General features: G+C 46.5%; 1 protein-coding gene across 4 annotated transcripts; it reads right to left on the bottom strand.

The window, feature by feature from the left end:
- Positions 1-24,051: 24,051 nt before the first annotated feature.
- On the bottom strand, positions 24,052-64,582 carry LOC119975881 (E3 ubiquitin-protein ligase RING2-A-like). Of its 4 annotated transcripts, none has more exons than XM_038815777.1 (7): positions 64,444-64,582; positions 51,896-52,095; positions 42,027-42,187; positions 33,145-33,360; positions 29,805-30,095; positions 26,951-27,122; positions 24,052-24,388 (listed from the first exon to the last, which is right to left on the bottom strand). In XM_038815777.1, the coding sequence occupies exons 2-7, from the start codon at positions 52,022-52,024 to the stop codon at positions 24,287-24,289; spliced, it is 1,071 nt and encodes a 356-aa protein (XP_038671705.1). In that variant the 5' UTR covers positions 52,025-52,095; positions 64,444-64,582; the 3' UTR covers positions 24,052-24,286. The 4 variants fall into 4 exon arrangements, with proteins under 4 accessions (XP_038671705.1, XP_038671709.1, XP_038671704.1 ...); XM_038815781.1 differs by having other exon boundaries at positions 51,947-52,095; XM_038815776.1 differs by having other exon boundaries at positions 64,322-64,565.
- Positions 64,583-72,089: the final 7,507 nt, after the last annotated feature.

Here is a 72,089-nt window from a genome sequence, read left to right as displayed (position 1 = left end):
CATCCAGGAACATTTTGGGATGGTAAATTGCAACACTGCGAGACAGCTCGCACTGGTTTAATATATAAGTATGTCTGGTCCTAAATCCGCTTTTGAAAAAAAAAATGAGGGAGTCACATGGAGGTGACCATCATAAAGGGAAATTTGGAACAAGAGGACAGATATACTTAAAGTCAAGATATTAAGCTGAACACTGACAGATAATATGCTTGATCCCATAGCTTTCGGTCGTTCGAGAGAGGAACCGAAGCAACAGCACAGCAAGATCCCAGGAAGGAAAGAGAAGAGAAGAGAAGAGACAGAGTAGATGAAGAGCACTCCAATTGCTATGTTTTTAGCTTTTGTGGCATCTGCGTGGTTGCGCGTGGATGCGAACCCCTTTTCCCCACAGTACAACGTTTGCTAACTTCTCCCAAACCCAGACCACCCCCAGCCCAGTCAATGGTAACAGTACCCCGACCTGGTTTACCAGATTTCTGACATGGTACCCCTTGTCATACATTATAGAATCACTTTTAGAAATAGCGATCATCTGCATTATAGTCCAAACACTCAGGATGAGGAAATGGAGGAGAGCCTACCGCTCGTCCCCGAACCCCTGGAAATGTAATCAAGTATTTATTTTTACACTCGATGCCTTTGTAAAATAAAGAGATTCTTTCCATTAATGATGTACCTCTGAGCTCACCTGCCGAGTCAGAGAGAATGGAATGTAATGATGTTGTTGTGTGAATGATTAAGGATTTAGAATGTTGTAGAATGTTTAAATATGAGAAGAGAGTAGTTTATTGAGGATAGTTAGAGGTTCCCGATTCCAATTGGTAATGCATGTCCCCTTTGACATAGCGGCAATCAGAAATTGTTAGTTAAAAATTTTTTGCCATAATTGAGGAAACGACAGAAGTCATGGAACTCGCTGAGGTCAGGGAACCCAAAGACACCAACCTTGGGTGATCCTTCATGATTTCTCATGAGGATCATAAGGAGGGAGTGTAGCCACCGAAGTTGGCCATTCCCTCAATACAAAATGGAGGAACGCAAAGCTTGCAGGGTAAAATGGACAAAGTTTGCAGCACAAGCAGGCTGCAACAAGCCACTGTGTATTCTGTCTGCTAAGAGACCAGACAGCACCCAAACGAACATTCCGCATACTAATGAGGCAATCTCCGGGACAGTTAGCATAGTAATGGCACGATCCCAGAGACAATGGACACAAATAGGGAAGTGATTGTAACAGTGTATGGGAAGCCAGACACCCCGGCACCAGCGGGGTTCGAAGACAAAGCACCTGAAGGCCCGCCCAGTAGCCGAGGGACAGCCTCAGTATTGGGGGGATTCAAACAAATCGATTGGGAAGAGACCCAATCGATCCCCAGCAGATAGAGGGTCCGCCCAAAAGGGCACTAAGCCCTGGGACCTATAAAAGACAGGTCCCAAACTCAGTTCGTCCTTCTTGAGCAGCCTTCCTCTCTTGACCAGCCCTCTCGACCAGCCTTTACCGAAGAAGACCTTGACCGAGAGAAAGGAGAGGTTTGGACAGCAGCCGCCAGCAAGTAAGTGTCTCACAATGATCGCTACCAGAGATAGACACTCCTGACCCCTTTTAACCTGTACCAACCTGAAGTCTGTCGACCCAGTGCAGAGCAAGAAGCTATTGTCCCCTGATCCGGCAGTTCCTTATTCAGATAAGTATTGGTCTATTTAGTGGTAGGAATAGTTTAGTCATCTTAGCGTGTGCATGAGTAGTTTATAATTGTATTATAATAAACTCATTTGTTTGAACTTACTAATTCGTGTATGGTTTTATTGCTTTGAACTTGACCTTGAAACTTGTGGCGGTATCTTAACGATCCCTGACGACTCCAAAGCTAACGAATGAAACAGAGCCAAATTGAGTGTTAGAACATAGAACATAGAATGATACAGCGCAGTACAGGCCCTTCGGCCCACGATGTTGCACCGACATGGGAAGTCAAAAACTAAAGGCCATCTAACCTACACTATGCCATTATCATCCATATGCTTATCCAATGAACTTTTAAATGCCCTCAATGTTGGCGAGTTCACTACTGTTGCAGGTAGGGCATTCCACGGCCTCACCACTTTGCGTAAAAAACCTACTTCTGACGTCTATCCTATATCTATTACCCCTCAATTTAAGGCTATGTCCCCTCATGCTAGCCACCTCCATCCGCGGGAGAAGGCTCTCACTGTCCACCCAATCTAATCCTCTGATTATTTTGTATGCCTCTATTAAGTCACCTCTTAACCTTCTTCTCTCTAACGAAAACAACCTCAAGTCCATCAGCCTTTCCTCATAAGATTTTCCCTCCATACCAGGCAACATCCTGGTAAATCTCCTCTGCACCCGTTCCAAAGCTTCCACGTCCTTCCTATAATGAGGCGACCAGAACTGTACGCAATACTCCAAATGCGGCCGTACCAGAGTTTTGTACAGCTGCAACCTCATGGCTCCGGAACTCAATCCCTCTACCAATAAAGGCCAACACACCATAGACCTTCTTCACAACCCTATCAACCTGGGTGGCAACTTTCAGGGATCTATGTACATGGACACCGAGATCCCTCTGCTCATCCACACTGTCAAGAATTTTACCATTAGCCAAATATTCCGCATTCCTGTTTTTCTTTCCAAAGTGAATCACCTCACACTTCTATACATTAAACTCCATTTGCCACCTCTCAGCCCAGCTCTGCAGCTTATCTATGTCCCTCTATAACCTGCAACATCCTTCCACACTGTCTACAACTCCACCGACTTTAGTGTCGTCTGCAAATTTACTCACCCAACCTTCTGTACCCTCCTCTAGTGTTAAGCACACTCACCCAGAATGAGCAACAAAACACCCCAGCCACATTTCAATGGTTAACTAACAAAGTTGTTTCGTAATTACCCAATTGTGCGGTATACATCGACGATCTGGTAATTTTCAGCCAGACATGGAAAGAACATTTAAAACATCTGATGGAGTTATTTGATCGAATTCAGGAGGCAGGTTTGGTGGTAAACCTAGCCAAAAATTAAATTGGAAGAGCCCAAGTCACTTTCCTTGGCCATACAATCGGACAGGGTCGAATGGTCACATGGGATGTGAAACCAAAAGTTATTGAGGAGTTTGCAAAACCCTCGCGATGAAGGGAAATAATGTGATTTCTTGGTATGAGTGGATTTGATCGAACATTTGTGCCAATTTTTTGCAGCGTGGTTGCTCCACTGATGGACTTGCTGAAAAAACGTCGAAAATTTCAGTGGACAGTGGAGTTTCAATAGGCATTTGACTGCCTGAAAGCTGTGATAACCAATGCTCCTGTGTTGGAGAATTACAAGAGACTCTGTGATCAGATTGAAGTAAAGTATCTGACTTTAAAGAGAAATGCCAAGGCGTAGAGAAATGGATGGATCATGCAGAGACATTCTTGACCAAAGAGACTGTCAATCGAGAAGGATTCCAGTTGGAGGAAGAACAAAAATGGACTGTATTATTAATAAATATTTGCGTGTTTTGTTTTGTTAAATATTCATTGTATATTCATTTTCACTTGAAGCGATCTTGAAGTTGATGGTTTATTTTTTTTGGGGGGGCAGGTGTCATTTGAGAGTACCTTTAAGAAATGGATGTTTATAAAAATATCTGTACTGGATGTACCTTTAAGAAATGGGTTTTTATCAGTGATGTCACAGTGTGGGTGGAGCTGGACTGTCTGTCTGCTTTTACTTTCTCTTTAGGCTGTTTTCTACAGGGTGCGTTTAGTTTTGATTAAGGTTTGGAAAAGTTGAAATCACAGCGAGGTGTGTATGAATGTCTGCAAGCTTATGAAAATTTCAAAGTGGTAACTGCTCTCAGTAGTGAAGTTAAACCTGATGTCTTTCTGTAAAGAGGGTTCTTTTTGTCTGATGGATGTTGCAAGGAAAGATTAAGAGTTACTTAGAGAGTACTGCATTCTTTGGGGAATTTATTGGTGTTGATAGTTGTTAAGATGTTTACTGTGGGTTTATCAAGTGTTAACTGGTTTCATAAATAAATAGTGTTTTAATTTAAAAGTACTATAGATCTCTATTGCATCACACCTGCAGAGTAGGGCCGTGTGCTCCCCATAACCACAATCAATTCAAAGTTTGTCAGGTGAACTCCATGATAAACTTTGTGGCTCTCTCAACCTTGGCCCATAACAATAATAATAATCTTTATTGTCACAAGTAGGCTCACATTACAACTGCAATGGTGTTACTGTGAAAAGCCCCTAGTCACCACATTCCGGCTCCTGTTCGGGTACACCGACGGAGAATTCAGAATGTCCAAATGACCTAACAGCACTTCTTTTATAAATGACGGAGATGACTATGTGGGGGGTAGGATCAGCAAGTTTGCGGATGACACAATGATATGCCGGGTGTTTAACAGTGAGTCTGAGAGTCTTGGGTTACAGGAAGATATCTGACAGAAACATACAGAACTATGAAGGGAATAGACAGGATAAATGTGGGGAAGTTGTTTCCACTGGCGGGTGAAAGCAGAACTAGGGGCAATAGCCTCAAAATAAGGGGAAGTAGATTTAGGACTGAGCTTTGGAGGAACTTCTTCACCCAAAGGGTTGTGAATCTATGGAATTCCCTGCACAGTGAAGCAGTTGAAGCTCCTTCATTAATTTTTTTCAAATTAAAGATAGATAGTTTTTTGAAGAATAAAGGAGTAAAGGGTTATGGTGTTCGGGTGAGAAAGTGGAGCTGAGTCCACAAAAGATAAGCTATGATCTCATTGAATCGAGGAGCAGGCTCGAAGGGCCAGATGACCTACTACTGCTCCTAGTTCTTATGTTCTTACTTAGATGGGATGGTCAAATTGGCAGAAAAGTGGCAGATGGAATTTAGTCCTGAAAAGTGTGAGGTATTACACTTTTGACAAAGCAATTTTACAAGAAAATTTTCAATGAATGGCACCACACTGTGAAGTCCTGAGGATCAAAGTGACCTTGGCGTGTTTGTAAATAGATCTCTGAAGGCAGAAGGGCAGGTTAATAGGGTGGTGAAAAAGGCATATGGTACATTTGTCTTTATCAATTGTGGCATAGATTGCAAAAGCAATGAAGTCATATTGGAGGTACATGGAACAGTGGTGAGGCCAGAGCTGGAGTACTATGTGCAGTTCTAGTCATCACATTATAGGAAGGATGTGATTGCACGTGAGAGGAGGCAGAGGTGTTTCACCAGAATGTTGCCTGTGATAGAACATTTTAGTTATGATGAGAGGTTGGATAGGTTTGGGTTGTTTTCGCTGGAGCAGAGAAGACTGAAGGGTAACCTGATTGAGGTGTATAAGATTATGAGGGACATTGACTGGGTGGATAGAGAACAGCTGTTCCCCTTAGGTGAAGGGTCAGTCATGAGGGGACACAGGTTCAAGGTGAGGGGTGGGAGGTTCAGGGGGGATTTGAGGGAAAGTTTTTTGACCCAGAGGGTGGTGACGGTCTGCAACGCCCTGCCTAGGAGGGTGGTAGAGGCAGGTTACCTCATATCCTTTAAAAAGTACAAGGATGAACACTTAGCACGTTTTAACATTCGAGGCTATGGGCCAAATTATGGCAAAAAGGATTAGGATTGGCAGATTAGGTGCCTTTCATGCAGTGATAGAGACTTGATGGACTGAGGGCCTTTTCTGCACTGTATAATTTCTGTGAATCTGATTAATGAAGTCCCCCAACTCCACATCAAAGATGGCAGCACGGTAGCATGGTGGTTAGCATAAATGCTTCACAGCTCCAGGGTCCCAGGTTCGATTCCCGGCTGGGTCACTGTCTGTGCGGGTCTGCACGTCCTCCCCGTGTGTGCGTGGGTTTCCTCCGGGTGCTCCGGTTTCCTCCCACAGTCCAAAAATGTGCGAGTTAAGTGGATTGGCCATGCTAAATTGCCCGTAGTGTCCTAAAAAGTAAGGTTAAGGGGTGGGGGGTTGTTGGGTTACGGGTATAGGGTGGGTTTGAGTAGGGTGATCATGGCTCGGCACAACATCGAGGGCCGAAGGGCCTGTTCTGTGCTGTTCTATGTTCTATGTTCTATGTGCAGGTTAGGTGGATTGGCCATGATAAATTGCCCTTAGTGTCCAAAATTGCCCTTAGTGTTGGGTGGGGTTACTCGGTTATGGGGATAGGGTGGAGGTGTTGACCTTGGGTAGGATGTTCTTTCCAAGAGCCGGTGCAGACTCGATGGGCCAAATGGCCTCCTTCTGCACTGTAAATTCTATGATTCTATGATCTTAGACTCCCATCAAACATCAACAAAGTCAAAGCCTCCATTAAACACATGAACAATGGAAAAGCCACAGGAGTGGAAGAGGCCCCAGCGGAGATTTTCAAACTTGGAGTAGAGGTGATCACCCGCCAACTCCAGCAGCTGTTGTTGAAAATCTGGGAGAAGAAATTGCTGCCGACCTCAGAGATGCCGTCATTGGCGCAAAGCGGACTATGAGAGTTACTAAGGTATCTCCCACTCATCGCTGGGAAAGTCAATGCCCGAATCCTTACGAGCCACTTTCTCCCTGTTTCTGAAGACATCCTTCCAGAAAGCCAAAGTGGTTTCCAACCAAATCGAAGAACAGCTGACATGGTTTCCACTGTTCAGCAACTCCAAGAGAAATGCTGGGAGAAACATTAACTACTCTGCATGGCTTTCATCGATCTCACCAAGGTCAGTCAGTCGGGAAGTATATGCTGTGTGCTCTGTTTCACAGAGACATGGCTGACCCTCGCCTCACTAGACCTGAAGGCTTCTCAATTCATCGCGCGGACCGCACCACAACATCAGGCAAAGCGAAGGGTGTAGGGGTTTGCCCCCTCATCAACTCCTCCTGGTGCTTGGATGTGGCGACCCTGGTGACCTACTGCTCCCCGGACCTGGAATATCTGAACATGAAGTGTCGCCCATACTATCTTCCATGTGAGTTCACCAGCCATTATCACAGCGGTCTACATCCCACCCCAGGCAGAGGTGAAGAAGGTGCTGGACGAATTGTATACAGTTATAAACAACTACAAAACAGAACACCCGGAGGCTTTGTTCATCATGGCAGGGGTCTTCAACAAGGCCAACTTCAAGTGTACTGCCAAACTTCCACCAGCACATCTCCTGTCCCACCAGGGGCGACAACACTCTTGACCACTACTACTCAAAAATCAAAGGTACCGACCGTTCCATCCCCCGACCCCACTTTGGGAAATCAGACCATAAGGCGGTGCTCCTTCTCCCGGCATACAAGCAGAAACTCAAGCGGGAGAATCAAGCTAAGAAGGTCGCGCACTGCTGGTCCGAGGAAACAGAAGAGCTCCTACGTGACTGCTTAGAGACAGTGGACTGGTCCATATTTAAGAACTCAGCAACCAACTTAAATGAGGATGCCACCACTGTCACAGACTTCATCATCAAGTGTGTGGACGACTGCACGCCAAAGAAAGCAGTACATACATTCCCCAACCGGAAACCATGGCTCAATCATGAGATTGACTCCCTACTGAAGGACAGGTCTGAGGGGTTCAAGTCAGGGGACCCTGTCCTATAAAAGAAATCCAGGTACAACCTCCGTAAAGCCATCCGAGATGCCAAGTGAGAATATCAAACCAAGCTAGAGTCACAGACTAGTGTTACAGACTCTCGGTAGTTGTGGCAAGTCCTAAACAACATAACGGGCTGCAAAGCGAAGCCGAGCAGTATCTCCAGCAACTGCGCACCCCTCCCCAATGAACGCAATGCATTCTGTGCTCAGTTCGAGCAGGATACCAACGATCCACTGTTGAGTGCCCCAGCAGCCCATAACTCACCGATACCCACCATCACTGCTTACGAAGTCAGATCAGCCTCCTGAAAGTGAACATTCAGAAGGTGACGAGTCCGGACGGGATCCCTGGTCGTGTACTCAGAGCCTGCATGGACCAGCTGGCATATGAGTTCATGGACATCTTTAACCTGTCCCTACTCGGCTCCGAGGTACCCACCTGCTTTAAGAAGACTGTGAATTGCGCTTTCACATAGCCGTCCGTCAGTCCAGAAGTAAAACACTCGAACACGTCACTAACGAATATTCGTTTATTCACGGCCGGGACAAATCTCTAAGTAGTCGGGGAACCACCTTCGAGAAGTGCCAAAGTCCCAAAGTATGGACTGTCTCTTTATACAATCACAGCTTAGAGGTGGTCCCCTTAAATTCCTAGATACACCAATGATTTGGCAAGGATCCAGAACATGTACTTATATGGAATTATTACCCTCGAGGTAGAGGGTAGTGACTATGACATAATCATTAGCTAATACTGCTGCTGCTAACGGTTTTCTTATCCTATCCGTCCATCAGGTCCAACTTCCTTATCTCCTTCCCTCTCATGCTCCTGAGTCAGCTCTTTCACATTCCAATGTCCATTGTCTCAGTTGACAAGGTTTTACACACTCATCTTTGCTGTCTCTGCACTAACAGATAGAGTTCTGTTCTCATTCCATTCCCTCAACCCTTTAACATCTTTTTACTTGAGGATCACAGATATATTTCAGACCCTTAATATTACATACAGACAGCAAGGTTAAAACAAGACAATAAATGAAATCCACTTCCACAAGACCACCATCATACCGGTGCCAAAGAAGAACCAGGCAATGTGCTTCAATGACTACCGTCCAGTGGCCCTGACTTTAGTCATTATGAACTGCTTTGAGAGGTTAGTCATGAAGCGCATCACCTCCATACTCAGAGAATGCCATGATCCACTACAATTTGCATACCGCTGCAACCGGTCCACAGCAGACACAATTGCCTTGGCCCTACACTCATCCCTGGAGCATTTTGACAACAAGGACTCCTACATCAGACCTATATTTATTGATTACAGCTCCGCCTTCAACCCAACCAATCCCAACCAAGCTCATGCCAAAGCTCCAAAACCTAGGACTTGGCTCCTCACTCTGCAACTGGATCCTCGACTTTCTGACCCACAGACCTCAATCAGTAAGAATAAGCAACACCTCCTCCACAATAGTCCTCAATGCTGGTGCACCGCAAGACTGCATACTTAGCCCCCTACTCTACTCTCTGTGCACACATGACTGTGTGGCAAAACTTGGTTCCAAAACCGTCTACAAGTTTGCTGAAGATACGACCATAGATGGCCGGATCTCGAATAATGATGAGTCAGAATACAGAAGGGAGATAGAGAACCTAGTGGAGTAGTGCAGTGACAATAATCTATCCCTCAAGTCCAGCAAAACTAGAGCTGGTCATTGACTTCAGGAAGCAAAGTACTGTACACATCCCTGTCAGCATCAATGGGGCCGAAGTGGAGATGGTTAGCAGTTTCAAATTCCTCGAGATACACATCTCCAAAAATCTGTCCTGGTTCACCCACGTCAATGCTGCCACCAAGAAAGCACAACAGCGCCTATGCACCCTCAGAAAACAAAGGAAATTCGTCATGTCCACATTAACTCTCACCAACTCTTAGAGATGCACCGTAGAAAGCATCCTATCTGGCTGCATTACAGCCTGGTATGACAACTGCTCGGCCCAAGACCCCGCAAGAAACTTCAGAGAGTCGTGAACACAGCCAATTCCATCATACGAACCTGCTTCCCATCCATTGACTCCATCTACACCTCCCGCTGCCTGGGGAAAGTGGGCAGCATAATCAAAGACCCCTCCCACCCGGTTCACTCACTCTTCCAACTTCTTCCATCGGGCAGGAGAGACAAAATTCTGAGAACACACGTGAACAGACTCAAAAACAGCTTCTTCCCCACTGTTACCAGACTCCTAAACAACCCTCTTATGGACTGACCTCATTAACACTGCACCCCTGTATGCTTCATCCGATGCCGGTGCTTATGTAGTTATATTGTATACCTTGTGTTGCCCTATTATATATTTTCTTCCTTTTCGTGTCCTTAATGATCTGTTGAGCTGCTTGCAGAAAAGTACTTTTCACTGTACCTCGGTACACTTGACAATAAACAAAATCCAAATCCAAGTGCTATGGAAGATCCTGTCAAAGGCCTGCTGTCCAGAGAAATACATAGAAATCCTGCAACTTCTCCATGACAACCTGTCAGCAACAGTCTTCATCGATGGAACTAAAAAAGAAACCTTTGAGGTCAAGTAGGAATCTGGCATCGCCCCCACCAATTCCATCATCACCATCATCCTTCACCTTTTGAAGAGCAGTGGAGTGGACATCAGCTCCAGGGTAGACGGAGACGTTCAAACTCAACTGGTTAAAATCCAAGACTAAAAGGGACAGTGACTTGAGGAACTTCAGAATCCAGATGACGTCACCATCTCCGCTCTCACAGAAGAGAATATCCACGCCATGCTTGACACCTTTGTGGAAGCATACCAAAGAATTGGCCTCAGCCTCAACCTCAACAATGCTTAATTTATTTACCAGCTCCCCCATGGAAAGATCTGGTCCCTCCCTCCATTAAGATAAATGGAGAAACACTTCCAAATGTGCTGTCCCATAGCTGGAAAGCCACCTCTACCCTAAGGCTGACATTGATGCAGAGGTCCAACATTGTATCAATCCACGAGTACCTCCATTGCACACCGAAGAACGAGAGTCTTTGTTGACCATGCATCTGTGCTGACACCACGATCCTCGCATATACCAAGGCCCTGGAAAGTACCATCAATGCTGTCTGGCATGGATTCTCCTCACCAGCTGAGTGAACAGGCGTATTCATATCAGTGATCTGGAAAGAGCCAACAGCACCAGCATCAATGCTAAGATCATCTGACCCCAGGTCCCACCCACCCCCCCCCCCCCCCACCCCAAGGGTGATGCCCCCACCCCAACGGGGCTGGGGCGGTGTCAGCCATGGACTGTCATTGCCGCAGCCTGCAAGGCAGCCCTCTTTCTGCGCACCCAACTGACCACCCACCTTGGCCCCTGGTTCTGCAGAGAGACACCGGCCTTATGAGTGCCCCCAACCCCGCATCCCTCCCTCTGGCGTACGCTCCCCACCGGCTGCCACACACCAGCGGGGGCAATCAGGGAGAAACGTCACAGTAGCCCCTACAGGGGCGCCTGGGGGGGGACTGCGGAGCATACCGCTGGCAAGGGCAGTGCCAGCCAATAGTAACCCTGGCATCAGGGACAGGCGCAAGGGCCAGATACCCCATGGTACCAGGCATCGATGGGGCTAGTGGTGCTGGGATGCGGAAGGTGGGGGAGACATGCCGGAGCAGGGTTCCCAGTGCCAATTGAGTACCCAATTATTTTTTTCCAATTAAGGGCAATTTAGCGTGACCAATCCACCTAGCCTGCACATCTTTGGGTTGAGGGGGTGAAACCCACGCATTCACGGGTAGAATATGCAAACTCCACACGAACAGTGACCCAGAGCCGGGATCGAACCTAAGCCCTCAGTGCCGCGAGGCAACAGTGCTACCCACTGCGCCACCGTGCTGCCCTTCATTGAGTCAAACCTAGCAGCACCCAGATCCACCTCACCATCTGACACCCACCCCCACTCCAATGTGACCTCCCTCACTCACTAACCCATGCATCCTTTCACTCACTCATTAAAAGACTTAACTAAATGTGGCAGCCACTGTGGGCTTCCCCTTACTCCGACTCTCCTATGCTCATCGTTAATCGCTCCCCTGATCTGTTTTGCCTCAAGTGGGATTAGGGTTAGGGTTAGATATGAACAGGGAAATGGGAAGCATGGTCAGGTCAAGAAAACATTGCTGACAATGCATCCAAGCCCTGCGCCTGACTGGAAGATCCAAGTCATCATGTTAGCCCCCCCCACCCCCCCTCCCCATGCTATGCGGACAGAACATGGACATCCACCAGAACTTTGAAGCTGAGTAGCTTAGACTAGGGAATCGAATGAAATAATATTTATACAGCACATTTCAGGAAATCTACTGGAGGGGGAGAGGGAGGAATGGATGCAATGCATGTCAGACTGCCTTTCACCATCAGTTCTAAAGTACAACATTTTTAAGGAGCGAATATTGCGCAGACACAACATTCAGCATGGTGAGGATCCAGCCAAAAGTGCTGCAGGTGCCATTTTAAACCCGGTCACACAACTGTTTGGCCTGCAACTCAATGCATCCAGCAATGGGAGCCGCTGCATTGTTGCTGGCAGATCGCCACAGCAACGTGCTGAATAGGACGGGCCGCTCAAACCATGCACAAAATCAGGAAAGTGAACCTCGTCCTTAAATGCACGGTAACTGTACCAGATTTCTGAACGTGTCACATTGACAGGTATATTCAAAGTAAGGTCAATAACATTCTCCCCATGTCTGCGTGGGTTTCACCCCCACAACCCAAAAAGATGTCCAGGGTAGGTGGATTGGCCGCGTTAAATTGCCCCTTAATTGGAAAAAATAATTGGGTACTCTAAATTTTTTTTTTTAAAGTAAGGTCAATAATGGATGGACAAATCCGAGGAGGTATTCTTTATGGACAGTCTGTCAACAGGGACATTTTTTCTCCATTAACACTCAAACTGAATATATTATCAAGATTAAACAGTGAAGGAGTGAGATGTCTCTGTATCTTTGACGAATAGTGCAGCGTGAAATGTCTGTATATGCTCCATTCCTTTGGCCCCTCGATTTTCTGCCCTTCTTGGGATTTACTTTTTCTATTTCAGCATATGCCACAATACTTGTTCAAAGTTACTGCCAGTTACTTTTTTCCCCAGCAGTAAATCCCCAGTCTCCCGCTCTTAAGCGATCAACATTTCCTTGAGCTACTCTCTTACTTTGTTTACTTATAGAAGCTCATACCATATTGTATTTCTTCCAATTTACTCCCATTCTAATACATCTCTCCACAATTTTGTTCTAGTTATTCTTTGCTAGTTCTAAAAATATTAACAATTTTCTGGCCTTGATCCTCCTCTGAGATTTTGAGCAGGATTCTCCGTGGGCTGACCCAGAAATCAGGAAAGGCGATTGAGCAGAAATTCAGTCTTGACACCAGCGCTGGGTTCACACCAAATCGCAATTCTCCGGTGCCTCAACAGCGGCATCAATGCGTACTACTCCGCACGTACAGTAAACACCATTTTCATATCAAGAGCGAGCCTGGCCCGCTATTTTCCCGGGCCTCCACGATCCTCCGCCTCCGCTGGGGGAATTCACGACAGTGAGGTTCACTTGTATTTTTTAAAATTGGGAAACAGGCACCATTACTGATGAGGGAGAGGGAGGTGGTAGAATACGTAGAGGTGCGACTATGGGCTGATGTCCTGACACTGGCCAGGCTAGCTGGGAAGTGGAGGAGGAACTCTGCCAGGCCTAGCAGGAGCAAAGGGAGTTTGTGGGGGAGGAGGAGGAGGAGGGAAAAGGAGGAGGAGGAGGAGGGAAAGGAGGAGGAGGAGGAGGGAAAAGGAGGAGGAGGAGGAGGGAAAGGAGGAGGAGGAGGAGGGAAGGAGGGAGGAGGAGGAGGGAAAGGGGAGGAGGAGGAGGGAAAGGAGGAGGAGGAGGGAAAGGAGGAGGAGGAGGGAGAGGAGGAGGAGGAGGAAAGGGGGAGAGGGGGGACCAGGCATGGATCATCATTGCCAAGCCCTGAAAGGTAGCCATCCTGCTGCGCAATCCACTAAGCACCCATCTTGGCCCGTGATTCGGCAGTGACACCAGGCTTATGGGTGCCCCCACCACCCTCCGCACCCACTCTCCACCCCCCACCCTCCACACCCCAGCCCCCACCTCCTCCACCCTCCACAAACCCCAGCCCCACCCCCTCCACCCTCCTCAACACCCCGGCCCCCCACCCTCCCACCCTCCACAACACCCTGGCCCCCACACTCCACCACCCCCCCACCCCCCCAGCCACCACCCCCCCCCCCCCCCCCCAGCCACACCCCCCCACCCCCACCACCCCCCCCCAGCCTCCACCACCACCCCCCCCCAGCCTCCACCACCACCCCCCCCAGCCTCCACCACCACCCCCCCCAGCCTCCACCACCACCACCCAGCCCCACCACCCCGCCCCCCAGCCTCCACCACCACCCCCCAGCCTCCACCACCACCCCCCACCTCCACACCACCACCCCCCAGCCTCCACCACCACCACCCCCCAGCCTCCACCACCACCACCCCCCAGCCTCCACCACCCACCCCCCAGCCACCACCCCCCCCACCCCAGCCTCGACCAACACCCCCCAGCCTCCACCACCCCCCAGCCTCCACCACCCCCCAGCCTCCACCACCCCCCAGCCTCCACCACCCTCCAGCCTCCACCGACCCCCCAGCCTCCACCGACCCTCCAGCCTCCACCGACCCTCCATCCCCCACCACCGACCCTCCATTCCCCACCCTCCAACACACCCCAGCCCCCACCCTCCACCACACCCCAGCCCTCACCCTCCACCATACCCCAGCCCCCATCCTCCACCACATCGCAGCCTGGGTTCACCATGTAGCCTGTTGAACATCGTTGGGTACTGGGGTACACAACATGCTAATATGTCAGCTTTTTATCCCCTGCAGACAATGGATATTGGAGGGTGGGGGCTGGGGTGCGGAGGGTGGTGGTGGCACCCATAAGCCTGGTGTCACTGCGGTGCTTAGTGGACTGCGCAGCAAGGTGGCTACCTTTCAGGGCATGGCAATATCCATTGTCCATACCAGGAATGTTGGCCTTCCTCAAAAGGCAGCCAGTGAGGATGGAGAGCTGCTTGCCCAACAGGCCAAGGAGGAAGTGGGAAGGAGGCACCACATGATGTCCGTGTGTACCGGCAGTGCCTGTCTTTCGAGGACCTGGCAGACCTGGTATGCCATCAAAGACTCCAGCTGAGCAGGGGCACAGTGCAACATATCTGCCAGATGATGGCACACCTGGCACTGCAGAAACTTCGGGGAAGACAACTGCTCCCAGTGGCCGTCAGGGTGACGGTCGCCCTGAACCATTATGCATCAGGGTCTTTCCAGGCACCATGTGAGAAACTGTTGACAATCTCAGAGCTTGGTGCACAGGTACATCCACGCCGCTCCGGAGATCCGATATACTCGGTCGGTACAATACATCAATTTCAATATGGACAAGCCCATCGGGATGCTCAGGCAGTGCGGTTTGTCACCATCACAGATGCCCCGGGTCTAGGGGGCAATCAACAGGATGATATGTCCCATTACGAGCATTTGCAGATGACAGGTCTGTCTTCACAACCAAAAGGGGTTCTGCTCTATTTACGTGCAGTGGTGTGTGACAAAGAGAGGCATATCATGCACGTCTGTGCCCGATACCCAGCAGTGTGCATGACACCTTCATCCTGGCACTCAATGGTTCCTCGTCTCTTTGATGTGCACCCCCGCTGTGGGTTTGGCTCCTAGATGAAGGTTTATCCTTATGCCACCGTAGGAAGTAGAAACGTCGTTGGCCTGTCTTCATTGTTGCACCAACGTGAGTGGACCATTCCAGACTGTTGGTGATGGTGACCCACCAGGAACTTAAAACTATCAACCATCTCTACTTTGGAGCCATTGATGTCAACAGGGGTGTGTATCGTGCTAAGATTTCTGAAGTCGATGATCAGTTCCTTGGTCTTTCCATCATTTAGAGAGAGGTTGCTTTCGGTACACCATGCAACCAAGTGATCTAGCTCCCTTCTGTAGTGTGATTCATCATTGTTTGAGATATGACCAACCACAGTCATATCATCTGCAAACGTATAGATTGAATTGGAGTTGAATCTTGCCAGTCGTGTGTATAGGGAGTACAGTAGAGGACTGAGCACACATCCTTGCAGGGCCCCAGTGTTGAGGACTATTGTGGAGCAGGTGTTGTTATCTATCCTGGTTTTATTGGTTTTTGTATTCAATTGGAAGTTAAGGGAGATTAAGAGTTATATACATGGATTACAGTAGCTGTTATGTTTTTTCATGTTTGTAATTGATAACAAATTATTGCCAAGTGTTTTATAAATGGAACTGCATTCTTGTAATAAACTTTGTTTTGATAAAAGCACCTTGGAAGTCTGATAAATCACACCTGAAGTGAAGGCTCGTGTTCATCCTAGCCAAATTCAACATAAATGTTATACAGTAGTTCAGGTGAGCTTCATAATACACTTTGGAGTTTATAAGCCCTGGCCCACAACACAAGTTAGGATACCATTGCAGATAACATCAGCGTGCTTCATGACAACTATGAGATGCTTAATTAGCACTGCCTCATTCTACATTACCAGGACTAAAACAGCCTTGTTCCCTGGTTGGTTCCAAAACGTATCATTTTAAGAAATTGTCCCAAATTCACTCTATGAACTCATCCTCAGGGCTACCTTTGCTAATCAGAGTTGTCCAATCTATCTGAAGGTTAAAATCATCCATGATAATTGTAGTACCTTTCTTACAAGCCCCCATTATTTCTGTCCCACAGTATAGCTCCTGTTAGCAGTGAGGGTGTATAAATAAGTTCCGCCAATAACTTATTTCATTTACCATTTCAGAACTCCTCCCAAGCTGATTCTTTTAAAGTGATGCAAGGTTCAGCACTGGGCCTCAATTATTCTTCATCTATATTCATGGCTTAGACAAAGAGACAGAAGGCAATGTACCTGTTTACGGACGATATAAAGCTAACTGGAAATATAAATTGAGAGAACACACAAAGGGTGCAAAGAAACAGCCAGGTTAAGTGGGTGGACAAGAAACTGCGGTTGGAATATAAATGTGGGAAGGAGTGAAGTTATTCGGGTGGCACAGTAGCACAGCGGTTAACACAGCTGGCTCAGTGCCAGGGACCTGGGTTCAACGCAGCCTCAGGTGACGGTGTCAAGTTTGCACATTCTTCCAGTGTCTGTGTGGGTTTCCACAGAGTGCTCCTGTTTACCCTCTCAATCCAAAGATGTGCAGAGTAGGTGGTTTCCCTATTCTAAATTGGCCCTTCGTATCAAAAAGGTTAGGTGGGGTTGCCGGGATAGGGCGGTGACATGGGCCGAGATGGGGTACTCTTTCGACAGGCCGGTGCAGACTTGATGGCTGAATGGCCTCCTTCTGCACTATAGTGATTCTATGATTTCTTTGCCCATAACAAATCCAAGATTAGCTTTTCCAAAAGGCATGAAAGCGGTAAATGGTGAAGTTCAGAGACACTGGTGTGTACCGTCATGTGAGAGTACCCTTTAAGAAATGGGTGTTTAAGAAATGTACCTTCAAGAAATGAAGCTGCTCATGTTACTGGACTGATGTCAGAATGTGGCTGGAGCTGAGCTCCACTTCTGCTTTTTTAATTTCAGTTTGAGAAAGCTTGGGTGTCTGTATTTCAGTAAGCTGAATCTGAAGTTAAAAGTGAGCTGCACTGCTGTTGATCTCTGCCATCAAAAGACTATCTATGGGTCATTTGGGTGAATTCAGAATTGTAAAAAGGTTGCAGTATTGAATATAAATCCAATGTGCTCCTGTTTGAAGGTTTAAGTCTTTTGGATGTTAAACGAACAGCATACAGATTACTTAGTATTGTATTCTTTGGGGGGGGGGGGGGGGGTATTTGATTTACCGGTTGCTAAGATGTTCACTGTTTGTTTTAGAAAGGTTAACTTGAATTATAGAACAGTACAGCACAGAACAGGCTCTTCGGCCCTCGATGTTGTGCCGAGCAATGATCACCCTACTCAAACCCACGTATCCACCCTATACCCGTAACCCAACAACCCCCCCCCTTAACCTTACTTTTTAGGACACTACGGGCAATTTAGCATGGCCAATCCACCTAACCCGCACATCTTTGGACTGTGGGAGGAAACCGGAGCACCCGGAGGAAACCCACGCACACACGGGGAGGACGTGCAGACTCCGCACAGACAGTGACCCAGCCGGGAATTGAACCTGGGACCCTGGAGCTGTGAAGCATTTATGCTAACCACCATGCTACCGTGCTGCCCACTTTTTTTTTTAAATTTAGAGTGCCCAATTCATTTTTTCCAATTAAGGGACAATTTAGCGTGTTCAATCCACCTAGCCTGCACATCTTTGGGTTGTGGGGGTGAAACCCATGCAAACACGGGGAGAATGTGCAAACTCCACACGGACAGTGACCCAGAGCCGGGATCGAATTTGGGACCTCGGCGCCGTGAGGCAGCAGTGCTAGCCCACTGCGCCACCGCGCTGCCCTCTTGAGTTCATAGAATAAACATTGTTTTGTTTTAAAAACCATTTGTCCATTTTCTGCTGTATCATACCTGTAGAGTAAGCCGTCTGCTCCCCATGCCACAATCTATTAAAAGTTGTGGGTTAGGTGAACTCCATGATACACTTTGGGATTCTCTAAATCCTGGCCCACAACAGTACAGTAAACCAAATCTTCACATGCAGTTATAGCAAGCCATTAACAAGACAAATGGCATGTTAACCTTTACTACAAGGATATTAGAGTACATGTATAACAAAGTCTTGCTACAATTGCATAAGGCTTTGGTGAGGCCACACCTGGAATACTGTGTGCAGTCTTTGTCTCCATATTTAAAGTAGAATATATTTGCTTTAGAAGCTGTACAGCGAAGGTTCATTGGATAGGTGGAATGAGAGAGTTGTCCTCTGATGAAGCACTGAGTTAATTAGTCCTCTAGGACTTGACAGGTTAAACGCAGACGTTTTTCCACTTGACATCAAAACCCAGGAGCACAGTTGCAGCATAAGGAGATGATCGTTTAGGCCCAGGATGAGGACCCATGTCCTCAAATGGTGTTGAACCTTTGGAATAATCAACCCTAGAGGGTTGTGGATTCTCAATCATTAAATATAATTAAGACAGGGATAGACAGATTTTTGATCAGCCAGGAAAGCAAGGGATATGGGGAGAGGGCAGAAAAATGAAGGTAAAGTCCAATGTCAGCCATGAACTTATCGGATGGCAGAGAGGCTTTAATGGACCATATGGTCCATTCCTCCTCCTATTGTGTGTTCCTGATCCTCTGAGCCAAGATCATATCCCACTCCTGTACAAGTCTCACCCTTTATGAATAAAACTATCCCAACTCTTTTCCTTTCTTCCTATCCTTCCTAAATGTGAAATACTATTGAATTTATAGTTACCAGCCGTGGTCATTTTGTAACCACATCGCTGTAATAGCCATCATATTTGTTTCAATTCATCAATCTTGTTACAAATGCTGCATGCAGATGAGAGCCTTCAATTCTGTCTTTTTATCATTCACTCCTGATTTGTTGATGCAGTCTTATCTTTGTACCAGCTGCCCCTTCCCTGTACACCCTGGGTATCATTCCCTGCATCACTATCCTGCACTACCTCCTTGTCCTTCCTTGTTAAATTCTGAAATTTCCCCTCACACAAACCCACCCGCACTTCATTCCCACACACCCAAAAATTTTGTTTAAAGCCGTTTATAGAATTTACTAGGACATGGGTCTCAATGCGTTTCAGGTGGAGACCATCCCAGTAGTACAGATTCCACTTTCCTCATGACTGGCTCCAAGAATCAAAATCAATTTCTCCCATACCAACCTTTGAGCTATGCATTCAACTTTCTGATCCTATTCAGACTACATCTGGGGCTCCCCAAACTTTGAGCCAAGTGACCTCCCAGATGTATCAGGGAACCCCAAGCATTCTCAATGTTGGCACCCTTTTTTTGCTGCAAAATAGGTGCAAAGAGAAATCAAATGTGTACAAGTCTTTTCTAACGATATCTATGCATATGTTAAGAATTAGTAAAAACACATGGAAGCAAAAACAGGAAGGCAGACTACGACCTGAAATGGTTGAAACTTGGGAGAGGGGAGAGTGCAGCGGAACCTGGGTGTCCTTGTGCACCAGTCGCTGAAGGTGCAGCAGACGGTAAAGAAGGCTAATGGTATGTTGGCCTTCATTGCGAGAGGTTCAGTATAGAAGCAGGGATGTGTTGCTGCATATTGTGTGCAGTTTTGATCTCTTTTTCTGAGGAAGGATGTTCTTGTTCTCGAGGGAGTGAAGTGAAGTTTTACCATACTGATTCCAGGGATGGCAGGACTGTCATATGAGAGATTGTCTAGGTTAGGGATGTTCTCGCTGGAGTTCAGAAGAATGAGGGGGGATCGCAGAGAGACTTACAAAATTCTAACAGGACTAGACAGGGTAGATGCAGGGAAGATGTTACCAATGATAGGTGTGTCCAGAACCAGGGGTCAGTCTGAGGATTCAGGGTAAACCATTTTGGATAGAGATGAGATGACATTTCTTCACCCAATGAGTGGTGAGCCTGTGGAATTCAGTACCACAGGCAGTAGTTGATGCTGAAACATTGAATATATTCAAGACACGGCTAGATATTGCACTAGGCGAGAATGGGATCAAAGGCTATGGGGAGAAAGCAGGATTAGGCTATTGATTGAGTTGGATGATCAGCAATGACGGTGATAAATGGAGGGGGGGGGGCTCGAAGGGCCAAATGGCCTCCTCCTGCTCCTATATTTTATGTATCTCTGTCACAATTACATCAGCCAGCTACAAAGTTCCCTCACATTAATACCTGGCCAGACAACCCTCCCCTGGCCCCTTCAGCAACACCCACTTTGCGAGTGCATAATCTAAATTGTTGTTTTATTTAAATATATTGAAGTCTTAATGCTGGAAACCTGATTCTCATTTCTCGAAACAACACGTCAGCGTCCCCTCTCCACTCCCCTTCCCCCAACACACACGCCCCTGCGTCCCCTCCAACACACCCTCCGCCCCATCCCCTATACATGCAGGTCTCCTTTTCTCTCACACATACAACCCGCCCCCCGCCAACACACACACCACTCGCCCTCGTACACTCACTCGCCCCCTCACACACCCCACTCGCCCCCTCGCGCGCACACCCCACTCGCCCCCTCGCGCGCACACCCCACTCGCCCCCTCGCGCACACCCCTCTCCCCCCACACACCCCACTCTCCCCCTCGCGCACACCCCTCTCCCCCCCACACACCACTCGCCCCCTCAGACACACACACCCCACTCTCCCCCTCGCGCACACACCCCACTCTCCCCCTCGCGCACACACCCCACTCTCCCCCTCGCGCACACCCCTCTCCCCCTCACACACACACACACCACTCGCCCCCTCAGACACACACACACACCACTCGCCCCCTCAGACGCACACACACCACTCGCCCCCTCAGACACACACACACCACTCGCCCCCTCAGACACAAACACACACCACTCGCCCCCTCAGACACACACACAGGGCTCCCTATACACCTATCCCCTCTCTGAGCTCTCTCATCCCATCACTCCACTGACGATGATCATCCATTGAGAAGCCAGCCTCCGATGGGATAAGCAGCTCTGCAGCTTTTTTCACAAGTGCCTGTCTTGCCATTTACCCCTGGAGGCTCCCACAGATTCAGTTCGGGAACGCTGCCCAATGGCAATTTGCTTGCAGTTCAGATAGCAATCCAGAGATCAGGGATCATCACAATTGGCAAAATCTCAATTCAAACTTCTATTATACTAGTTTGTGCAACACCTGCTACTAGGATACTGGGTGAGTGAGAGTGGCGAGCTGGGGGGGGGGGGGGGGGGGGTGGAATGGAGAAGAGCAACAAATAGGTTTTCATTTCTGGTGACTGTTAAGCATCTGTTGGCAGAGTAGTTCTGTTATTGCACCAGAACCTAAAACACTGGCAGGGCTGGTCAGACTTGAGGCAGGGATGATGTGCAAGGATGTACAGGATGGGTGATGTTACGGGAATAACGCAGGGGAGTGGACCTCAGTAGAGTGCACTTTCAGAGAGTCGGTGTAGACTCATTGGGAGGAATGGCCTTCTTCTGCACTGTAGGGATTCCATGGATATTTTCCCTGGCTGGCGTGGGGGGCACTTCGAGAACAAGGGATCACAGTCTCAGGATATGGGGTAGACCATTTAGGACTGAGGAGAAACCTCTTCACTCAGCGTGGTGAACCTGTGGAATGTTCTACCACACAAGCATATGGAGGCCAAGTCACCAAATATATTTTAAAAGGAAACAGAAATTTCTAGACACTAAAAGCGCCAAGGGAGATGGGAAAAGAGGGGGTATATGGCATTGAGACAGAGGATCAGCCATGATCACACTGAATGGTGGAGCAGGCTTGATTGACTAAACAGCCTACTTCTGCTCCTGTTTCTATGACCAAAGACAGAACTACACTGCTATAAATCTGGTGTCAGGCACATTATGTTGTTTCAAGGTGCCAGTGTAAAGTCCTCACTAACGTCCTGCATTATGCCACTTATTCAGCCAATAAGCTCTGTCAACCATGTGCACTTTGTATACAATGTTTTGTCTTCTGTAAAGTGCTTCCAAACATCTCTTGAAGTTTCTGCCGTGTAAATAATAATGTTACCTCATTTCATCCAAATGCATTCAGATATCTTGTATTCAGTCCACCCCAATCTACGGTGTGTTTCAAATAAGGAAAGCAACATGTGTTGTGAAGGTGAGTGATATTGCAACATGCACATGACGAAGACTCCCAGTCACGATCAAGTGCAGCAAGTTTATTCAGGAACAAAGCCAGGCTCAATCTGTAGTCTCTCCGACCTATCAAATCTGAGCCTGCGATTGGTCATAGTGGTCTTGGGGTTAGGAAGAGGCAGAATTGGCACGGGTTCCTGCTCTTAGCCCCAGAGTTTGAACAAGAATGGAGGAGTTTGGGTTCAACTGCAATACACACACACACACACACACAAACAACGGGTGAGGGAAGGAAAGACACTGTAAAAAAGAGTCAGTGTATTCAGAGAGAGGAAAAAATACATGCAAGGAATTAATATTCTAAGTGTATGCTTTCGCTCTATTAAAACAAAACTCACCCAACAAATGTTATCCTCTGGATGTTAAACCATTTCTCCCATCACATGTTATGAAATCCATGCAACAGTTAACAGGCCCACAACAACAGTAAAACATTTTTAAATGTTTCTCTGACCCCCACCCCCTCCACCACCTTCAACCAACAGAGTCACAGACCAGAAGTTCACTATCAAGTAGATTTTCCATTCCACTGCAACAGGTACATATGAAATTGGTACATTTGTCTCGAATGCACCAGAGGCCAACTGAGGGATCTTACCAAAACCATCGCAATTCAGTCCCAAATCTCAAAATATGCCACATCTAACGTCTGCTCTCCACATCATGCACCCTCCAAACTCAGCAACAACCTAGAGGAAAGCGTACAATGGGAATTCAACGTTTAGGCTGAGTGGCACAGGCGCGTCATCCAAATCCACAAGGTCCAGGTGTTACTCTCAGTGAAGGGGCTAAAACGAGTTCAGCTGCTCAAAACAAAGTTTAAGACAACATTGGGAATCTGATAAATTAAAGGTCATGAGTTTTTTTTTAAATTTACATAAATGAGAACCCGAGGAGTGTAAAACCAAAACATGCAGATTGGGGACAGGCAGAGCTGGGGATTTACGCATACAAACATTGTGAAGGTTACATGAGCAAGCCTGTTATAAAAGCACAAAGGGGGCAGCACGGTGGCCTAGTGGTTAGCATAACCGCCTCACGGCGCTGAGGTCCCAGGTTCGATCCCGGCTCTGGGTCACTGTCCGTGTGGAGTTTGCACATTCTCCCCGTGTCTGCGTGGGTTTCGCCCCCACAACCCAAAAATGTGCAGAGTAGGTGGATTGGCCACGCTAAATTGCCCCTTAATTGGAAAAAATAATTGGGTACTCTAAATTTAAAAAAAAAAAAAAAATAAAAGCACAAAGGAGGAAAAAGCAGAAAAAAATATTAAGACTAGAAAATAAAAAGAAACGAGCATCAAAATCCGACATGAAAATTACTTTTGGGATTGCAAATGTTGGGTGGTTAAAATAATCTGCTTCCTTGTTTCCCCCATTAACCCTCTCACCAGATGATAAGAGGAAAAAGGTACACTTTGTCAGTACTGTGCTGCCTCTACGTATAGCTTCAGTTAATGGATGATGCTAACCATATATGTGTAAAGTATCAGCCGCTCTCTAACTGAGGGAATGAGCATTAGAGCCACAAGGCTCCGCAACGCTCACCCCCTCACTGATACTCGCAGCCAGCACCAGAGGACACAGGAGCAATGGTATGTAACAGTTCAGATTTATTCTATTCCCCCAACCCCGACTGAAAGAATGTCCTCTCATTGGCCTCACATCAAAATCCAAACAATTTCCAGCCAGGCCTTCTCTCACGGGTTTCAGCACAGTCCCTTCCACTCTCCAAAGCCAAAAGGCTGTGGCAGTCTTATTGTGGCAAATAGATGGAAGGAGTAAGCAAGCAGATAGCAATTTTCGTTGGGTTCTTTTCCCTCCTTCACTATTTCTGCTCCTTAGTGGGGGCGTAGTACAGCTCAAGAGGCTTGCTGACCTTCCAATATTTCTCATTCACCAGTTCCAGCGTCAGTGACCCGTTCAGTGTCTGCACAAAAATTCAAATGGTAGAATTAAACAGAGATATGCACTATTGCGAAGCTTTCCTGCGGAATAACACGAGAATTTGATGAAACAGACTGCCAATGGTGGCAGTGAATCAAAACAGTTCAGTAAGGTCCGAGGTTCGTTCTGTGCTACATTAGCTAGGTTGTTACAATTTACCCGAGGTGAGGGGCTGAGTTAAGGGAACCAAGTCATTGTGCCAAATCACGATCTATAGTTAGCGGCCTTTCCATACATCGCTGACCTCTAGTCAAGATCACAATGTAACTAAGTTCCGATACAGTAACAACTTGCTTTTTTATAACACCTTAAACACAGCATTAAACATCCAAGGCCACTTCTAGAATAAACAATTAACAATCAATACCGAACCACAAAAAGGAGACATTTAGACAGAGGAAAATAAGCAGGTTTAATGGAGTATCTTAAAACAGGAGAGGGAGTAGAGAAGCAGAGGGGTAATTCATGGGACTGGGCCACTAATGAGGAGCAATGAAAATCAGTGACACACAAGAGGGCAGATAGGAGGAAAACAGTGACCTCGAAGCACACAAATTAAGAGTGACCATTTGAGCAAGTAACCAAAAAACATTCAAAACATTTGAAGGGAGGAAGGAGCAGACAACTAAGACAAAGAGAGCGAGAGCCAGACACAGACAAGAGAGCGAGAGCCAGACACAGACAAGAGAGCGAGAGCCAGACACAGACAAGAGAGCGAGAGCCAGACACAGACAAGAGAGCGAGAGCCAGACACAGACAAGAGAGCGAGAGCCAGACACAGACAAGAGAGCGAGAGCCAGACACAGACAAGAGAGCGAGAGCCAGACACAGACAAGAGAGCGAGAGCCAGACACAGACAAGAGAGCGAGAGCCAGACACACGGACAGAGAGAGAGAGACACACACAGAGAGAGAGACAGAGAGAGAGAGAGAGAGAGACACACACAGACAGAGAGACACACACACAGACAGAGAGAGACACACAGGCAGAGAGAGAGAGACACACAGGCAGAGAGAGAGAGACACACAGCCAGAGAGAGAGAGAGACACACACAGCCAGAGAGAGAGAGAGACACACAGCCAGAGAGAGAGAGAGACACAGCCAGAGAGAGAGAGACACACAGCCAGAGAGAGAGAGACACACAGCCAGAGAGAGAGACACACACAGCCAGAGAGAGAGACACACACAGCCAGAGAGAGAGACACACACAGCCAGAGAGAGAGACACACACAGCCAGAGAGAGAGACACACACAGCCAGAGAGAGAGACACACACAGCCAGAGAGAGAGACACACACAGCCAGAGAGAGAGACACATACAGCCAGAGAGAGAGACACACACAGCCAGAGAGAGAGACACACACAGCCAGAGAGAGAGACACACACAGCCAGAGAGAGAGACACACACAGCCAGAGAGAGAGACACACACAGCCAGAGAGAGAGACACACACAGCCAGAGAGAGAGACACACACAGCCAGAGAGAGAGACACACACAGCCAGAGAGAGAGACACACACAGCCAGAGAGAGAGACACACACAGCCAGAGAGAGAGAGACACATAGCCAGAGAGAGAGAGAGACATAGCCAGAGAGAGAGAGACACACAGGCAGAGAGACACACAGGCAGAGAGAGAGACACACAGGCAGAGAGAGAGAGACACACAGGCAGAGAGAGAGAGACACACAGGCAGAGAGAGAGACACACAGGCAGAGAGAGAGACACAGGCACAGAGAGAGAGAGACACACAGGCAGAGAGAGAGAGAGAGAGACACACAGGCAGAGAGAGAGAGAGAGAGACACACAGACAGAGAGAGAGACACACAGACAGAGAGAGAGAGACACAGACAGACAGAGATACAGAGAGAGAGACACACAGACAGAGAGAGAGAGAGACACACACAGACAGAGAGAGAGAGAGAGACACACAGACAGAGAGAGAGAGACACACAGACAGAGAGAGAGAGACACAGCAATAGAGAGAGAGACAGAGAGATGCACAGCGAGACAGAGACACACACAGAGATTGGGAGCTTTTCGAACAAAGAAAGGCTGAGCCCAGGAGTCCAGGCCATCAAGGTAGAAGGAACAAAGATGCGGTAAACAAAGTTGAGGTGACAAGGTGAAGCCAAGATTTGATTTTAAACCTGCCGAGCAAAGGGAAAAAGGAAGCTGTGTGAAGAACAGCAGTTTTTACAGTTACAGAAGGGACCAAGTTGGGGTCGGACACAGATGACGGAAGCCCTTTTCCACACAGCAACAATGCAGGCAGGAAAGGCAAGTAGGTACACAGAGTGGAACCCAAAGGAACAGAAACATCAGAGAAAGATGAAAGAACCTCATAACCGAGCGACAAACAACAATCCCAAAAGACGTGCTCGTTAGGCGAATTGGGCATTCTAAATTCTCCCTCAGTTTACCCAAACAGCGCTGTTGTGTGGTGACTAGCGGGATTTTCACAGCAACTTAATTACAGTGTTAATGTAAGCCTACTTGTGACACTAGTAGAGATTATTAACAGATCAAAACTATACTGTGTGTACCTACCGTGAACTGCCCCCCAGAGGTGGTGATGTAGATCGTATACTGCTTCTCACTGACTTCCTCCAGACTGACGGGGTTGTTCCCAATGCTCTTCTGCTGCTCCTCCAAGGCAATCCTTAATGCCAGATACTTGGATAAATGGTCCACAGTGGCATTCGCAGTGGTCTTCACATATCTGTGCCGTCAGCGCAAATCATGGAGTCGTAATTCAGTTGGAAGAGGGGAAGAAGAAATGCAAAAGTAAAACTCATAAGTCATTTCGTTCAACGGTGACAGCCGATAGAACCATCATTCACCTGTTACATGGCAAAGTAACTAGGAGATTTTTGAAAAAAGCTAAACTTATTTGTCATGTAGATTGTTAATAGCCCTCAAAACAAAATTGATTTTATCTCACCATTTATCTCACTGCTGTTTGCAGAACTTGACGCATTTGCTACATTACAATTGTTCTGAATTAACATCAACAATTTAGATTTTGGAATTAGAAGTACAATTTACGCAATTATGGATGTCTCCAAACTGGAAGATTTTCATCAACAATGAGGAGGACTGTAACAAATTATAAGACGCCATTAATAAGCTTAGGAAAGTGGGCATATAGCTAGCAAATGGATTTCATAGATCAGTGTGAGGCATTACATTTTGGTAAGAAAAATAACAAGGTCACAGATTATCTCAGGAAAACAAAAACCCAAACGGGGTAACAGAGCAAAGGAAACTGGGAAGATCACAGAGTCCACAGTGGGATATAGACAGGTTAAATGAATAGACAAAAATGTAGATGGAACATAATGTTGAAAAATGTGAAGTTATGCATTTTGGTAGGACAAATAAAGGAATTGATTATCTAAATGGTAAACGGCAGCAGAAAACTGCAGCATAGAGGGACTTGGAGGTCCTCATGCACAAATCATAAAAAACTAGCATGCAAGTTCAGCAAGTAATTGGGAAGGTAAATGGAATGTTGGCCTTTATTTCAAAGGGAATGGAGTAAAACAGGGTAGACCTGCTAAAACTAAACAAGGCACTAGTTAGACCACAACTGGAATACCGTATACAGTTTTGGTCTTCTTATCGAAGGAAAGATTATTGGCACTGGAGGCAGTCCAGAGAAGGTTCACTAAGTTGATCCCAGGTATGGAGGGATTTTCTCCTGGAGGTTCAGTAGGTTGGGCCTGCAGTTATTGGAGTTCAGAAGGATGAGAGGCGACCTTATTCAGACATATAAAATTCTCAGGAGGCTTGACCATATAAGATGCTGAGAGGATGTTTTCTCTTGTGGGAGTCTAGCACCAGTGGGCATAATCTCAGAGTAAGGAGTTGCCCAGTTAAGACCGAGATGAGGAGGAATTTCTTCTCTCAAGAGGGCAGTGAATCTGTGGATTATTTACTGCCGAGGGTTGTAGAAGCTGAGTTTTAAGTATGTTCATGGCTGAGATAGATAGATTTTCAATCATGAAGAGAATCAAGGCTAATGGTAGTAAGGCGGAAAAGTGGAGTTGAGGATTATATCAGATCAACCTAGATCTCATTGATGGGCTGAATGGTCTACTTCTGCTCCTATGTCAATGTAGATTATAAAAGAAGCAAAACAGTGCTTACTTAGGATAGAATTGAAAAGTACAGAAGTTATGCTAAACTGGCACTGAACTTTGTTTAGTCTACCTTTGGAGTACTGTGGTTTTGGTCACCATAATAGAAAAAGAATATAGATGCCTGGGGAAGCGGAAAATGAATTTACAAGGATGATCCCAAATTGCAAGATTATACCCATTGGGAAGTGAGGAACAGGCTTGGTCATTACTGAACCTGATAGAAGTCTTTAAAATTCAAGAAAGGTTTTTACAAAGTGGTTACAGAAAGAATTATTCCACTGTGGGGAAGAACAAAACTAGAAGCTGTCAATAGAAGACAGTCACCAGGAAACCAATACAGAATCCAGAGGAAACTTCTTTGCCCAGAGAGCAAATGTGCAGCCACATGGAGTTGAGGAAAATATCATAGAATTTACAGCGCAGGAGGCCATTCAGCCCATCAAGCCTGCACCCTTGGAAACAACACCCTACTTAAGCCCACGCCTCCACCCTATCCCCATAACCCCACCTAACGTTTTGGACACTAAGGGGCAATTTAGCCTGGCCAATCCACCTAACCTGCATATCGTTGGACTGAGGGGGGGAAACGGAGCACGTGGAAGAAACCCATGCAGACACGGGGAGAAAGTGAAAACTCCACACAGACAATTACCAAAAGCCGGAATTGAACCCGGGCCCCTGGAGCTGTGAGGCAGCAGTGCTAACCACTGCTACCAGGCCGCACCCAGGTGCATTTAAGAAAAAGCTAGATAAACACAAAAGGGAGCAAAAGAGAGTTGCAATCAGACTTCGACAAGAATGGATAAGTGGAGGCACGAGTGCAGCATGAATGCTGGCAGGCATGGCCGGTTGACAAATGGCTTATTTCTGTACTGTATATTCTACATAAAGAGATAAACTTCAAAAAAGGCTGCAAAGCAAATTGGGACTGTCTATAGATCTGAACAGTGTGATATAAATGCAAGTCATTCTTTCAAGCTGCATTTTAAAAGAGCGCTACACCGGTTAAAATGGCATTCATGCTTGTTAATCCTCCGTCATGTGAAAAAAAATCCCAAAAACTTGTACTGCAGTCAGGACAGGCACATGACCGATTATACCACAGCCCGATCGCAAACAGCAGGTTGCAACTGAATCAGAACAGAAGCGGTCACATTGGCACATCAATCTGTTGGGAGATCTCCACAACATTCTACAGGCACGCACAGTAGCTTAATGCTTTTACCTTGGAATCTTATCTGCACCTCACTTTCCCTTACCTCGTTTGTGAATATTCATCTTTTTCCACCAGCACTGGGTGAGGTCTGAAGACCAATTCGATTTCACTGCAGGAGTCTACCACAGCATCTGGGCTTCCAGCCCCTTCCCGCGAGTTGTCTAGGTCGAGACAGGAGTCATCGGAGGCTTTGGAGCGCTTGCGGCTTGGACCAGCCTCCGGATTGCTGTGCGTAGACACGTTGCTAACATGAGAGCGGCTGTCGCAATTATCCTCTCCTCCACTGAAAGTGGTGTTGTCTGATTCATGCTGTGCCTTCCTTACTCGCTGAGCTCTACAAAGAGGAAATGGTAGGATGGGAGGGGGAAAGGAAAGCGAGGAAACTGTTTAAAATGTTATGTGCCTCCAGCTACATAGAGGGTGAATACAGTCATCTCACACACCCAAGAACAGTGCTCTAAAATCCTCAATAAAGCATCTGAATTATAATAATAATGATCTTTATTGTCACAAATTGGTTACATTAACATTGCAAAGAAGTTACTGTGAAAAGCCCCTAGTTCCCACATTCTGGGGCCTGTTCAGGTACACGGGGGGGGGGAGGGAGAATTCAGAATTTCCAATTCACCTAACAGCATGCCTTTCAGGACTTGTGGGAGGAAATCAGAGCACCCAGAGTAAACACAGACACAGGGAGAACGTGCAGACTCTGCACAGACAGTGACCCAAGCCGGGAATCGAACCTGGGACCCTGGCGCTGTGACGCAACAGTGATAACCACTGTGCTATTGTGCCGCGCCTATTACCTGTCAAAATGTAACCCAGTGTCCCTAGATCTCTGCAAGTCCATTGGCCTGTGCAGTTTAGAACTAAGTCATGATCCAGAAGCATGCCAGGTTTGGTCAACGAACTAGATTATCTTATCCCAGCCAGGATAATGTAGACACTAGAGTTGGTTTCTGAGCCTCCCTGGTCCACACCTGATCAATATCCAGTAATTCCAGCTGAAAAATATATGTATAAACACAGGCTAAGGTGCAACAGAACAATTCCACTATACTCAATGACCAAAAGCCTGCGAGCAAGACTGGCCTCTCAACTGAAATCAAGAATCATAGGAAAATTAACACTGCAGCATCAAGGCCACAAAATGTCATCCCCGCTGAAGTCCTCCATCGTGCTTACCGAAATTACTGTGGATATGAAATTGCACAAGATACTAACATACGAACATTTAAGTGCGTCAGAAATTCCCTTCTATTTTTATAAATATGTTAACACTTTAAAATAAGTAATAGCACCTCTCCTCAAATAGCAGACACAGGAATTTCAGAGTAACACACTGATATTGCCAAACAATTACGCCAAGAGTTAATTTCAGGGCCTAAAGAAACATTTGCTGCAATAAATCTCCTAAAAAGACTATTATTCAGTGAATAAAGCAGTGATTTAAATTCGGAGAATTTCCGAGTAGATACCGTCTCCCAGAACACTGACTAGTAATGATCAGTGCGATTTAGAATCTAACTTGTGAAGTGAACTGCTTTCTGACCCTTTTTATCACTGCTTCCTTTAATATTCATCAAACATTGGACCGCCTACATTTTCCAATTCCAAGCCAAGCCTTCCATATCTTTGTGCGCCTTTTTTCTTAACCCTTCCTGTAAACTTCAAAATCTCTTGATTTTTATAACTCTCTATCAGAACTCTTGGCTTCTTCCTTGAACATCTTGGAATGCAGGACCCTTTTTTAACCGTTGCAACAAGAACTTGCATTTATGTAGCACCATTAACATAAGGAAGCATCCTGAGGGTCTTCATCAGAGTGGATTCACACAAGACTTGAGACCGAGCCACATTAAATGATATAACAGGTGGTCAAAGAGGTAGTTTTTGAATTGGGTTAAAGGACAAATGAGGCGGCAAGAATTCTAAACCTTAGTGCCTCCTTACTTGAATCCACGACCGTCTCTCAAGGGAAAATGGAAACATGGGATGCACAAGAGGGTAGAATTGGAGGAGCAGAGAAATATTGGGAGGGCAGTAGGGCCAGAGGAGGCTGCAAATAAATGAAAGGGCAAAGTAGCGAAGGAATTTGAACACATGATTGGGAACTTCAAATTTGGCGAACTGCCGAAATGAGAATCAATGCAGTCTGGTGATCATGGAGGTGCTGGGTGAACAGGATTTGATGAGAGTTAAGACAGAGGCATCAGCGATTTGGATAATCTGAAATTCAGAGGGTGGAAGCCGCCCAGTTGAACACTGGAACAAGAGAATCCAGTGGAGAATCTAGGGGCTGGTTCAGCACAGTAGGCTAAACAGCTGGCTTGTAATGCAGAATAAGACCAGCAGTGTGGGTTCAGTTCCCATGCCAGCCTCCCCGAATAGGCGCCGGAATGTGGCGTCTAGGGGTTTTTCCACAGTAACTTCATTGAAGTCTACTGGTGACAATAAGCGATTATTATTATTTCAGCACAGGGTGGCATGGCGACAGTGGTTAGCACTGCTGCCTCAGTGCCAGGAACCCTGGTTTGATTCTCGCCTTGGCTGACAGTGTTGAGTTTGCACATTCTACCAGTGGCTGCGTCGGTTTCCTCTCAGTGCTACGGTTTCTTCCCACAGTCCAAAGGTGTGCAGGCTAGGTGGAGTTATGGGGATAGGGTGGAGGAGTGAACCTAGGTACGGTGCTTTTTTAAGGGTCGGTGCAGACTCAATGGACCAAATGGTTTTCTTCAGCACCATATGCAAAACAACAGATGTGCTGAGGCTGGGGTTGTGACAGACAATGTTGTGGAGATGGAAGCAGGCAATCTTGGTGATGGAGAGGATATGAGAAATGGGTATGAGAGCTGAGAAATGGGTGGACACCAAGGATAGATTCTTGGTGGTCAGGAGACAAAAGGGAGGCCATTCACAGGAGATTCGCCAACTGCAACTGGACAGAAAAGAACAGAATTGGCAAAATGCAGTCCCACCCAGCTGGACATTGGAGGAGAGGCAATGGAGGAGAATGGCCTGGTTCACGGTGTAAAGGTTCACTGTCCGTGTGGAGTTTGCACATTCTCCCCATGTCTGCGTGGGTTTCACCCCCACAACCCAAAGATGTGCAAGTTAGGTGGATTGGCCATGCTAAATTGCCCCTTAATTGGGAAAAAAAATAATTGGGCACTCTAAATTTATTTTTTAAAACTGTGTAAAGGCTAAAAACAGGTCAACAAAAATAAAGATGGATATTTGACCACAGTCACAAGACCTCATCCATGACCCTGACAATGGCCATTTCACTGCTGCAGCAGGAGCAGAAACCTAACTGGAGAGAAACAAAGGTGGCGGCGTGGGTAAATAAGCACCGCCCAGCATTCGGGACAAATGGCGCTTACCTGTGCATGGCCTGCATTTTCAGCCCTTCCTCAATGCTGCTACTTAAGGCCTGCTGGTTATGCAGCCTGCTCAATCGTGCCAGCACACGATCTTGATGTGCCTCGTACTCATCCCTGCTGGGATAGATCTTGCAAATAAGTGCATCAAAATTTGGATCTGGTCGGAGCGATCTTTTAGACACCAGCTTCTTTCGACACGTGGGACATTCTTTGTTCCTAAACAAAGTAGCAGAAATATATTATTAGTTCATCAGATAGCCACATGCCAGTGGACACAGCATTAGAGCACATTACAGTCTGAATTCTTCAGTTAAGAACAAGTAATATAGGCCAGCCTGGAACAGCAAAACTTTGCTGTAGCATGAGATTCCAGACTCAGGACGACTTCTGGTTGCGGCTATGCAGAGCTAAGCCGCACGTTCGGCAGCTCCCGCCAGGAACGGACTTTTGGGCTCTTTAAGGGCCCCCAGCGGTACTTGCTCGACGGTTCCAGACGTGGGAAGGTGTCTGCAGCGGATCCCCAGTGGTCTATGGTCTTGACCAGGAACGGGGCCAGCAGAATAGCGGTGGCAGCGCCCAAGAAAAAGTGGGGGAAGAGAATAAAGATGGCGGCTGGCAGACGCCCCGAGGAATGGAGACAGGCGCAGGTGCAGCAGGAGACTCTCCAGCGCTGTTTTCAGGAGCTCAAAGTGGAGTGCTGGACTCGCTGAAGGCGAATACAGACAAGCTGCTGGCAACGCAGACAACCCAGGGGGTGGAGATCCGGGAGCTCCGACAACAAGCCACCGAAAGAGAGGATGAGGCCATGGCCCTCGCGGCAAAGGTGGAGATGCACAAGGCGCTCCACAAGAAGAGGCAGGAGCGGTTCGAGGAGATGTAGAACCAGTTCAGGTGGAAAGATTTGCGAATCCTGGGCCTCACGGAGGGGCTGGAAGGGTCAGACCTGGGGGCCTATGTGGTCGTCTTGTTGAACTCGTTGATGGAAGCTGGGTCCTTCCAGGGCCCCTGGAGCTGGAGGGTGCCCACAGAATACTGGCCAGGAGGCCCAAACCGAATGAGCCGCCACGGGCGGCGCTGGTGCGGTTCGTTGACCAAGAGTGCGTGCTTAGGTGGGCCAAGAAGGAGCGGAGCAGCAAGTGGGAGAACACATTAGTGCGGATCCACCAGGACTGGAGTGCGGAGGTGGCCAAGCGGAGGGCCAGTTACAACCGGACGAAGGCGGTGCTCCACAGAAAGAGTGTGAAGTTTGGCATGTTATAGCCGGCACGTCTGTGGGTCACCTACAAGGACCGGCACTTTCATTTTGAGTCCCCGGAGGAGGCGTGGGCCTTTGTGCGGGCCGGGAAGTTGGACTCTGACTGAGGGTCGGGGGTTTGTAAATAACTGTTAACTTTTGGGGGGAAGGGTCTTTGTTTTATGCTGTTTCATACTGTTTTAAGCTGGTTGTGGGTTGTTTCTAGGGTGGATGGGGTGCTGTCCTTTCTTGCAGGGGCAGGGTCGGGCAGAGGGAAAGTGCGGGCTTTTCTTCTGTTTCCTGCGCTGAGGGTGGATGGGGGTGGGGTCGGAGCTGAGAAGCGCGAGTTTTTTTCCCGCGCAAGAGGGAGAAGGAGGGTCTGCTGATGGATCTGGGGGAGGAGTAGCAGCCCCACGTTGGGAGGTGTCGGAGGTGTGGCGGGAGCTGCCAGGGTCGGCAGAAGTTAGCTGGCTCACGGGAGTGCTACGGAGGGAGTAACGCGGCTGGAAGGGGTCCTAGCCTGGGAGAGGGGGGGGTGGGTTCCGGGTTGCTGCTGAAATGGCCAGGAAGATGCTAGAGTCTGCAGGGGGGGCAGGGTGGGGGTTTGCCGCCGTGGGGAACGGGCCGAAAGAGGGGCGCTGGCCTGGGGCGGGCAGGGGACGGATTATGGCTAGTCGGCAGGGGAGGGGGCCAGGGAGCCCTCTGATCCGGCTGATAACCTGGAATGCGAGGGGGCTGAATGGGCCGGTCAAACAGTCCCAGGTGTTTACACACCTGAAGGGGCTGAAGGCAGACGTGGCTATGCTCCAGGAGACGCACCTGAAGGTGGCGGACCAGGTTAGACTGAGGAAGGGCTGGGTAGGCCAGGTGTTTCATTCGGGGCTGGATGCAAGAAAATCGAGGGGGTGGCGAATCTGGTGGGAAAAAGGGTGTTGTTTGAGGCGTCAACGGTGGTGGCTAACAGTGGAGGGAGGTATGTGATAGTGAGCGGCAAGTTACAAGGGGAGCGGGTGGTGCTGGTGAATGTCTATGCCCCAAATTGGGACGATTTGGGTTTTATGCGGCGTATGCTGGGCCGCATTCCGGATCTAGAGACGGGGAGCCTGATACGGGGGGGGGGGACTTTAACACAGTGCTGGATCCCCCATTGGATCGATCCATGTCCAGGACGGGCAGGAGGCCTGCGGCGGCTAAGGTGTTGAGGGGGTTTATGGACCAGATGGGGGGGGTGGATCCTTGGAGGTTCGCGAGGCCGAGGGCCAGGGCGTATTCATTTTTTTCCACCGTGCATAAAGCCTATTCCCAGATCGATTTTTTTGTCCTGAGCAGGGGGCTGATTTCGAGGGTGAAGGAGGTCGAGTATTCGGCCATAGTCATTTCGGACCATGCCCTGCACTGGGTAGACCTTGAGCTGGGGGAGGAGAGGGACCAGCGCCCGCTCTGGCACCTGGAGGTGGGACTGCTGGCAGATGAGAAGGTGGGCTGGCGGGTTCGGGGGTGTATCAAGAGGTACTTCGAGGTCAATGATAATGGGGAGGTCCGGGTGGGGACGGTTTGGGAGGTATTGAAGGCGGTGATTAGAGGGGAGTTGATTTCCATCCGAGCCCATAGGGAGAGGGGAGAGCAAACAGAGAGGGAGAGGTTGGTGGCGGAGATGGTGAGGGTGGACAGGGGATACGCGGAGGCTCCGGAGGAGGGACTGCTGGGGGAGCGACCTAACCTGCAGGCCAAGTTCGACTTGCTGACCACCGGAAAGGCGGAAGCTCATTGGAGGAAGGCACAGGGAGCGGTGTATGAATATGGGGAGAAGGCGAGTAGGATGCTGACGCATCAGCTACATAAACGAGACGCGGCCAGGGAGATTGGTGGAGTGACGGATAGGGGAGGCAATGTGGTGCGAAGGGGGGTGGACATTAATAGGGTCTTCAGGGACTTTTATGGGGAACTGTACCGGTCCGAGCCCCCGGTGGAGGGGGGAGGGGGGGGGAATGGGGCGCTTCTTGGATAGGCTGAGATTTCCGAAAGTGGAGGAGGGATAGTTGGAGGGGCTGGGTGCGCCGATTGAGCTGGAGGAGCTGGTCAAAGGGACAGGCAGCATGCAGTCGGGGAAGGCGCTGATTTCCTTGATCCTTAAACGGGACAAGTACCCCCTACAGTGTGGATCATATAGGCCGATCTCGTTGTTAAATGTGGATGCCAAGCTGTTGGCGAAGATCTTGGCCACAAGGATAGAGGACTGTGTGCCGGGGTCATTCATGAGGACCAGACAGGGTTTGTGAAGGGAAGGCAGCTGAACACCAATATACGTAGGCTTCTGAATGTTATAATGATGCCGGCGGTAGAAGGGGAGGCGGAGATGGTGGTAGCATTAGATGCGGAGAAGGCCTTTGATAGGGTTGAGTGGGGGTACTTGTGGGAGGTGCTGGAAAGGTTTGGGTTCGGGGAGGGGTTTGTCAGTTGGGTGAGGCTGCTATACGAGGCCCCGATGGCGAGCGTAGCCATGAATAGGAGGAGATCGGAGTACTTTCGGTTGTACCGCAGGACGAGGCAGGGGTGTCCCCTGTCCCCTTTGCGCTTTGCGTTGGCAATTGAGCCCCTGGCTATGGCGTTGAGGGAGTCGAGGAATTGGAGGGGTCTGTTGCGGGGTGGGGAGGAGCACCGAGTGTCATTGTACGCAGATGACTTGTTGCTTTATGTGGCAGACCCAGTGGGGGGAACGCCGGAGGTGATGCAGATCCTTAGGGAATTTGGGGGCTTTTCTGGGTACAAGCTCAACCTGGGTAAGAGTGAGCTGTTCGTCGTGCACCCGGGGGATCAAGAGGAGGGGATTGGTAGGTCCCGCTGAAAAGGGCGGGGAGGAGCTTTCGGTACCTGGGAGTCCAGGTGGCTAGGAGCTGGGGGGCCATCACAAGCTTAACCTCACTAGGCTGGTGGAGCAAATGGAGGAGTTTAAAAGATGGGACATGTTGCCGCTGTCGCTGGCGGGCAGGGTGCAGTCCGTAAAGGTGACGGTGCTCCCAAGGTTTTTGTTCCTGTTCCAGTGCCTCCCCATCATTATCCCGAAGGCCTTTTTTAGGAGGGTCAATAGGAGTATTACGGGATTTGTGTGAGCGCATGGGACTCAGAGGGTGAGAAGGGTGTTTTTGGAGCGGGGGCAGGGATAGGGGGGGCTGGCGTTGCCCAACCTCTGTGGGTACTACTGGGCTGCCAACATAGCGGTGGTGCGTAAGTGGGTAATGGACGGGGCAGGGGCAGCATGGAAGAGGATGGAAATGGCGTCTTGTGTGGACACGAGCCAGGAGGCGCTGGTAACGGCACCGTTGCCGCTCCCTCCAACGAGGCATACCACAAGCCCGGTGGTGGCGGCTACCCTCAAAATTTGGGGGCAATGGAGACGGGGAGGTGGGCTCGATGGAGTCCCCGATACGGGGGAACCACTGGTTTGTTCCAAGGAGCATCGATGGCGGGTTTCTGGGCTGGCACAGGGTAGGTATTAGGAGGTTGAGGGACCTGTTTGTGGATGGGAGGTTCGTGAGCCTGGGTGAGTTAGAGGGGAAGTTTGGGCTCCCCCCGGGGAACATGTTTAGGTACATGCAGGTTAGGGCGTTTGCCAGGCGGCAGGTGGAGGGGTTCCCTCTGCTGCCCCCACGTGGGTTACGGGACAGGGTGCTCTCGGGGGTGCGGGTTGGAGGGGGGAGGATTTCGGACATGTACCACGTCATGCAGGAGGTCGAGGAGGCTTCGGTGGAGGAGCTGAAGGGTAAATGGGAGGAGGAGCTGGGTGAGGAGATTGAGGAGGGGACGTGGTCGGATGCCCTGGAAAGAGTGAATTCCTCCTCTTCCTGTGCGAGACTTAGCCTCATACAGTTCAAGGTGCTGCACAGGGCCCACATGACTAGGACAAGGATGATTAGGTTTTTCGGGGGCAGAACTGGTGTGCTAGGTGCTCGGGGAGCCCAGTGAACCACGCCCATATGTTCTGGGCATGCCCAGCGCTGGGGGAGTTTTGGAAAGGGGTAGCAAGGACGGAGTCGAGGATGGTAGGATCCAGGGTCAAGCCAGGATGGGGACTCGCAAGTTTTGGGGTTGCAGTGGAGCCGGGAGTGCAGGCGAAAGAGGCCGGGGTTCTGGCCTTTGCATCCCTAGTAGCCCGGCAGAGGATCTTGCTTCAATGGAAGGATGAGAGGCCCCCAAGCGTGGAGACCTGGATCAGTGATATGGCTGGATTCATCAAGTTGGAGAAGGTGAAATTTGCCCTGAGGAGATCAGTACTGGGGTTCTTTAGGCGGTGGTAGCCTTTCCTGGACTTCCTGGCAGAACGGTAGGATAATAGGCCGGCAGCAGCAGCAGGGGGGGGGGTTTGTTTTGGGGGAAGGGAGAAATGTGTATATGTGTTTATTGGATATGCCGGGTGTTTATCTATCTCTCCTTTTTGTAGTTACAGAGGGGGGAGGGGGGGTTTGGTTTTCGGGGTTAGTGTGTTTTTCTTTTTGTTGTTGTTAATATCGTTTTCTTGTTGTTATTTTCTGTTTTGGATAGGTTTTTGAAAATTTCAATAAAAATTATTTTTTTTTTAAAAAGAGATTCCAGACTCAGGTGATTCCATAGCAAAAAAAACCCAGAATATAATAAAACAGATAGACAAAACTATTATACTGGGAATTAATCACCTGCTCATTTAAGCATTGAAAGCCTAATGAAGGAGAACCTAAAATCAGGGAAGGGAAAGCGGTCGCTTGTTAATCATGTAAACAAAGGAGATGCTGGTTTGTTAGTTACAGCACAGGAGGTCATTCGGCCCATCCCACTACTGATGTCAAGCTGACAGTCTGTGGTTATCCTTTGCCCCTTTCTTAAACAACGGCATCACATCTGCAATCCTCCAGTCCCCGGGACTAATCCTGTGTTCAGACGTGCCTAGAAAATTTCTGTCAATGGCTCCGCAATATGCTCCCGTACCTCTCTCAGCAATCCAGGATGCATCCCACCTGGACCTGCTAACTTCTCTACCTGATATTGTGGAACCCCGCCAGCCTTTTTAGCACCTTTCCTATATCGATCACTATACTGCTCATTTGCTCAACACCCACATTTTCAACGGGGCCATTGTCACCATCTAATTTGGTAAAGACAGAAGCAAAGCACTCATTTCGTACCATTGCCATACCCTCTGCTTTAGTGAGAAATTTACCCTGCTTGTCCCTTATGGGCCCCACTCTATTCCTCACATATGCTTGAAGAACATTTTGGCACAGCCTGCAATCCTTTCCTCATGCTTCCTGTTAGCCTTCCTTGTTCCAGCCTTAGCCTCTCTTCTGCATTTGAGATACTCTTCCTGATATCTACTGCTATTATTATTCTGGCATGCATCATATGCCTCTTTTTTCTTCCTTATCATCAACATCCTTAGTCATCCAAGATTCTCTAGCTTTTATTTCTAGTATTTATTTCTTATGGGTACGTACTTAGCTTGCATCAAATTGATCTCTCCTTTGAAAGTCTCCCATTTTTCATCCACTGTTTTATCTACCAAAGTGCGTTTGCAATCAATCTGCTTCAGTTCAACTTTTACAGCCCTAAAATCCTTTTCCAACTTATTATTGAGTCGTATTATATTTTGATCGCTACTTCCCAACAGCCCCCACCCCCCCCCCTCAAACGTTCTCCACCTGCTATGCCTCATTTCATAGGACCAGGTCCTCCCTTTTTATCTTGTTCCTACTAAAAGCCTTATAACCTGGGATGTTAAGTATCCAGGTCCTGTTCTGGCTTGAACCATGTGTCTGCCAAGCTTTATGTCATATGCCTCCAGAGCAATTTCTGTTTCCAGTTCCCCAATTTTGTTCACTATACTCAATGCATTTCATAGAATTTACAGTGAGAAGTTCTGCCCAGCGAGTCTGTACCGACCCTTTGAAAGAGAACCCTACTCAAGCTCACGTCTCCATGCTATCCCCGTAACTCAATAACCTCACTTAACCTTTTTGGACACAAAGGGCAATTTAGAATGGCCAATCCACCTAACCTGCACATCTTTGGACTGTGGGAGGAACCCTACGCAGACACGGGGAGAACGTGCAGACTCCACTCAGACAATGACCCAAGCCAGGAATTGAACCTGGGACCCTGGAACGGTGAAGCGACGGTGCTAATCATTGTTCTACTGGGGTGCCTATACATACATACAAACTTAAACCCGCCCTCATCTCTTTCTTGCCCTTGAGAGGCAACCATTTATTTGTTCACTGTCCACACTCAAGCCTTCTCTCACCTCCTTTTCCCTAGTCCCCATCTTCTCTTTTGCCCTCACTGCATGTTTAAAAATCACGAAGATCAGAAGGCAAAACAGTTCAGTTAGTTCGGTACTGACTTTTCACATGGGTCTTAATCCAGGCCAGATTATAGATTGAAAGGACTTCAGAGGCAATAAATGGGGATGCAGTGGGGGCGTGGGCTTGGGTAGGGTGCTCTTTCCAAGGGCTGGTGCAGACTCAATGGGCCGAATGGCCTCCTTCTGTACTGTAAATTCTATGATTCTATGAAGTCTCAGCTGTAGTTCCTAGTGAAAATAAATCCACAACATAAACCTGCCTCTTGCTGACAATCTCAACTCAGATTTACAGATAGCCAGTGTAGGAAATGGAACAATGGCAGAGTCCACTTTGAGGGGCTGAGGTGAAGCACATTGCTAGGTCATTGAGGCTACATTTCATCACCCTGATCTATAACCAGAGAACACGGTGCAGGAACCACACAGAGAATCAGACTTGGTTGTGATGCGTTTCACCGTTAAACAGTCTCACACTCACTGACTGGGCTCACATTGGTGGAACATTGTCAAATGGCTGAGGTACCACGAGTTACTGTGGCCAAGGAGATAAACTGAGAAGATGAAGAATGTAAAGTGATTCCTGTAACCAGATCAATAACCAGAGAAGACAGATTTAAGATCTTTTACAAAAGGGCTTGAGGCAAGCCGAGGAGAATGGTATTTTATATGACAAGTAACACAAGAATGAGATTAAGTGACATTTCAGTCTCTCGGAACTTAAAATGCACCATGACTGCTGTAATTACCCAATAACAATGATGATACTTTAAAAGAATTTAAGTATAAGTGCTTTGAGATATCTTCAAGGTGTGAAAGGCATCACACTACAATGCAGAATACAAGATCTTCTTTCACAAGTGTTCCTCTTTCAATTTGTAAATAACAATGATTGCTGTAGTAACTGATCCCCAACTCAGAGTGGTGCTGTAACTCCTGCTGAAGAACACTGAAGGCTGTTACAGTCCGAGCACTCAAGAGCAAACTGCTTAATCATAATTGCAGATGCTCAGGAAATCTTATTACAAGTGTTTCATAATAAAACCAGCTTGCTGCTTTAGGGCATAACTAGATATTATTGGACAGTAAAGGTCCCACTTCTGACCAGTGGCTCAGAACCACAAGATTGTTCAGGCCTGAAATCTGCAATACTACACACTATTTAGCAGCTCATTAATCCCCATTCACTAACTGTCTGGTATTTAAGACAGCAAGCTCGACTCAAAACTCCTGCGGATAGTGGCCGAAAGTGGATTTGACCACCAAGCAAGCAGAGGTTCCACACATCTTGCACGCACAGAGTGCCCAATTGTCCCATACCCGCTGCGGAGTGCGGTGACGATACAATCTGAGCAGAAGCGGTGTAAACACTCCTTTGTCGTCATGGTGTTCTTTAACATGTCCAGGCAGATGGGACACATCAGCTCGCTGTGTAAGCTGCGGGGCGATACTGCAATCTCCGTCCCATCCATAATTGCCTCCTGAAAGAAAAGAAGAGAAGGCGGTCAATGTAACAGGCTGATCTGCAGCCGCCATTATATCTGCAAACAGACAAAGGTGCATCAGGTGAATTATCGTAACCCAGATCTACATGGTTGTAATTTTGTCGGTGGAGTTTTGTCAATGTCTGCTGATCAACTGAAGCCGAGCAATAACTGCCCAAGCATTTTTTTTTTTTTTTTTAATAATTTGTGTCTTAGACTTGAGCAAGATTAGCAAAGTTATTTATATTGTGCATCCCTGGTTTGCCTTGAAAAAGTACTCATGAGCCCTCTTCAAAGCAATTGAGTGACTTGCTGGCTTACCTCAAGATGATTACATGGTAGCATGAACTAGCCACGTAGACCAGATCAGGTAGGTGATCCAATTTGTTCTTTTGGCAATTTCAGAATCAGGTGTTGGCAATTTCAGTCATTTATTTGCAGTCAATCAAGAAATTAACCAGATTTATCGAATTCAATTTAATGACTTGCCACAGTCTCAGGGTTGCTGGCCCAGTAGCTTTCACACTCCTGAAAACAAGTAGCCTCATCCAGATCCACAGAAGGGGCACCAAGAAGTGTCAAATTTTAGCATGCTAACATTAGATAGCCACTGCTCTCATCAGTTTCTAGTTCTTAATTTCGAACCTTGCTGTCAGACTTCGCAAAAGCAACAAACAGGGGTTGAGATTTCAAGGCCACAGGACTCCTGTGAGAAAGTTACAACCTTGAACCAAAAGTAAAAGCAGAAAGTGTGGAAATGCACAGGTCAGCCAACCCAGAGTGTGTGCGAAAGAGAGCAAGAGACAGAGAGAGGAGTTAATGCTCAAGCTTTGGGGTGAAAAGTCCCACCCAGATCGGTCATCTATCTTTTCAAATGTTGATTAACCTGCTGTGTAATTCCACCGCTTTGATTTTACTTCAGATTCATTTGTGGGCCACAGACTGTATTTAGAAAGAAGTTAAAATGCACTGGTGAGACGAGTCCGTAGATCAGTAATATGCAATTATTACTGATGGGACAGTCAAACAATTACTTTCAATGAAATGATTTTACAGCACAGGAGGAAACCATTGGAGGGACCTAAGGAACTATCCACCAAACCCCATTCCATCACCCTTTCAAATCTTATTTAAGTGTTAACCCTTTGAAAATCCATTACAATTTTTGGCTCCCAAAATTATTTCTGATAGGAACATGTCACAAGAAACATTTATGTGAATAAAGTTCTCCTGACCTTCCTTCACTTCTGACCATGATCGTACATCTAAGCCGCAGTCAGTGACCGATTGAAATAATTTTTGCAATTCACCGAGTCAAAATCCTTCATATCCTTTTCTGTTAATGCCATCTAATCTCACAACCAAAGCTTTCCATTCCCAGTACTGTTTAATAAAATCTCTCCCGTGCCTACTTTATGTTCTTGACATTTTTCCTGAAGTACTTTTCCAAAATAGGCAACAACATAACCAAATATCTGCTGCTGCTTTTGTCTTATGCTCCCATTTGAAAAAAATTACGATCTCAGAGACATTTTCATTTAAAGCTCCATTAACATTCATTCTTTCATTCCCTCTGTTCTTCAACCTACTTTTAAAGTTTTATCATTGCATATGTTTTCTCTCCTTATTCTTCTTTCCAAAATGATCTATTCTGCCTCCATCAATTTACCAATCCCTGTGTGGTCCTGAATTTTCTTCCAGTTCCCTGCAAGCTATCCATCCTTCCTTTGTTTTTGCGCTCTAAGTTTTGATATTGCGGAACCCCACCACCAAGTTTAACTCACATTTCATTTTATATTTATTTATATTCTATATTTATGGATTATAAATAAAAACTGTCCTGATAATAACCCCAAGGGACACCTTTATACACAAACGTACAAAAGTCTGTTAACCACCTTACTGCTCTTCAACCAACCTCCCATCAGTGCTGCCACAGTCCGTTACTTTTTTCCCCCATTTTTTGTTCATTCATGGATTGTGGGCTTTGCTGACTGGGCCAGCATCCATTGCCCATCCCCAATTGCCCTTGAGATGGCAGTGGCGAAGCACCTTTGGAAACCACTGCAGTCCATGTGGTGCAGGTACACAAACAGTGTAGTGGATATTTTATATGGTACACACTGCTGTCACAATATGTCAGTAATGGAAGGAGTGAATGTTTAAGGTGGTGGATGAGATGCTGATCAAGCAGGCTATTTCGTCCTTAATGGTTTAGAGCTTAGTGAGTGTTGTCGGAGACACACTCATCCATGAAAGTACAGAGCATATAAGCTTTGGGAAATCAGAAGGCAAGTTACTCATTGCACAATTTCCAGCCTCTGAACAGCTCTTGTAACCACCATATTTATATCACTGGCCAAGTTCAGTTTCTAGTCAATATTAACATCCAGGATGCTGGTTGTGAGGGATTCAGCAATGTTAAGGCTATTGAACACCAGTGAGATGATTAGATTCTCTCTCATTCAAGATGGTAATTTCCTGGCACTGGTCTGGCCCAAAATGTTACTTGGTAAATAGGGCTTTGACAAAGGGTCATCTGGACTCAAAAAGTTAGCTAAGCTTTGACAAAGGGTCATCTGGACTCAAAAAGTTAGTTCTTTTCTCTCCCTACAGATGCTGCCAAGACCTGTTGAGATTTTCCAGCATTTTTTCTTTGGTTCCAAAATGTTACTTGCCATTTATCAGCCCAAACCTGAACGTTGTCCAGGTATTACTGGACAACCGACTTTGGACTTTCTTCAGTATTTGGGGAGTTGCAAATAATACTGAATGATCATCAGCAAACATCCCCACTTCTGACCTTATTATGGTGGTGGTGGTGGTGGTTTGGGGGGGGGGGGGGGGGGAAGATCATTGGTGATGCTGCAGATACTTGGAGTGAATACACTACCCTGAGGAACTTCTGCAGCAATGTCCTGGGACATCCATTCCAATCAATGGAGAATTACTCCTGATTCCCCATAACTTCAATTTTGGCAAGGTTCCTTGATGCTGTCAAACACTGCCACAATGGCAAAGGCAGTCACTCTCAGCTCACCTGAAAATTCAATGTTTGGTTTATGTTTGGACCAAGGCTAGAAAATATTGCCAGAAGCCGAGTGGATCTGGTGGAATTCAACCTCAGCATTGCTTGAAACACTGTCAAGGACACCTCCAAATCATTTTGCTGATGATTGCGAGCATACTGAAGAAGGAGTGGTAGTTTGCCGGGTCAGATTTCTCCTGATATTTGTGGATAGGACATACCTGGGCAATTATCCACATAATCATGTAGATCATGAGAATGCCAGTGTTGTAGCCACACTGGAACAGTTTGGTTACGGTCATAACTAGGTTTGGAGCACAAGTCATCAGTACTATTGCTGGAATGTTGCCAGGGCCAATGGCCGCTGCAGTATCCAGTGCCATCAGCCATTTTCTGATATCACATGGAGTGAATCAAACAGCCGAAGACTGGCATCTATGCTGCTACGATGCTCAGGAGGAGGCCGAGATAAATCATCCACTCGGCACGTCTGGCTGAAGGTAATTGCAAATGCTTCAGTCTTGTCACTTGTACTGATGTGCTGGGGATATTTGAGAAGATTCCTCCTCTCGTTAGTTATTTAATTATCCATCACCAAGGGGCGGCATGGTGGCACAGTGGTTAGCAGTGCTGCCTCACGACGTCGAGGACCCAGGTTTGATCCCGGCTGCGGGTCATTGTCAGTGTCGAGTTGGAACATTTTCCAGTGTCTGCGGGTTCTCACCCCTACAACGCAAAGATATGGAGGGTAGTGGATTGATCACGCTAAATTGCCCCTCAATTGGAAAAAACAGAACTTTAAAAATTTTAAAGAAAATAAATTACCCACCACCATTCAAGCCTGGATGTGGGAGGACTGCAGAGCTTAGACCTGATAGTTATAGGATTGCTCAGCGCTATCTATCACATGCTACTTCTGCTGTTAGATACACATTAGTCCTGTGTTGTTGCTTCACCAGGTTGGCATATCATTTTTAGGTATGCCCGAAGTTGCTCCTAGAATGCCCTCCTGCACTCTTCATTGAATCAGGGTTGATCCTCTATTTTGATGGTAATGGAGGGAAATGCCAGGCCATGAGGTTACAGATTGTTGTTGTATACAATTCTGCTGCAGCTATTGGCCACAGCCCTTCATGGATGCCCAGCTTTGTGCTGCTAGTTGTATTCTGAATCAATCTCATTTCACAGAGCACAACACATTGGAAGGTATCCTCAATGTAAAGAGGGAGTGTGTCTCCATAAGGGCTACACAGTGGTGTCTCCTACAAATACAGCCAAGGACAGATGTATCTGCGACATGTTGATTAGTGAGAACTAATTCTCGTAGATTTTTCCACTCTGTCTGAATATCCAGTCTAGCAGTTAGCCAACTTGATCATTAATGGTGCTACCGAGGCAGTCACAAAGTTCCCACCCAAAATACATTTTGTGCCCTGGTCACCCCAGTGCTTCCTCCAAGTGGTTTTTAACTTGAAGAAGTACTGACTCATCAGCTGAGATGGGGCTCAAAGTAATAATTAGAAGATTTTCTTAACCATTTTTGACCTAACTCTAGGAAACTTCATGGAGTCGAGACAATATTCAGGGCTCCTGGGGCAACAAGATTGTACATCACTATGCTGCTGCCTCTCCTGGGTCTGTCCTGAGGTAGGACAAAACATACTTCAGAATGGGACATTGGCCATATGGTATAGTTCTGTGAATCTGTCGATGTCACACAGTTGCTTGACTTTACTGACAATTAAAGGCTTATTCTATGAAGAAAGGTTGAAATAATTGGGCTGATATTCATTAGAGTTTAGAAGAACGAGAGGTGATCTTATTGAAACATACAAGACCTTGAGGAGAATGTTTGTCTCGGAGGGTTGTTGTTATGCAGCATCCTCTTCCCAAGGAAGCAGCGGAGGCTAGGTCATTCAATTTATTCAAGGCACGGCAAGACAAATTTCTCATAGTCAAGTAAATTAAGGGTTATGTGGGCAGACAGCAAAGTGGAGTTGAGACCACAATCAGATCAGCCATGATCTTAATGAATGACAGAGCAGGTTCAAAGGGCCAAATGGCTTGCTTCTGCTCCAAAGTCCTAGTTCTATTGCCCCCAGGGCAGTAGCCGGAGTCTCTACATTATCAGTCCATAACATAACACTATACCACAAGCACCTTGATCTTATCCAGATGTATACTGGGCAGCGCCATCAAATGCCATCTGAAAATCATATAGCTACAGTATTTCCTTTACCACCCAGCTAATCCTGCAAAGATACCACTGGCCTTTTACAACTCGATTCTGGCTGCCCATAACTCGCTCATCAGTTCTGCTGAATTCTATCCACACTATGCTTGCTGATTACCTACAGGCAGACTGGTCTATAGTCCCAATAATCCCTGTCACCTATCTCGAATACCAGTGCAATATTGGTAACATTGGGTTCAACTTCCCTAATCCAAGGATGTTTGCAAGCTTGCAGTCAGAGCCTCACCAAATTCTCCTGGCATTCTAGGTTGCCTGTCATCAGGCTGCAGTGACTGTTCCAATTTTCAGTCCAACAGATTATTTTCACATTATTATAGTCACCTTTTCACATTATTATAGTCACCTTTTCAATTTACTGTTTCTTCCACTTGTTACTTTGAAAACTGTTATAACCTGCCTGCTTACCATTGGCTGGGGACTAATGACAATCCCACAATCGTGTGGGAGTATGAGCTTCCACAATGGGGCGGGCGGAGAAATCATTAGCAGACTCCCTGCATAAATAGAGCTGGCCAGTTTGGAACCAGGGAGAGAGGAATTTGGCAGCAAGAGAAGTTGTTGCTGCATATATATATGTTCATTTGTAAATAAATGTTATTTCTTTGTATCCTGAAAAGTCGTGCTGGATTCTTCGTGGCCCTCACAAAAAAAACTAAAGCAAAAGACTATCATGGGGATGTTTTCTGATCATGCTGCAATAGAGACTTGCAAAAATGCTACCACCCCCTTTATTTTCTGACCTACGCATTAGATATTTTGTAACAAGGAATGTTTAGCTCCCAGCAGTATTCGAACAGTATTGTTGTTAGTGAAATTATGCCATCCCCAAGCGCACCACCAGCATTTTTTCCCCTCCACAACAATTTGTTTCTCTTGTTCACTAAATTTATTCAGAATATACTTATGTGTATTTATGTAGAGATAGCTTAAACCTGTCTGTATTTGGCTATTCATTCTAATCCTTTTTTCACTTTCTTTCTCTGTCTAACTTGCACTCTTTTCACTTTCTCTTTGCTTTTCCGGCCTATTATCATCCTTTCCCCATATCTCCCCTCTCCTCTCCCAAAGTCCAGTAATAGGAGTTTACTCTCTCTACCAGGACACTGCTTCGGAGCAGTGCGGGGGTGGGGGGGGTAGTGTGCTTAAGTGACAAAAAGCAAGACTTCCAAGGTACACGCTCAGAACAAAAAATCTTCTAACGTGCTTCTACAAGAAGCACCCCTCCCCTCCCCAACGCTTATCAAGGTTACTTCCCCACAGCTGCCAGGAAAGAAAAAAACATTAAAACTCCAGAATAGACTTCACACCCTCGCTCCAGCCAGCCTCATCAATAAAAGAATTGGCAATTCTTTTTTGCTTGGTGTGCATCTTTTGTTTCTACAAGTAACAACTTATACATTACAGATCAATTTTGGCCAGGAATTTGATCTGTCCCTAAATTTCAAGGGTCATGGAACAAAAACAAGGTTAACAAAGAGCGGTTCTACAATGAGAACCAACCGGCCTTCACGGTGATGAATAAAAATTCTCTTAGGGTGAGGCTTTCAATTGCACAACACGGCCAAAGAATAAACCGCAGCTCACAGACGACAAAAGCAGGGAATTTATGCTAAACCTTTAGAAATGACTGGTTAGGCCTCAGCTGGAGTGGCATATCCAATTGAGGGTACCACATTTTCACAAGGATGTCTAAGGGGCCCTAAGGGAGGGTGCAGAGAGTATATTTACCAGAATGGGTCCAGGAATGAGGAACTTCAGTTACATGAAGAGATTAGAGAGGCTAGGGCTGCTCAATCTTGGAGCACGGACGGTTAAGGAGAGTTAACAGAGGTGCTCAAAATCATGACGGGTTTTGCTGAATTTAATAAAGAGAAGTTGCTTGCGCTAGCAGGGAATTTAGAAACCAGAGAACACAGTTAAACCAATAGGCTGAAGAGTCAGAGCTTTGTTTTTACACTGCAAGGTGTGACAATCTGGAATGTAATCTATCAAGAGTGATGAAAACAGATGAAATGATAACTTTCAAAAGGAAATTGGGGGTGTGCCTGAAAATTAAAAATTGATAGGACAATGGGGGTAAAAGGGCAGAGTGGGTGTAACTGGACAGCTTTTCAAAGAACCATCACAAGCGCAATGGGACAAATGGTCTCCCTGTGTGCCGTACAATCTTTTGGAAGTAATCTCCATCACTAAATGCTGACAGCCTCAGCCGAAGTGTAATTTTCCTTTGAGGAGGCAGCAAGACTTTCAGACATGAATTACTTTGCAGCGTTAAAATTAGTTACAGGCACAAATACACGTGCAGAAGTTGCATGCACCCATACCAACAGCAGTGCACAAATTTAATTTCACAAATTAGAAACTGTGGCTTAATTGATCAAGAGATAAATAGTTTGAGACAAGGTAATAAGGAGAAAAGCTGGACATAATAGCAGCATTGGTCACATCCTGATCTATGGACAGCAAAGCAGACTGCTTTTTATAGTCTGTTTCTTCTCTTCATACAAACATCAACTGTCCTATGTATTTGCACTATTTTCTGTTTTTATTTTTAAGGCAGGAAAACAACAAGGCTCCCCAGTAAAAACGCACAAGAAAATGGACCCGAGCCATGCAATGCCTCTCGGGAAATGACAGGTGCAGGTTCAACCCATGTTAAGCATTATTAGAGGGGTCAGCAAACTTAACTTGAAGAGCCTTTTTTTTTTTAAATGCCTCAAAAAGAAACTACCCTGTCTTGGGAACCAGAGGTGAAAATTCAGCATTACTAAACCAAATAAGTGACAAATGGCCAAGTATCTCTGGTACAATGCATAATTTACATCAATAATAATTTGAACTTGGGCAGAGGCCTTGTGGGGGGTGAACGCGTCCTTGTCCTGTGCAAGGTTAAGCCTCATTCAGTTTAAAACATCGGGCCCACATGACGGTGGCAAGAATGAGGTTATTTGTGGCAGTGGAGATAGATTTGGATGGTGTGCAGGGGGCCCGCGAATCACATCCAGATGTTCTGGCCATGTCCAAGACTGAGGGGGCTCTGGGATGTTATGTCCGTGGTTCTGGATGGGAGGGTGGCCCCGAGTCCAGAGGTGGCAATATTTGGTGTGTCTCAAGACTCGGGAGTCTGAGGTGGGTGGGATTAATTGATTTCTTCAAGGAAAATTGAGGGGTGAGCAAGGGGATAAAAAAGGGAAGACGGGATGTGGTGGGGTATTGATATCAGGAGGATTTGAAGATCTGTGGTGTTTGTTGGGTTGATGCGTTGTTCTTCTGATATTCTGTGTATATATGTAAAAAGCCTTGAATAAAAAGATTTTCAAAAAAATAATTTGAATTTACTTATTGAATTGATTCCAGAGAAAAAGATAAAATTTAAAGCAGGCCTAACTTTGAACTGTTGCATCTTTTAATTGGTTTTGTATTTTTTTTTTAAATCCCTCTTTGTATCCCCAGCAGGTGTACGTTTAGTTTTATACAGTGATTTGTGCTAATGGAATATAAGCATGATCAAAAAGAAACTGTAAAAGCAATGCACCATTATCAACTTGATGGAAAAACAGCACATTCCCATTTTGAATAAAAATGCAATACAAAATTTACACACAAACTGAAAGAGGGTTTTTTTTGTCTGTGTTTTCAAAACAGATCTTGCAACAAGTAGAATTACTTTCACTATAATTTTTTCAGTAAAGCCATCTTTAAAGCCTGTTTCTTGAACCAATGGTATAATCTACAACCGTGGTTCTAGCACTCAAAATGAATGTACTCACATCTCAATGATGTTTTTCACAAAACTTACGATTTGAAACTATAAATTTCAGCATAATGTTTAGTCTTTTATCTCCACAATAACAACACTGTTCTTCCTTTCCTTGACTTAAATTTACATTAGGGTCTGAACACGTCAACACAATTCAACTGGAAAGGGTTGGCAGCCGCAAATGTAACGTTAAAGAGATGCATATGGCTCTGAAGCCACAGGCTCCACCGCTTGTTCTACCACAACCAAGCCATTAATGCAGGAATGGGACAGCAAATGAGCAGGAGAGCGAGTCAGGGCAGCTGACTATTGCTAAACCTCCTGAATGATGCCAAGAGAACTAGGACTGCAAAGGCTTCTCCTTTCAAGTAAGTAGAGATGTGTTGGTGACCAGGGAAGAAGGAACCATAAAAGGTATGTTTTAAAACAGAAGAGAAAATCAAACTGTTTAACTGCAATAGATACTGAGCTGAGGACCATTGTATAAAACATTTAGCTCCTTGTTGGAAGCTTACTGCTGTGCAAACATATGCAATTTTAAAACGTGCACTGTACAGCAACTAAAACATTGCAAAGGGCTTTCCTTTAAAAATAACTGTGCATATTTCTCATGCAGACATGCAAAATAGACACAAAGGGATATCCCCTCTGCTCCACACGTACCTGCGGGGTCCTGTGTAGTTCGTAGAGGCTGAGCTGCCCTGTTTTACTCACCTGTGGGGTCCGGTGCAGTTCATAGAGACTGAGCTCCCATGTTTTACTAGGGTTCTGAGTATTCACCGGTGCTGCCATAGTGACTGCAGCTTTTGCTTTTAATTTTATTCTAAAATGAACGAATGATGACTTCTGCACTCTGTTTGGACCTGGAAGGGAAAAAGGACAAAGACAATAAGATAGCATTTATCAATGCCACTTTATAAAATCAATTACAAAATATCCACATACCTAAGAGACAAACAAATGTTGGAGAAAAATGGCAGTGAGCTGTCCTCCATGCTTCCCAAAGCCCGTATTAAAATAGGCACACACCCAACTTTTTGACAGGTGGAAAGTACAAGGCAAACATCACCTAAAGGTCATGGTAGGCTCCTCATTGTTTGAGTATGTCAAAACTGGAAAAAAATGATTTCATTGACTTCTGTGAGCCCTTTCGTGACTGAAGAGTCCAATGCGAGATTGGCATGAATGGCCACAGGACTGGCAATTTATGTTATTGCTGGTACTCAGGGCAACAAGGCCACTTCTGGTCTTCCCCTGGATACAATGGCTACTAAAAGTTTTACACAGATGATCCAAAGAACGCATGCAGCAACTACTAAGGAATAAGCTTTTCTCAATCAAAGGAAATATCCTCACAAGGGTACTGTTAAACGACCTACTCGCAAATGATGCCCTCCCACAATCACCGTGGTTTTCGGGGGCCTAGCCATCGTGGATATGCAATAAGACAACTACAAGAAAAGTACAAAGAGTAATGTCAAGATCCATATATGCTGTTCGTAATTCTAACCAAAGCTCATGACACTGCAAGTCAACCTGGTGTAAGGTTGCTCTCCAAGCTAGGATGTCCAAACAAATTTGTTAAAATCCTGTGCCTACTGCATGATAGCATGGTGCGAAAGGCCTCAAACAATATCTCCGATGCAGCGAAAAGCAGAGGTGACTGCAACTCTTTAATCCCTTCTTTGCTGCAAAGCTGAAAGATACCACTTGAGGCATGCCTGCAAGCATCAACATTAGGCTCCATTCAGACAACTAAAGTACAATATCCTAACTCTGTCTGCAAACGTAATGCTCAAAGTCTTCCACCAGCTCGGTTTGGCATGTGTCGGCTGATGACATAAACCGCAGAAACAGAAAGGTCCTATGGGTAGTCTTAACAAACAATAGCGACAGAAATTGCTAGAATTGGCCTCAGTGTCTCAGGTTAGGGAAGGGCAAAAATAATCCTGATATCAACCAGTGATCCCTGCTACAAAGGTATTCAAGTGCAGGTGAACTTGGCCAATTAGGGGCAGAATCCTTCAGCGTACCTCCTCTACAATCCCTGGTGACACTTTGTCAGCCTCACATATGTAGATTGGACCCTTCAGCGAGGTAAAGGAGAAAGACCAGTACCTGTGAAACTACTTCATAGTGAAATAAATGAGCAGAACCCTCAGAGACAGCATGTTGACTTATTAGTATCGAGAGTATACGTTCTGCGATTTTACAGCCATCAATGCCAATCAAAAGTTGGGGATTTGGAAAATTCAGAGTGGCATCTCGCTGTCAGGAGAACTCTTTAAAAATAAATAATATTTGAGTTTTTTAAAATTACAATAGGCCACCAGCTATTATTCACATTATTCAACCAACTTGCTCACAACAGCACAGCCTAGTTGACAGATAATTCTGAGTGTACAAATTTATAGTCTACACTGTGACAAAGAACCGGTCTAATATTAGAATCACACAGTAAATATCTTCCAACAGGAACTGTCTGATTTTGTTAGTTTAATCTTACAAGCAGCTCCCTTTGGGTTTGCCCAATAACCCATCCCTGTGCTTCTCAGACGGAACCTCGACTCCACCACGTTTTTCCCCTACCCTGTACTGTTCAGATTTACTCAGACTCTTTTACATCTTGCCTCAGACCTACATATAAGGTCCTTTTCCTGCACCTTTCTAATCTGTCAGTTCATTTCACCCTCGTCTCTTCACCCTTTGAAAAAGATGACTCAATAGTCCTTTCACAATCTCAGAATATCTCAAAGTGTTTTACAACTAAATAAGTATTTCTGAATCGTCGTGACCGTGTTTTAAGAAACACAGCAGCCATTCTGCACACAGGCAGTTCCCACAAACAGTAATGTGATGACGGAGAGATGATTTTTAAAGTGACACTGATTCGAGAGATAAATACTGGCCAGGGCATAAGGGGAATCCATCGTTCTCTGAAGTTAGCACTGAGAGCAGTCGGGGTCTTAATTTAACATCTCGGGCTGGATTTTCCAATCACACCTGCCCCGGGACCGCAAATTCCCGCCCGAGGTCAATGAACCTTTCAATGGTCCGTGAAATTGTCCGTCCTGCCTGTGACAATTTCTGTAGTTATCAACAGCACAGCTCTCCTTCAATATTGCACTGGAGGTTGAGCCTAGCGTTAAGTACTCAATTCTCTCGTCCGGGACTTCAACCCATTACCTTCTGATACAGAGACAACAGTGCCACCAACTGAGCCATGGCTAATGCATTTATAGACCATGTTCTAGTCAGGGTTAACTCCTGCTTTGGTAGAGTTGTTATCACTAATGATATGATCAGGCAAAGAATTGGTGTCACGGCATCCTGGGTTTATGCACGGTGAATTCCGCACGCCTTCGTGTCTCACCTCAACCCTCAGTACCTTGCTTCCTGATAGAGGAGGAGATCTCAGAGCATTCCCAGCTATCCATCCTTATCTTGGCTACCTGCCTTCCTTTCCCTCTCCCACTTCCTATCCTCTTAAAAATTATGAGGGAGGGGAATGGAACAAATGTTTACATTTATGGATCAGATTCTAATCATCAGCCATTATTGGTGCTTGTCTAGTGGTATCACCCTTTGTCTTAAATATGGATTCTTATCACAGAAGAGAGCAAATTTTTTAATTCATTCAAGATAATGAGTTCTCAGAGCTTCACCTGTAGTTTCAACTTCCAATGTTTGCACCCACCTATTAAAATTGTTCTGTTTATCCATTAAAATTCAAAACAAGTCTGTCCCGGCTGTTTCCTTAAATTCCAAAACTTTTGTGGAGTTTGCACATTCTCCCCGTGTCTGCTTGGGTCTCACACTCACAATGAGGAGGAATTAATTAATGACCTCATAGTTAGGGATCCACCAGGGAGTTGTGACTATAGTATTGTAGAATTCAAGATTCAGGGCAGAATTCTCCGCTCCCGCAAAAAATCGGGAAGGTCGCCGTGAACGCGGGCGAGTTTCACGACGGCCTCGGAGGCCGCTCCTCTCACCTTATTCACCCCCATCCGGGGGGGGCTAGGAGCGGCCCTCCATAACTCTCGGCCGCCGGGCCTTGACGCTTGCATCAAGGCGGCGCGCCGAGAATGACGCAGCTGGCGCGCCTAAGTGACGTCAGCCGCGCATGCGCAGGTTGGCCGGCTCCAACCCGCGCATGCACGGCTGACGTCATGACGGCTCAAACCCGCGCATGCGCAGTCTTCCCCTCCGTCTTCCCCTCCGCTGCCCTGCAAAACATGGCGGCTTGATCTTGCAGGGCGGCGGAGGGGAAAAGAGTGCATCCCTTTGAGACGCCGGCCCGACGATCAATGGGCACCGATCGCGGGCCAGTCCCCTCCCGAGCACGGCTGTGGTGGTCACTCACCGCTCCACCCCCCACAAGCTTCAAACGGGCCTTTGGCACCCATGTTCACGACGGCAGCGACCAGGTGTGGTTGCCACCATCGTGAAATGGTCGCAAACGGCAGGCCGCTCGGCCCATCCGGGTCGGAGAATCGCCGGTCGGCGTAAAAAAGGGCGAGCGGCGATTCTTCCGAGCGGGGGTGGGAGAATCGCGGGAGGCGCCGGGGGGGGGGCGTGAAATTAGTCGCCCGGCCCTCCCGCGATTCTCCCACCCGGCGTGGGGAGAGGAGAATCGCGCCCTCAGTTTGGGGGTGGGAAAGTGGAGTCCCACACTCGTGTTCTGGAATTAAACAAAGGAAATTACATAGACTTACGGTCAGATTTGGCCCATATAGACTGGACAGGAAGGCTCAAAGGTAGGGCAGCTGATGAGCAGTGGTAATTGTTTAAGGAGATACCTAATTCCTCACAACTAAAATATATCCCAGTGAGGAAGAAAGATGGGAAGAGGGGTAAAAATCATCCATGGCTAAACAAGGAGGTCAAGGACATTATAAAGACAAAAACTAAGTTACGTCATATTGCAAAGGCCAATGACAGACTGGAAGATTGGGAAACTTTGAAACACAAACAAGGGGATACTAAAAAAGTAATTTAAAAAGGTAAATTACGAAAAAAAAACTAGCACAGAATATCAAAAAGGATAGCAAAAGCTTCTAAAGGTACGTAAAAGGGAAGAGAGTCACTAAGGTGAATTTCGACCCCTTGGAAGATGAAACTGGTGAGTTAATAGTGGGAAACACAAAAATGGCAGCGATGCCAAATCAATGTTTTGCCCCAGTTTTCGCGTTGGAGGACACTAGTACCATTCCTATTGGAACGGGCAGTTCAGAGGCAACGGAAAGGGTGGAACTTGAAACAATTTGCATCAATAGGGAAACGGTACTCAACAAACTCTTGGGATTGAGGGCAGACAAGTCCCCAGGGCCTCATGATCTACATTCTTCGGTGTTAAAGGAAGTGGCAACAGAGATAGCGGATCCATTGGCTATGATATTCCAAAATTCCATGGACATGGGAATGGTTACAGTGGATTGGAAAAATGCTAACGTAACGCCCTTATTCAAAAAGGGGAGGCAGAATGAGGGAAATTGCAGACCAGTTAGTTTAACATCTATTATTGGAAAATTGTCAGAATCAATTATCAATGACGGACTATCAGGATAGTTGGAAAGCCAAAGTACTATGCATCAGAGTCAGCATGGTTTTATGAAGGGCAAATCATGTTTGACTAATTTGCTTGAGTTCTTCGAAGATATAACAAGCAAAGTAGATAATGGGGATCCTGTAGATATAATATATCTGGACTTCAGGAAGGCGTTTGATAAGGTTCTACACAGAAGGTTGATTTAGGTTGGTTTAGCACAGTGGGCTAAATAGCTGGCTTGTAATGCAGAACCATGCTAGCAGCGCGGGTTCAATTCCCGTACTGGCCTCCCCGAACAGGCGCCGGTATGTGGCGACTAGGGGCTTTTCACAGTAACTTCATTGAAGTCTACTTGTGACAATAAGCAATTATTATTATTATTCACAAGGTGAGATCACATGGGATATGGGGTAACTTATTAACTTGGATAGAAGACTGACTGACGGACAGGAGACAGAGAGTAGGGATAACTGGGTCTTTTTCTGGATGGCAAGGTGTAACTAGTGGGGTGCCACAAGGTTCGGTCCTTGGGCTCCAGCTATTTGCAATCTATACTAACAACTTGGATAGAGGAATAGAAGGTTCTATAGCCAAATTTACATATGACACAAAAATAGGCGGACAGTAAGTTGCAATGAGGAAATAAGAACCTTACAAATTGATATAGATAGGTTAGGAGAATGGGCCAAAACGTGCCAAATAGAGTTTCACCTGGTTAAGTATGAGGTCATGCATTTTAGTCGAAAAAATGGAAAGGGAGAGATTTCGGGGTGCTCCGGTGAAGAGGGATCTGTGTAAGAGTCACAGAAAACGAGCATGTAGGTGCAGCAGATAGTAAGGAAAGCAAATGGAATATCGGCATTTATAGCAAAGGGAATTGAGTATAAAAGGTAAAGAAGTGCTGTTGCAACTATACAAGGCATTGGAAAGACCGCACCTGGAGCATTGTGCACAGCTTGATCCCCTTATTTGAGGAAATATATAGTGGCATTGGAAGCAGTTCAGAGGAGGTTCACTATATTGATTCCAGAAATTAGGGGTTTGTTGTACGAGGACAGATTGAGCAGTTTAGGCCTGTACTCTCCAGAGTTTAGAAGAATAAGGAGATCTTATTGAGGTATACAAGATGTTAAACGGTATGGATAAAGTAGACATGGACCTGATGCTTCCTCTTGTGGGGCATTCTAAATCAGGTAGAGCATCTCCTGCCTAGAACACATGACCTAGGAGCGGGAGTAGGCAATTTAGTCTCCCGAGAGGGGGAGGGAAAGAGATGGGGGGGGGAAAGAGAGATTGAGGGGCAAGAGAGAGCAGAATGGAGAGCGCTGTGGAGACGGAACCGGAGTTCCTTTCACTAACAATGTCTGAATACTTCTGCCCAGTTCCCTCAGAAAGCATCACGCCAGCATCAATCAATCACCGATCGATGACTGGCCAACTGTCTCTGGCCAACCCATCGGTTGCCAGTTCACCAATGCATCCAAGTCCCTCCAAACCTGGTTACTATGACCCACCGGTGCCGAGCAGTCTGACTTCTCTCAAAAAATAAAACCTTGGAACACAGCTTCCTGACAAGCAGGCTGCTTAAACCAAGAACTGCAAACTGGACAGAGGCAATCTTGTTCTGAGCCCAAAATTAAGAGAACCATTCAGAAAGCACAAGAAAGATGACAGTATCAAGTAATTGCAAGGGAAGTTGTGGTTCGTAAGGTACAGCAACACATGCTGTTCATCCAATAGCATTCAAAGAATCTGTTCAATCAACACTCAAAAGAACTCAACACCATCCAGGACAAAACAGCCTGCTTGATCAGCACCCCATCCGCCATTTTAAATATTCACGTCCAACACATATGCAGTATCAATAAGATGCACTGCAGAAACTCACCAAGGCTCCTTCGATAGCACTTTCCAAACCTGTGGCCTCTGCCACCTAGAGCAGCTGGTGCATGGGGACATCACCGCCTGCCAAGTTCCCCTCGAAAACCATACACCATCCTGACCAGGAACTATATTGTTATTCCTTCACGATCACTGGGTCAAAATCCTGGAACTTCCTAACAGCATTGTGGGCATACCTGCACCAGATGGACAGTTGTGACTGAAGATGGCAGCCCACAACCACCTTCTCAGGTTAATTTAGGGATTGAGAACAAATACTGGCATAGCAACACTCACACCCACAAACAAATAAACAAATGCAACCGTTGACACATATATGGCGCATGCTATATAAATATATATATATAAATAAAATGTGACCAACAAACTTATGAACTTAAAAGGGTCAGGTAAGCTTCTATTCCTTGTGTCAAAGCAGGAGAAAAAGCCCCATATTCCAATATAGCAAGGTCAAAAATGACCAGTTACCAGGCTTAACCACTCGGCCACAAGTAATTCCAATTGAAAACCTGTGCCACTGATAAATGTTAATTTTAGCAGACCTTTCATTCTCACTGGTCTCTTGATTGTACATTGTAACAAATTTTGTTCTTTGCCCTCTCCGCCCAGATTCTCAATTCTCCCTTACTCCTCGACACTTCCTGGAGAAATTCCATTTCTTTTAGATTCCCTCTCTTTACGGATGTCCGACTTTGTTAAATATTTTCACTTCCCATAGTTACAACTTCTATCATATCTGATCCCCGTATGAACTCTGTACAAATCAAATCTGATTACTCTCTGTACTTCCTCTATTGATCTATCTGCAGTTCCTATAGGCTTCCCCTGTCCTATACAACCTCTCTGTATTTCTTGTAGATATCTCTACATTCCTCACTCCGCCAGATCTCTTTATACTCCATAGCTTGCTCATTTTTTTCACATCATTCATTAATGATTCCTTCTCAACTATGTGCCTGAACATATAGATAGATCCCTTCCTGCATCAGCGGAGTTCCTTGTGCTGATCCTGTTTGCCGATACCTAGATTCCCATTTTAACAGGTATTTGTGCTCCCCATACAATAACAATGTACTTCAAATGAATCCCTCAATATCACATAGTATTTCCACATTTGCAGTATTATTTTATCAATTACCACTGTGGGGATTGAACAGCAACAGCGTGGGTGGAACCCACCTGGGCCATTCCAATAAATTAGCCAGTCACAGTGATTTTTTTAAATCCCATTCCCTGTTCATTTTCCATAAGCCTCAATATCTACCCCACTTTGAAATTGCTCTGCTGGCTTTGAATCCATGATAATCCATAGCGGGCCGGCGTATTCTGGATTCATAATCCTCTGCTGAAAGTCAACCGTCTACTCCTAGATCCAAATAACATGTTTCCATCTCCCACAATGACTCTGATTTTAAAAAATTGTGGGCAGTTTCAAGCTGTTTGCCGGAGACAGCTTTGGAATCAACTGCCTAAACCTCATTCATGCGATTTGTTTCATGTCAGGTGAAGCTTTTTTTAAAATTCTTTCATGATATGTAGGCATCACGGGCTGGGCCAGCATTTATTGCCCTTGAGGGGGTATTTAATGAAATCAAAATCGCTTATTGTCACGAGTAGGCTTCAATGAAGTTACTGTGAAAAGCCCCTAGTCGCCACATTCCGGCGCCTGTCTGGGGAGGCTGGTACGGGAATCGAACCTTGCTGCTGGCCTGCCTTGGTCTACTTTCAAAGCCAGCGATTTAGCCCAGTGAGCTAAACCAGCCTCTAAGAGTATTCAAGCACATTGCAGCCGATCTGGACTCGTATGTAGGCCAAACAAGGCAAGGACAACAAATTTCCTTCCGAAAGGAAATTAATGAACCAGATGGATTTTTATGACTTCTGACACCAGATTTTTTTTCAATTCAAACTTCACCATCTATCGTGGTGGGATTTGAACCTGTGTCCCCAGAGCATTTCCCTGGATCTCTGAAACACTATTCCAGTGACAATACCACTACACCACTGCATGCCCTGGTAACTGACATCCCATCAGTCCAAGCTAGACACAGGGTCAGACCAATTTTACCACAGTTCATTCTGCCTCTGACCAAGTTAGCTGCTTCTTGATCAGAAAGTCCAATCCGTCCCTTTCCTGTCCAAATATCTCATTTGTAATATACTGTGGTGCAGCTGATGGTAAAGTGGAAATTTTCAGGCACACAGGCATTTTGAAAGCATTCCCAGAAGGATTCAAGTTCAAGTACAATTGTGGTGCAGAATCGATACCACACGAACTGCAAACACCAGCAATACACCCGGAGGCATCATTTTGAGTTAAGCACCACCAACAGAAGGTGCGAATGATTAAAGGCTTGTCAGCGATTAGATCAAATATCATACTAAACTGAAGCATCGACTGTAAGATTATACCTTTGCGCTAATTAAACGTAGTCACAACAGTCTATCTTAGTACTTCAATCCTAATTACCAGTATCCAATCTTATTGCACATTTCTTTCTGAATTTCCCGTGCTATCACGCAGTGTAAATCAGCTACAGCTCCTAATTTTTCTTATTTGAATCATATTCTTAGTATTCAGCCTAACTCCCCCTATCCCACAAACATCCCCTGAAGGCTTTCTATTCCTGTTCTGTATTCTTGCATCTAGATTTTGCAACAAGGTTATTGAGTAACATGGATTCAAACGGACACACCGGTAATTCCCAATATTACAGTAAAAGAGATAACTTTTGATCACTCTCCACTGCAGAGCAATTATTTGTACTTTCATTGACACATGTACGACCTCAATTGATTTATCTGCAGTTCTGGCACACTCCTCTGCTATACAATCTCTCTCCATTCCTTGTAGACATCTCAATACTCCTCACTCTATTTCTTTAACATAATTTAGTAATGGTTCTTTCTAAATCTGTGTCCTGTAAATGGAGATCGACTTGCCCGGTGAGTGCAGCTCCAATAACACTCAATAAGTTCAAACACATCCAAGACAAAGCAGCCCACTTGATTGTTACCCCTTTCACAATCAATCCCACCACTGACAATGACAGCCGTGTGTACCATCCACAAGATGTACTACAGCAGTGTTCTTCAAAGTCAGGGGCACGACCCGCAGGAGGGTCGGGCGTGTGTCGGGAGGGTCGCGGAGCCGTTGTCCGCGGCGCTCCCGAACAAGCAAATCCCCGCGCAGCAGCCACAGATATGTTGAAAAAAAAATTCAGCCGCATTGTGCATGTGCGCCGATCATAGTGTCCAAGTTCTGTAGTGGTTTTTATTCATTTAATTTTTATTTTTTTCATTTATTTTATTCATTTTATTTTATTTTACTTTACAAGTTCGGGGGGGGGGGGGGGTTATTCATTTTTTTCATTTATTTTACTCATTTTATTTTTTATTATTTTTACAAGTTCGGGGGGGGGGGGGGTTATTTGATAAACTTTACAGGAAAAAATTCAGAACTATGAACAGATGGACACTCCATACTTTCCGACATCAGAAGGCTTCACCTTCATCCAACAGGTTCCATTGGAGGAGCGCGTACGAGGGCCAAAGGGACCCAAAACCATTTCCTCTATTTTTGTCAGCAGCAAACAAGGCAAGATAAAATGGTGGGTCGTGCAGGTCGGCCGGAGTGGGTCGCGAAGGTCGGCCAGCGTGGGTTGCGACGATTGGCCGGTTAGTAAAAATGGGTCCCCGGAAAAAAAGTTTGAAGCACACTGTACTACAGGGACTCACCGAAGTCCCTTGGGCAACACATTCCAAAACCATAGCCAAAACCATAGCCTCTATCAACTAGAAGTTCAAGGACAAGGACAGCAGATACCTTGGGATCACCAACTGTCAGTTACCCTTCAAGTCACTCACCAGCTTGGCTAGGAAATATATTGTCATTCCTTCACCATCACTGGTTCAAAATCCTAGAATTCTATCCTGCCAACACTGTGGGTGTACCTACACTAGTGACTGTGGCAATTCAAGAACGCAGCTCAGCACCACTGAAGGGCAACTGGGGATAGGCAATAAATGCTGGTGAAGCCAGTGACACCCACATCCCATAAATGAGTAAAAAAATAAATTGCCTTCCTGTACCATCTGGGTTCTTTGATCATTGTCAAATAGGCTGGTACATTTTGCTCCATAAAGAATAAAAAGCAAACATTAATGTACTTGCTATAGAAAAAGAGGGTCAAAAGTAGCTCTTGAAAACAGTTAAGTTATACATATCTCGCCCTTCAGTAAATATCTCGCACTATGGAATTGTACAGAAATTACCATTCAACCTAACCAGACCAGATGTTTAACATCCAGACAAGCCGATCCATAATCAAGAGCCTGCCTTGTCCCTCTTTCTCTTTGCGCTGTGAAGCAACACTGCTAACCCCTGTGCTAGCATACCTTAAGCGAGATATGACGATTGTAGGCATTGACACTGACAACTGGGCGACAGTCAGTGATAGCCACGACCTCCACTGACTGGAGGGGCACTGGACAGGGTCCAGAAGAAACGTAGAGCTCAGCCTGCCGAGAAAAAGCCTCACAGGGACCAAAGGCCAGCAAATCATGAGTCTTCTTATGTCTTCACAGCAGGTAGCAGTGTTACTTTACAGTGCCAGAGACCTATTTCAATTCCCGATTTGGGTTACTGTCTGTGCGGAGTCTGCACATTCTCCCCATGTCTGCGTGGGTTACCTCCAGGTGCTCCAGATTCCTCCCACAAGTCCCAAATTGGACATTCTGAATTCTCCCTCAAGTGTACCCGTACAGGTGCCGTAATGTGGCGACTTGGGGATTTTCACAGTAACTTCATTGCAGTGTTAATGTAAGCCTACTTGTGACACTAATAAAGATTATTATATTATTACTTGGCAGTGGTGCAAATCACACACACAAAACATTTCTAGTCGTTATCGCATTGCTGATCCTGAGAGTTTTCGGTGTGCAAATTGGTAGTCATACATCTTCAAAAAAAAAGTACTTTGCTGGTCATCAAGCACAAGAGCTCCAGTGATCATGAAAACGTGGCCATGATGTAGATATGCCAGTGTTGTACTGGGGTGGGCACAGTAAGAAGTCTTACAACATCATATTAAAGTCCAACAGGTTTATTTGGAATCACCTCATGAAGGAGCTACGCTTCTTACTGTTCCCACCCCAGTCCAACGCTGGCATCACCACATCATGAAACGGTGCTACAGGAAAGCAAGTCTTTCATTTCTTTCCAGTTGTGGCAGTGTTTGATAAAGGTGCATGTTAAGATTTGCAAATCTTCTTTCCTTCCTCCTCCCCCGGCCCCATCCATCATTTCCATTCATGTTAGCGGAACACAAGGCGGCTACAATCGGCCAAATCTGCGCATGCGTCCTCGTTACCTGTCCATCCCCGGCGGTACGCAGGTGCAGCTGCCCACCCCCTGTCAACAGGTGAGTCTCTCTCCCTCCGCTTCCCAGGGACCCTGACAGCGAGCCGCCCCTCCCACCGGCTTTCCCTTGTGACGTTCCAACAGGAGTTCCCCAGGCAGTGCGCCTGCGCGACCCTCCTCACCTGCCGGCTTGGCGCGCGCGCGCGGCTGTCGCCCACCCCTGGAGGCTCCCACCTCGCGCGCGCTGCGCAGCCGGGCTCGAGCAGCCGCTTACCTGCCCCGCAGGTTCACTAGGCCCGGGCTTCAGGCCTTTCCGAGCCGTTCCTCGATTATACATATGAAACGGTGCAGTGGGGTCTGTCTTTTTTTACTTCCCCGTACCGCCCACTTCCTCACCTTCAGTTTATTTCTTATCTTTCTCTTGCTCCCTCCGTGTTATTTTTTCTCTCACACCCTCTCTCGCGCGCAGCCACAACAACGGCAAACCAACCCCCTTTCTCTCGGTACGACGTCACTTCCGATCTTTGCTGCCGCCCCTTACCGACCGTGGCGTCACTTCCTGTCTCCGCTGGCGCCCTCAAAGCTGACGTTATTTCCGTCTCCAACCTCAGCGCCGTCGGGCCTTAAAGTGGTGGGCATTTAGCCTCTTTAGGGTTTGATGGTAACTTCGTATTTTCCGTGGGAGAAGGGAGATGCTGCGCGGCATGTGACTATTTAGAAAACGTGCCTTGTGTTTTTAAAAGAGCGACAAAAGGTTATTCGATATAATGGTGCACACCTTTAAATTTTCCCACTGCTACATGCACCAATGTCAAAAATTAAGAGTTTTTTATTCCTCAGGCGTTCAGTTCACTTGTTACCTGTCACCACTTGTTAGCATATTGCGAGTGCACTGCCTGAGAGTGTAAATCAGACTTTCAAAAGGCAATTGGATAATATAAAATAAGGGATGCAGGAGCAGAGGGACTTAGGTGTATATCTGCATAGATCATTGAAGTTGGCAGGACAAATGGAGAGAACAGTTAATAAAGCATATAGTGTTCATGGCTTTATTGATAGGGGTATAGAGTACAGACACAAGGAGGTTATACTGAACTTATACAGGACATTAATTAGGGCTCAGCTGGAGTATTCTCTACAGTTCTGGGTGTCACACTATAGGAAGGATGTGAGCACATTGGAGAGAGAGTGCCAAAGAGGTTTAGGAGAATGGTTCCAGGGATGAAAATTAGAGAATTTATAGCGCAGAAGGATGCCATTCAACCCATCGGGTCTGCACCAGCCCCTGAAAGAGCACATTACCTAAGCCCACACTTCCACCCTATCCCATAACCCAGCCAACCCACCTAACATTTGGACACTATGCACTGTGAGGCAATTTGGCATGATCAATCCACCTAACCTGCACATCTTTGGACTGTGGGAGGAAACCGGAGCACCCGGAGGAAACCCATGCAGACATGGGGAGAACGTGCAGACTACGCACAGGCAGTGACCCAAACTGAGAATAGAACACAGGTCCCTGGTGCTATGAAGAAAAAGTGCTAACCACTGTGTCTTCAGTTATGAGGGTAGATTAGAGGTGTTAGGACTGTTCCCCTTGGAGATACGAATGCTAGGAGGAGGTTTGATAAGAGATGTTCAAAATCATGAGGGGACTGGACAAAGTAGATAGGGAGCAACTGTTCCTCCCTGTCAAAGAATCAAGAACGAGAGAGGGCGGCATGTGGCACAGTGGTTATCACTGCTGCCTATTGCACTGAGGAACCGGGTTTGAATCCCGGCCCTGGAATTTGTGGAGTTTGCACATTCTCCCGTGTCTGTGTGGGTTTCACCCCCACAACCCAAAGATGTGCAGTCTAGGTGGATTGGCCATTCTAAGTTGCCCCTTAATTAGAAAAAAAATAATTGGGTACTCCAAATTTATTTATTAAAATATTTTTTTAAAAACGAGAGGACACAGATTTAAAGTGATTTGCAAAGGAAGCAAATGTTATGTGAGAATAAAGTATTTCACACAGCAAGTTTAGGTCTGGAATGCATTGCCTGGAAGTGTGGTGGAATCATGTTCAATCAGGGCATTGAAGAGGGCATTAGATGATTACTTGAATAGAAACAGTATGCAGTACAGGGAGAAAGACAAATGGTTGACACAAAGTCATGATGCTCGTTTGGAGAGCCGGTGCAGACCCAATGTGCCAAATTGCCTCATCCTGCAGCGTAAGAATTCTGTAAATTATTTTAGGAGCTGAAATTTGCAGGGCTGGGGGAGTGGAACAAGGTCCAGTTGCTCTTGCAAAAAGATAGCATGGACAGTCTTATCAGTAAGGGAAATGCACGCCCGCAGATATGTCTGGTCAGGCCTGGACGCAGAGTTAAAGCGACTGGTCCAATAATTTAGTGTATGCCAGGAACTGCAGACGATCCTGCCGCTGTACCTTTTCACCCCTGGTAGTGGCCTTCGGTACGGCTTCATGCTGACTTTGCTGGCCCGTTTCAAAGCTCCGCGTCCTGATAATAATCGATGTACATTCAAAATGGCTGGAGGTCCACAGGATGTGGTCCATGATGTTAACATGTACTAGATGCTGTGGTATGAAGAGGCAAGAGTTCAGCTCCTTTTTCACCAACACACCTTTAATGGTTCAAACTCACTCTGCACAGAACTCTACAGATCATCACAAGCTCCAGAGTCCACCTGAAGCCCCTTTACATATCAGTGTCAATCATTGAACACTTAACATAAATGAGACAACTAATTGCAATGTCTCTTAACCCATTACTTAACACATGACTTTGTGAGCAACGATTGAGAAACTGCGACTATCATTTTGTACATGTGGTATCACTGAAATGTTAGTCACCGACAATGGCACGCCATGTACGTGTGAAGAGTTCGCGGGGTTCATGGAAACTAACGCGGTGCGGCATATCCGCATGGCCCCGTATCACCCAGCTTGAAATGGCTAGCCGAAAGGGCGGTGGAAATGTTCAAGTGAGGATTGAAGAAACAGACCTGAAGCTCCCTCTACATGAGCCTTGTCAGGTTCTTGTTTTGTTATTGAACCATTCCACTTGCCATGACCGCTATAGCACCGTTGGAACGTTTGATGGGCCACTGACCTGCCACAGCCTTGCTTTTCCAGATATTGGTGGGAAATTACACCACGGTCAAGAGCCAAGCAAAAACAGCCTCAGCAGTTCGTACCTGGTGACATAAACTATGTTCGGAACTCTGGCGAAGGCGCCAATTGGGTTCCAGGCAAGGTAGTCTGATATCTTACCAGGTTTGAGTGCAGGACTGCAAAATGGAGAGGCACCTGGATCATCTCCACACCAGAAAGCCAGAGATATGCAACTAACCCGGCTTCAGCTCAGACAGCCCCAGCACCAGCAGCTTCAAGGGAATTACTCAAAGGGGGAACTGATGCAGAAATGAAAGAGGTTGAGGATTCCGACTCTGACATGGAGACCAGGCATCGGGAGTTTCTAACGGTGAAAAGACTGATCTGCGGCCACCAGTGGTCATCCAACCTCGATGGTTAGCAATTAAATGTCGTTTGCCGTCTATATAAAATGTATAAATATATATATATATATACATATATACACCACCTCATCCAGCTCCACGTGCACATAAAGTGCAGCCACAGGCGAAAAAGAGCAAGCGTCCTCCTACTCCGCCTTCCTTGGAGGAGTCTTCGGACTTTGGGAGAGAGGGATGTTCTAACCCTGTGAGTCATGTTGAGTATGAGCTTCCACGCTGAGGGATGGGTGCCCCTCAGTGGATCCATGGACATTATGTGTAAACGTTCGGCCCGAGTGGGAGCTGAGCCGGGAAGTCCCGACTGGGACCTGTGCACATTGTGTAAATAATAGCTTGTTCAGTAAACAAACTGTTTCTTTTAGCCTCTCATGTGGATTCCTCTGTGGGATGTCCTGAGCTTGTGGAAGTATGATCTGAATGTCTGTCTTTAATATTAGCTCTTATCTCTACCAATGACACTTTTAAGGTTTGCACTGGCCATGTAACCACACACCCCTCAGTAATATCTCAGCATCTACAGGGGAGGCAAAGAGCGGCAGAAACTCTGGTGGCTGATGGGGGTTTGGAGGAAGGAATCAAATAAATGCAGCCTTGGTCGAGGTGTCAGGGTCACCTTCATGGTCATCCCCCGCCCTCCCGACTGCGAGATGGCCCCTCGGGCCGGTAAGGAAGGGGGGCGGGGGAGGAAGAACAATGAGGGAAAGACAACGAGCCAGCAGGCCAGGGCTTCGTTCAATCTATTACATGGGTCATTGACAGCGGCTATGTAAAGCTGACCTTCCAGCTCACTCCCAGGAACCGCAGTCCTGAAAGGCACGAGGGTGGTAGGGGTGGTGGGAGGGGGGGGGGGGGGTCACACAGAGTTCCAACACTTTCGCAAGAGCGGACACTTTGTAACTGACCTGCGACTGACAGGAGGCTCACTGCCTGCCTGAAAGAGGAGAGGGGGGGGGGGGGGGGGGGTCACGGATGCCTTGGATGCCACCTCACAACAGGAGAGGCGAGAGCCAAAGTGGCCCAGACTGACGTGGGAACCACTTTTTTTGTGTGAGCTTCACATTAGGATTAGTGAAGGGAGATAAATACATTGGCTGCGATGAGTAATGTGACAGATCTTTGGTCCGAGGAATAAGGAGATCTCATAGACCTTTGGAAAATCAACTGGGTGGAGGGAGAGGGTGATGTAGAGGTACATCTATGTAAATCATTCAAAGTAGAGACCCAGGTTAATAAGGGCATTAAAAACGAAACAGATAAAACTCTGTTCACATCCAGAGCAATGGGAGTTTTATTTTTAAAAAGCAGGGCAGTTGTGTTAAATAACAATCCTAATTTGATCACTCTGGGAGCACTGCGTACAGTTTCGGACTCCATATTATAAAAAAAAGACAGAGTAACTAACGAAGGTGTGAAGAAGAATTTACAAGAGTGATTCCAGAACTAAAGCTGGGATTTTTTTGGGCACTTTCCAGCAGTGAGAATCATCGCAGGGCAGGAGAAAACATTTGACAGACCAACAAGGCCCAGTGACTTCTGGCGGAAATTTCCAGACCCATGGCAGGAGATACAGAAAATCCTGGCCTGAGAGTTTATTTTCTTATTCATTTAGCGGATGTGGGCTTTGCTGATTTGGCCCAGCATTCATTGTGAATCCCTAATTGCCCCATCAGAAGGTTGTGGTGAGCTGCCTTCTTGAACCGCTGCAGACCCGGAGGTGCAGGTACACCCGCGGTGCTGTTAGAGGGGAGGGGAGCTTCCAGGATTTCGACCCAGTGACAGTGAAGGAACGGCGGATACATTTTCAAATCAGGGCGGTTAGTGACTTGGACGGGAACCTCCAGGTGGTGGGGTTCCCAGGTATCTGCTGCTCTTGTCCTTCTAGATGTTACAGGCCATGGGTTCGGAAGGTGCTGTTTAAGACCATAAGACATAATAATAATCGCTTATTGTCACAAGTAGGCTTCAATTAAGTTACTGTGAAAATCCCTATTAGCCACATTCTGGCGCCTGTTCGGGGAGCAGGACATAGGAGCAGAATAGGCGACTCAGCCCATCGAGTCTGCTCCACCATTCAATCATGGCTGATAATGTTTCTCATCCCCATTCTCCTGCCTTTTCCCTGTAACTCCTGATCCCTTCTTAGTCAAGAACCTATCTATCTCTGTCTTAAAGACACTCAGTGATTTGGCCTTCACAGCCTTCTGCGGCAAAGAGTTCCACAGATTCACCACCTTCTGGCTGAAGAAATTGCTCCTCCTCTCTGTTTTAAACAATCGCCCCTTCACTCTGAAGCTGTGTCGTCTAGTTCTAGATTTTCCTACTAGTCGAAACATCCTCTCCACTCCACTCTATCCAGGCCTCAGAGTATCCTGTAAGTTTCAATAAGATTCCTCCCCTCATCCTTCTAAACTCCAACGAGTACAGACCAGGGTCCTCACTCGTTCCTCATACGACAAGCTCTTCATTCCAGGGATCATTCTTGTGAACCTCCTCAGGACCCTTGCCAAGACATCACATCCTTCCTTAGATACTGCGCCCAAAACTGCTCACAACACTCCAAATGGGGTCTGAACTGAGCCTTATACAGCCTTAGAAGTACATCCCTGCTCTTTTATTCTAGCCCTCTCGACATGAATGCTAACATTGCATTTGGCTTCCTAACTGCCGACTGAACCTTCATGTTAACCTTAAGAAAATCTTCAACAAGTCCCTTTGTACTTCTGATTTCCTAAGCATTTTCCCATTTAGAAAATAGTCTATTACTCCATTCCTCCTTCCAAAGTGCATAACCTCACACTTTTCCACATTGTATTCCATCTGCCATTTCTTTACCCATTCTCCTAACCTGTCCAAGTCCTTCTGCAGCTCCCCCCCCCCCCCTCCCCTTGGCTTCATCAATACTACCTTTCCCTCTACAGATCTTTGTATCCTCTGCAAACTTAGCAACAGTGCCTTCAGTTCCTTCTTCCAAATCATTAATGTATATTGTGAAAAGTTGTGGTCCCAGCACCAACCCCTGAGGCACACTACTAGTTACCAGCTGCATCCTGAAAAAGACCCCTGTATCCCCACTTTCTGCCTTCTGCCAGTCAGCCAATCCTCTATCTATTCCAGGGTCTGATCCTTAACACCATTAGCTCTTAACCTATTTAACATACTCCTATGCGGCACCTTGCCAAAGGCCTTCTGGAAATCTAAATAAATCACGTCCACTGATTCTCCTTCGTCTAACTTCCTTGTTACCTCCTAAAAGAACTCAAACAGATTTGTCAGACATGACCTCTCCTTGACGAAGCTGTGCTGACTCAAGTCCTATTTTCTCATGCACTTCCAAGTACTCCGCGATCTCATCTTTAATAATGGACACTAAAATCTTGCCAATGACCAAAGTCAGGCTAACCAGTCTATAATTTCCTGTCTACTGCCTTCCTCCATTCTTAAACAGGGATATTACATTAGCTACTTTCCAGTCTCTGGAACCCTCCCTCCTCCAGTGATTCCTGAAAGATCACCACCAATGCCTCCACAATTTCCTCAGCTATCTCTTTTCGAGCCCTGGGGTGTTGTCCATCCCGTCCATGTGATTTATCCACCTTCAGACCTTTAAGTTTCCCCAGACCTTTCTCCTGAGTGATGTCACGACACACCTGTGCTCCCTGATTCTCCTAGAGCTCTGGCATCCCACTAGTGTCTTCCACCGTGGAGATTGATGCAAAGTAACTATTCAGTTCATCTGTCATTTCTTTATTTCCTATTATTACTTCTCCAGCAATGGGCAAAAAGATTGAAAAGAGAAGGCTGAGAGGGTGGCCTGATTGAGGATTTTAAAGTTATGAAAGTGTTCAACTGAGAAAATATCGAGGAGGCCTTTTCACTTGTGGGAGAATCTTACGACCACAGGGAAGGTGAAGTGAATAACATGGATATATTTAAGGAAAAGCCATGTAAGTACATGTTGGGGATAGGGATAGAAATGTATACAGATGAAGAGGGGTGACGGGAGGCTGCTGTGAGACATAAACCCTGGTGGCGATCTACTAAGTCAAATCACCTCCCTCTGCACTTCATCCACCACAACAGCAGCAGCAGTATGTACCATCTATAAGATGCACTGCAAGAACTCAGCAAGCCTCCTGAGACAGCACCAACCAAACTCACGACCACTACCATCTAGAAAGACAAGGGCAACGATGCATGGGAACACCACCACTTGGAAGTTCCCCTCCAATTTACTCACCGTCCTGACTTGGGAATATATCGGCCATTCCTTCACTCTCACTGGGTCAAAATCCTCGAACTCCCTCCCTAACAGCACGGCAGGTGTGCCTATATCACATGGACTGCAGCGGTTCAAGAAGGCAGCTCACCACCACCTTCTCAAGGGCAGTTAAGTACAGGCAATAAATGATGGTCCAGCCAGTGATGCCTCTAAGCTGTGAAAGAATTTTTTTAAATCGGTGTGACAAATATATCTGCTGAATCTCTTCTTTCAAAG

Source organism: Scyliorhinus canicula, chromosome 13 (assembly GCF_902713615.1).
Source record: "Scyliorhinus canicula chromosome 13, sScyCan1.1, whole genome shotgun sequence".
Lineage (NCBI taxonomy): Eukaryota > Metazoa > Chordata > Chondrichthyes > Carcharhiniformes > Scyliorhinidae > Scyliorhinus > Scyliorhinus canicula.
This window is presented reverse-complemented; position numbering and strand designations above follow the sequence as displayed.

Coding starts and splice junctions, on each gene's coding strand:
- LOC119975881 (XM_038815777.1), bottom strand. CDS start 52,024: ATGGCAGCACCGGTGAATACTCAGAACCCTAGTAAAACATGGGAGCTC. Junction 42,188..51,895: donor AACTACACAGGACCCCGCAG/GTACGTGTGGAG, acceptor CTTTTCTTTCAG/GAGGCAATTATGGATGGGAC. Junction 24,389..26,950: donor CCTCTGGGGGGCAGTTCACG/GTAGGTACACAC, acceptor ATTTTTGTGCAG/ACACTGAACGGGTCACTGAC.